The sequence below is a fragment of the Limanda limanda genome, chromosome 18, assembly GCF_963576545.1.
Source record: "Limanda limanda chromosome 18, fLimLim1.1, whole genome shotgun sequence".
NCBI lineage: Eukaryota > Metazoa > Chordata > Actinopteri > Pleuronectiformes > Pleuronectidae > Limanda > Limanda limanda.
The window spans coordinates 12,839,844-12,904,925 of record NC_083653.1 but is presented as its reverse complement, the minus strand read 5'-3'; the positions used below and the strand labels follow the sequence as shown (position 1 = coordinate 12,904,925).

Genomic DNA, 65,082 nt, shown 5'->3' with positions numbered 1-65,082 from the left:
AGCAAATGGCTCTGAGTCTGAATATCAACAACAAACCAAACAAGTATACACACTCACTGGCTTCTTTAGACTTTAACTAATCGCTTCATCTCACAAATATTTCTCTCCAAATAAACTTTGGAAATTAAGCGGAATTTCAATCATGATCTAAAGGCCTCTGATTTACAGCAGCTCAAGCTGTATTTACATGCGTTTGGTGATTCATTGCTGCAGCTGGAGGCACCGGAGCGTCCCAAGGTCACGTTATCAGAAATGTCACTAGGCAGCGGGTTGAGGATGAATATTCTCATTAGTTTGGGGCTGAGGGAGAAGCTTTCCACTCAACTGAAACTTAGTATTATGGTTGGACGGGAACGAATCAAGCTCTGTGACATGGTGAAGTACAAAGCCGAGATAAAACTGTCCGTCTTTTTATTTACTCTCTGTTGCCTCCTCGCTCATGTCTCTGCACCTGGCCGCTCGGTGTGTGCTGCCAGCTGGAAGAAAGTGTGTCGAGCATAGAGACAGGATACGTGAAGTTAAGAGACGGAGAGAAAGTATAGAAGCTTAGGATGGAGTGACGGAAAGAGCAGGATTAGGAGGAGGGGGAAAGGACAGTAAATCTGAGATGTGTGAGAAGAGAAAAACGAGCAGGGGAAAATGAGTCATACCATCTTTCTAATAATGTTGCTGTTATCTTTACTTCTCCTTTGACTTGGCCGAACTTATTGAAAAAAATCGGGTTCTTTCCACTCGTTTCTGATATTTAAAGGAACTGTTTGCTGTATCTGAGGATAGGCTTATTTGATTCCTAACTGTGAGAAGATTGATACAACTGTGATGCTAAGCTAAAAACTTAGTAAGCTTAGTTAGCACAAAAATGTGAGAAAGTCACCTGGACTATTTCATAGCAAGAACCAGTTACATCTTGAAGCAGTGTCGTCACAGTTAATCAACCTTTTTCCACCCTGTGTGCTCAGATAAGCCGACTTGATATTTACTGAATAAAGGAAATATGGGCGAGTCGCTGTAAGACATAATATTATACTTTAAAACCGAGGTGAGTACGCAAGTCTTACTTAAAGTAACTAGTTAATGTTTAGACTTTCCCTTTATCATTGCTGTTGCTGAGCGTCAGTGTTAACAGCTACTTCCTTAGACAGATGGAATTCATCATGGTGCAGTCTGAGTGACCAAAATCTTGCACAGGGCGCTGGATGTGATTTATAGACAGACATCACAACCACAATTACACCGTGTGACTTTACACTGCATCTTTTCCCCAAGCTTCGTCTGGTGCACTGGAACGATAAAGGTCAGACATTATGGTCATTTTATGCTCAAAAACACACCAACCCACAAGTATTACATGTAGTAAAAGTGATCAAGCTTCAGGTTGATTCTTCCTTTGTCAAAATAACCCCCTGATGATTAAATGTGTGCGTTACAGATAATAGAAAACTGCAAGCGAGCGTCTTGGCAGGAATGCACACGCTGAAGTTGCAGGAGAGGTCATCCTTTCTTTGTTGAGAACTGGCCAAAGAAAACGTTGCCTGGGCCCAAAGGAGCAGCTGGGGGAAATGAGTCACACACACAAGAAAGCACACACTCTCCCAGCAGCAGTGTACTGTAGATATCAGAAACATGCCTAAAAGTGGTGTCTAGACAGAGTTGAGTCCGTACAGGCACACAAGCTGACCCATGGAGCGGGGGCCTGACCAGGAGCCTTACACCAGGAAAAAGCCCAGAACACAGAGAGGAGGAAGCCCCCCCCCCCCCCCCCCTTGCGGACCTCCTGGTTCATATTGAGCTGGTGTCAGCTCCAGTGCTGCAGGAAATTAATGAAAAGAAAGCTCAAAAGATGAGGACTGGAGAGAGCATGAGGAAAATAAAAAAGATGCTCCGATGGATGAACAGACTATCAGGAGACACATCAGCAGAAGTATAACACAGAGCTTTATTGTTATTTACACAGTGACTAAGTTTAGTCAAGGAGGCTGTAAAGTAAATGATTTAACAATAACTGAGAAGTTCTTGAGAAGTTCTCTAGTGATCTAGACGCTGCTGCAGGAAACGCTGCACATCTGCCTTTAGAATGAGATTATGATATGAAAACACAGATATAGACCATAGACTGTATATAAAGAACGTCTGACCACTTCCTCTCACTATCCTGAAGCATGAAGCTAAAGTATCACAGATACTTAAGCTTTTGCATTTGGAGTCTGTGCAGTAGTGATCGGTGGGTTGAGCCTCTGTAAAGGTCCCGTCAATTCACCTGCACGACCAATCAGGAGTCAGTCCCACTATCATTGTGTTTCACCTCATTTTTATATCATCAAATAACTCGTCAAAATCAAACTTGTCAACCAAACTTAATTTATGTGCATTTTTCAAATAAGTTAACGCTTCTTGAAGGAATATTTTAACTTTTTGTTGAACGTGTTTGTGTGACCACTTTCATTTCTGGATGCCAAATATGATTTACTGCAAGAAGCTAATTAGCTAAGCTTAGCATGACAACCGAAAACATGGTGCAAAACAGCTTTCCTGGATGGTTCGAAGAAAATCTGCCTCCAAAAACCTCTTCAACTCCCGGATTTTCAAATTGAATACAGCACCAGCAAATCCAGACGAGCTTCATTTTGATCTTATCTACATACATGTTGAGTTTTATGACAGCATCTTGCATGGTAGTGACTCCACTGGGATGATGAAATCTGTCCATAGGAGAAAAAGATTCCCTCCTCTTCTTCTCTCCTCGTCCTCATTGTCTCTTTGTCTGTTGTTAAACAATATAGACAGATGGTCACTCCTCTCTCTGGCTGAACACCAACACAAACATTTATGCAATCTTTTCATGGATAAACCGGATCCTTCCTTTGACTGGATCTCACCCAGACAACCTAAGATGCTTATACAGACAGGTTCATCATCATTGAGGATCAATTACAAACAGGACGTAACAGTTTGTTAAACATGTCAAAATAAAAGCAGGATTTCTCACTGTTTCTTCTCCATCCAGCATCCCACACTCACGTTTGTTAATAAAAAAATAATAACTGAACACACTTCTACCTAAATGTAGTTAACTCAATCTTGGAAATAATATAAAACTGTTAAACCAGACATTGCTCATTAAAAAACAAATTCAGAATCTCCTCATCAGCAGATTGAGTTTGCAGCTTTAAGAACCATCAATCAACAGCTTAAATGTTAAGATTCACAACTTCTAGTGAGAAAGTTCGGACAGAATAAATGTTCATCAAATGTCCATCTCCATTTCTGACTGAAAGCTCCATAAAGCTCTGACTGTTGTTTACAAGACCAACAATGACCTTAAAATCTCTGTTGTCATATTTTCTCCGCTGCAGAAGCTTCAAGATGCTTTACTCAAACAAAATCCTGCAACATCCTCGCAAATACACACAAACTACCCATCAGGATGAAAACTACTGTGCCTTTGATTCATGAGCCTTTGATTCATGTGTATGTGTGTGTGTGTAGGTGCATGTATGTGTGTTTGTGTTAAAGCATCTAATCAAGGAGAGAGGAGGCACTGCTGCACTGAATGAACTCTTGTTGCACCGAGCAGAGAGACACACACACTCAAAATAAACCAACATGGGCCAAATACTGGTTCCTCAGACATGAGGTGTGTGTGTGTGTGTGTGTGTGTGTGTGTGTGGGTGGGTGGACACTCTTCAAACGCCACTGGACATAAATCTAAAAGGCCTAGATAAACACACACTCAAAGGCAACATTTTTCTCTGTAAATAGCTTTACATCTAAATTAATGTCTTTTAACTCCCTGTGTTGTAAAAATATTTGCAGAGTCCAGAGGGGGAAACAACCAGGATTCATATCCACATGGCTCCACTTTTGACCTGAACTGTCGTCACATGATAAAAACCCTCCTTCATGCTCGCAGCCTCCTGTTTGACTCCCACCTCACACACTCCCCTCCGTGTCTGCCCGGCCGTCTCCTCTCCCGGCCTCACAGTGGGATGATGATGATTTGTCTGAGGATCTTGCAGCCTCTACTTGTTCTCAATATTGTTATTCTTGAGCCCAGGGAATGATGGAAGCCTGTCTGCTGGAAGCTGTTTGGACTGAGAGGATTTTTTATTGATGAGGAGGAGAAGTATATTGACCGGAAATTGCAGGGTTGCTTTGTGAATGTTTGCAGGTAAGAACATTCTTTTAATTCATATCTCTTGCTTAATTTTTCTTTTTTGTGAATCCTTATAAATTCAATCACACCCCCTTAGGCTCATATGTTCTACAGCTATTTTATTATCTTTGACTTCTGGCTGTCTTTTCCTAGATTTAATTAATTTCTAAAAACAACATCATACTTACAGTTATATTAGTTATACTTGCATTATAATTAGCGGATGTCCGCAGTTTAAATAGCCTGTTGCATGTAATAATGTAACCGTTACATGTTTTATTCAGCTGCAGACACATTGACAATTTATACTCAACTTTTTTGTCAGGAGATTTGCTCAGAAACTGAGCTTGTGCGCCCTCTGCTGGCTTAAAAAGTTATCATAAATAGCCTGCTAGGCCTGATGGACAAGGTGCTTTGTATTTTCTCTATTATTTGTCAAAACACTTAACTCTTTTTAACACTGAGTAAATTTCTTCTTTCTCTCCAGTGAAATGGGCTTCCTATACGGTCAGTTTCTGCTGCTCTGCGCGGCCGCCCTCATAGTATCTGGAGCGTTTGCCAAAGATGGAGGCAGCGAGGCCGACAGGTGGCCCAGGCAGGGCCTCCCGGTGCTGCTGGACACGCACACACAGCTGTTAAACACCCTGTCGTTCAGAGGGCAGGAGGAGGATGGGGAGAAAGCAAGTGCAAAGACACTCTGTGGGATTGAGTGTCAAGAAAAGTTACCACCAGTTGACCAGACGGAGCAAGAGAGGATTCTGGGATACGAGACAATGTATGAGAACGGTACACGCACGCATACCGATATCAGCTTGCAAGGTTTTGACAACACTACTGCAGGTATGCCAGCCCACTCAGAGATCCACACAAGAAGGAAACGACAGGTTTACGGAACAGACGGGCGTTTCGTGATCTCCGACTCACATTTTATCACCAACTACCCATTCTCCACCGCTGTTCGTCTCTCCACCGGATGCTCTGGAGTCTTGGTGTCCCCACAGCACGTGCTGACAGCGGCACACTGCATCCACGACGGCGCCGGCTACCTGGAGAGTGCCAAGAGGCTCAGAGTAGGAGTGCTGCAGCTCAAAGCCAAAAGAAGAAGAGGAGGGAGGAGGAGAGGGGGGCGACAGAGGGATGGGAGGAGAGGAGAGGAGAAGACGATGGAGGAGGGTGAGGAGCATAACAGTTTAGATGGAGATGTGGCAAGAGGCAGAAATGGGAGACGCAGAGGAAGAAGGGTGGAAGGTCACTTGGAAGCTGGGGCTGGAAATATTGAAAGAGTAGGAAAACGAAAAGGCCCCAGCCGCGTCGGACGCAGCGTCGAATCCAGAAAGCAACCCGTCTTCCGTTGGACTCGAGTCAAACAAACCCAAATCCCTCAAGGATGGATCCACGGCAAGGACTCCACCAACTCCGCCTCTTCTGACTACGACTACGCTCTTCTGGAGCTAAAACGACAAGTCAAGCAGAAGCCCATGGCCCTCGGTGTGGCTCCATCCACTACTCCGCTGGCACGGATCCACTTCTCAGGCTACGACGCAGACAAAAGCCTGCTGGACGGGCAAGGGGACGAGAAGGTGGTTTACCGTTTTTGCTCAGTGACAAAGGAGTCCGACAACCTGATGTACCAGCGGTGCGACGCACAGCCCGGGGCGACAGGCGCTGGCGTTTATGTTCGTCTGAGGCAGGAGGCGGGAGATGAAGGCGGGAAAGGGAAGTGGCAGAGGAGGGTGATCGGGGTGTTCTCGGGCCATCGGTGGGTGGAGGTGGAGGGAGGTGAGCTGAGGGACTTTAACGTTGCCGTGAGGATCACTCCGGCCAAATACGCCCAGATCTGCCACTGGATCCACGGAGACCCAAGTCTCTGTAAAGAGGTCTGAACTTCCAGAGCAATGGATCTCCATCGAGAAAAACATTTGACGTCACTTTTTAAAAGACTCCAAGATCCCATAACTTTTCTTAAGAAAGTTCTGTATGTATTTTTCTTAGGTGCTGACTGCAGCGTTTTTTTCTAATTGTTGTAAAATTAGGATATGGATAGGATATCATCAAAATGGCCTCCTTCAAGCACTGAAACAGCCAATAGAGACGCCTCCTAATCAAACATGTCATATCAACATTTACTCTAATCAACATTTCATCTGTCTCATTATGTTGCAAAATACAAGTCGAAAAATGATTTTTGAATATATATCTCCTGTACAGTTACACTAAATAATATCAGTAAGTGCTTTTTGGGATATGCATAAATATCGTAGTAAATGTTGACTTGAAAATAAAAGCGTTTTCTCCCTTGTCAAAATCATTACCCACAATTCCTCTCAACCAGCAACAGTTACACAGGTCAGATTGTTTGGGTGTTATCGGTGGACTATGGAGGTCTGGTTCTTTGTGACTCAAGATATTCTTTCTCTTTGTCTCTCCAAGAAGTTTACTGCCAACTTTATTCTTTTTTAATAAGTTTAATTTATATTTTCTAAGTTTTGTCATTCATTATCTTCCATCTTTAGGATTCTTGTATTTCATAGCTCAGCTAATATGGTAAGTAATGAACTTTTATGACCTACAAAATGAAAATAAGGGTAAAACACTCTAAACACCAACATCCGAACAACGAATTGTAGTATGTTGATAGGACAAAGATTACGACTTCGATAATTTCAGTTTATGTAAAAGGAAAGACAACATCTTATTGCTGTGAGTGTGTATTTGTGTATACCGTCTTGTATTGTCTTATGTTTGATAATTCACAAACAAATAAAAGTGTTGAATTTGAAATACCAAGCAGACCAGAGATAAGTGATGAGCCATGAGGATGGTTTGGATCAGTGTATTTCTCTTTTATTGCATCTCATTTGGACTCACATGCAGGTGGGGGCGAGGGAGGGAGAAAGGGCGATGCCATCCATAATAACCCAAAATAAAATAAACTTTAAAAAAAAACACAAAAAAAACATCACAGCCTTCATATCAATACTCTGCAAACATTATTTACCCACATTCTTTTAGATTTCATGTGTCATAGTCGTCTTTATTTTTCTTTCAACACGTCGTTAATGCCACAATGGATTAAGATACAGTCACTTTTGGAAAGAAACAACACACAGAACATCCAGCGTATACTTGAGTCCCCAAGACTCCCAGTGACAGTGTATGAACAGATGCACCGGGGAGGACTGAGGCCACGTTCCAATCAGATGCTTCCTTGTCTCTTTCGTCGTTTCATATGGAGACTGAGACAAGCAAAGTAGCTCTTAGAGAGCACTTTGCAGGTTGCATCCCAGATTGACCAGTGCTGCGCGCTACAATGCAAAATCACTCCACACCAGCAGAGGGCGGAACAGTAAACACTCAAAGTTTCCATTCAATACTGACTCTGACTACAGATTTAGAGATATGTACAAAGAAGGAGGGAAGGTTTATTGAGTCTACTTGCCTTTTTTTCTCAACCATATAATTTGACATAACTAAAAATATATGATACGCTTTTGTATCTTCTCAAAATAAAGAAAATATGTATAATCTATCATTTAAAACATGTCGATTTGAACACATTTCACAAACCTTTGCGTGTTCGTGCGATCCCTACAAAACGATAAAGTTAAAACGAAACCAGATGTGTTCAACGAGAAGTCCAGAATTAGATTGCAAGTTGTGTTCAGGTACATTTTGGATTAATAACAGGTGGGAGGATGGATGGCCGAGCAGGAACAACCAAGTCTTCAATGACATAAACGTAGCTCAGTATTAGTTTGGATGACATGGATTAAGGAGTGGGAGTGGGGGGAGGGGGGGTTGGCCAGTGAAGTTACACACACTGAACACAGTCCACATTTAACAACACAGTCCTCTTCTGGGAGATGCGCAAAGAAACCAACATATATCCACCATTCCAAGTCAGCTGATATGCAGATATCCAGAATGAATCTAAATACACATCTATTAGTTTTTTTTGTTCGTTTTTTTCCAGTGGTATATTAAGTAAAGGTTAACACTGAATAACACGCACACCCACACACACATAAACTGAATTTTGTTTTCTGTATCTAGGGTTCACATTCACAGTTGGGCTACAACATTAGATAAGGAGGGGAGGGTTTTTTGTTTTCTTCAGGGGGGTCACGGCTGGTGGGAGTTCAGTGGGCAAAGGTTGTCGATGTGATGGCTGGTTGGCTGAAGGGGTCGGGGCGTGATGGAGGGGGAGGCAGTGGGGAAGTGCAGACGTCCACATCCACGGAGCTTCAGATACAATAAACCTGCAGAGACAGAGAGAAGCAGAGAGATGGAGGATGGAGAGTTCATTAAAAACGAGGGATCTCAATAGAAACAGGTGAGCTCTAAGAAAGTCTGGGTCCAAATAGGAACATGCACACCCATCAGATAAAATATTAGATTATAACAATTCAAAAACATTTCCCCTCTGGTTCCCTAAAGTTCCGATGGTGCTTTTTTTTATCTTGTACACGCAAGATCAATTTTTCGAACACGATAAATATATTGTGCGCACAAGACGATTTACTAAATGAAATTACGACTCCAGATGCATGCAGACAGCCACAGTGATGGAGAGAATAGCTAGTCAAGATTTATTTTGACCTTTGAATATCAAATAATGAAATCTTTGCTGCTCTTTAAAAGCTATAAAAGCAGCCTACTCCCTGAGCCAATTATGCCTTAGCAATGCAAATATTGACATGTTCCCAGAGGGTTTTTATGTTGTGCAGACAAGATACTTGTTTATTTTGCAGAAGATGAAAATAAATATCACTTGTCGGGGAAAGAAAGGGCTCTGTAATAAATAAATCAAAAGAATGTGTCTTCAATCTCCCTCTTATGAAGTTGTGTGTCAGTCCCGTTGCTCAAATATCCACAGTCCTCTGCATCAGGTGCACTTAAACATATAACACTAACACAATGATCTCTCCAGCAATTTATTGTTTCACTTTCAAGAGACAGGACTGAAGATAATCTTTCTTTGACAAGGGTAAGTTTTTTTTCGTGAAGTAGTGAAAAGGAAAAGGTCCCTTCTTAGATTGTTTCATTACAAGTATTTATAGAGGCAATTGCATCCAGTATTTCACTTTGAACATTTTTCCTTTTATTCATTTAGTGAAACATTTTTATTGTAGGAACAACATTAGCTCAGCATGATACAATTTACTACTTGTAAAGAGATGCATTGTGTACCTTGGGGGGTTTCGGGTCAGTCCGTCTACATGAAGTCTTTAATATTGAGGTCATCCAGAGCGTTCCTGGGAGGTTGAGGCTTTCTGGGGCTCTGAGCTGCTCCAGGAGACATCTGCAAACACAATTACTTTCAGCACTTCAATTTCTTACACAGCAGCTGCATAGATATGAATGTGTCATTAATGTGTGTTTAACCCATTCAAGAGTGAGTGTGTTACCGGTGCTCCGGGTGTCGCTCCGGTGGCTGGGAAACTTGGCCTCGCCATGGGCATCATGGGAGCTCCGCCACCCGGTGCTCCGGACTTATACACAGATACAGACAAAAGGAAAAAGAGAAAATGAGACACAGCGTCTGCCTTCAGAGGAGAGGGAGGGACACCTAAAGGGAGGGGGGGTCATTGTCCATCAGTGTCCGGTAATGTCCGTCTAACTGGTGTAGGAACATTACTGGACTGGACTGGTGGTCTTACCATGCTGTAGCAGGGGTGAGTCCCCATAAAAGTAGGGACACCCATGGGTATAGTCTAAAGGTGGGGAGGGAGGGGAGGAGAGGGGAGGGAGGGGAGGAGTTGGGATGTTACAACACTACATATAAGACAGACACACACTGCAAGGGAATGTACACACACTTAAAACCATAGAGTACACAATTGACAACATACAAAAGTAATGCTGGATACGGACGAGCACACCAAATGAAGACAAACACGACACAACACAAACCCTATTTGACCTATGAGGGCTCATCCTCTATTTACACATGCATGGAGTTGAAGTGCAGAAAGGAAGCTGGCTGCAGGAAGCCTTCACACGAGTGAACTGTGGCAAAAAAGACGATTGAAATTTACAGAAGAAGCAAATCTGTCGATGGAAGACTGAGTTCAGCGATGATTGGAGAACCAGGCGGTGTCTTTCCTGGACGCTAGCAGGCTTTGGCGAAAGTATTTACTCAAGAGAAGAAGAAGCTGTTGCAGCTTCTTAATTTACCACTTCATCACTCTCCAGTAGATATTCCAGAAAAATAAAAGATTTTTTGGGGAGCAGACTGAATGTTATTACTCAAACTAAATATCTGCCCCATGCTTTTGATAATTTTCAAATGTTCTACCAACACATGTGATCTATTAGAGATTCAATGAGATCTGTCATTTAGATAAACTCCACCAGAGTTTTGCTACAGGTCTCGTTTCAACTCCACACCTCTCAGTGTCCTAGAGCTCTCTGATAAGGCACTGGAACCTGGAGAGCCAGATGAAGGCAATGCTTTGCGATTGCTGCTACAGGTTACGCCCTGTCTGTCGCTGCCATGCGGCTCCACTCCATGCTATAAGACACAGACAACATTTACCATGGGAGCACCCCAACTGGGGGGAGCTACCTGAGGGACCGCTGCGGAACCCATTGAGAGATCTGAGACAAAGAAAGAGAAAGAGAGACAGAGAGAGAGAGGGAGAGAAGAAGAGCTGTACTGCAAAATCACTGTTTCATTTATTGACATTATTATTAACACACAGGAATTGATGCACAAGTTACACATGAATTAAAGGAGTCGTTCAACATTCGAATTGTTTACTCATGTTGTGGCTGAGAGTGAGAGCAGAAGATCAATACCAGTCACGTGTAAGTTTAGTGCAGAGCTCGAGCCAGGAGACATTAAGTTTACTGTATCTTAGCATAAAGACTTTGTAAGCCTGACTCTCTCCAAAGTCTGACTTATTTCACAACCACTCCAAAGCTGATAAATAAACAGATTTTATCTTGTTGTTTAATTCATTCAAAAATTCCACATTTAAGAAGAGACTGGCATTTATTGATCTCCTACCTTTCTCTATAAAAAAAAAGGAACTTTCTTTCAATCAGTATCTATGATATTGACTCAGGTCATCTAAATGACTACTTACTACTCGCCATGTTAGCCATAGAGGTGTCAACATCGCCTGCTTGAGGGGTCACAGTGGGCATCATTACATCCCCTAGGCCATCAAATACTACGGGAGGGAAGAGGGTGGGGAGTAAGGGAGTTGAGGGGAGACGGAGGGAGATATTAGCATCCTTCAATGCAGGCTATCCTCACACTCAGCAGCATACTACTTGGCATTGCCATGACAACCAATAGGTGTCTCCATGACAACAGCGAGAGGAGAGGAGCACTGGAATGTGAACTGCTATGTGGAGTAAGTGATAAAACGTAAAGTATCTTCGAAGAATTTGTGAAATTGCCAATTTTGTTATATTTATATAAAAAAAAATCACAATTTGAGTACAGAATCTGTATAAAGACTGAGAGTTAAAGGGTTGTAATATTTCAAATGGTTAGATCTGCTGCTGGAGACAAGTGTCAGCTCCTTGCTGCTATTGTAATTTCCAATCAAAAAATATGAACAAATCTAACTCTAAAAGTGTCTGGTATGAATACAAAGTAGAATATGTTACCACATGTGACAAACAGATCTATAAGTCACAATCCTAACATCATACTCATGATTTTCAGTGGCTGTGGATAAATATGAATATTTTCATTGTATGCGTATGAGTGCAGGAGGAATTGGGGTAAAAGCACCGCAGCTGAAATGAAGCTAGAGAAGTGCTAAATATCGCTGCTACTTCACAGTCACTTTGTTACCATCACGCATCTGATGGTGGAAGGGACAGTGCAGCTGAGCTTGCCGTGCTGCAATGCAGCAGTGCACTGTGGGAATTAAGCGTGTTAAAGAGCAAGGGAAACTCACCCAATCAAATGGCAGGAAGCAAGCAATGAGCCAGCCCAATAGCCAGATGGAGAAAGAGAGGGAGAGGGTGAGAGGGAGAGGAAAGTATAAAGCAGAGATGCCAGAGAGAGAGAGAAAAAAAATGCAATGAGGTTTTAAAGGAGCGGGTGATAATGAAACAATGAGATGTTATTGCACCAGTGACAGAGAAAAGGGGGGAAAGAAAGAGTTACGCCTCAGAGTAGTATCGCAGACCATCAGTTACATAACATGGAGGCCAGTGGCACAGGACAGGAGATGACCAGGAACCAGGTGAGCGGGGCGCATGTTGCAAAGGTAACTGTTACCATGGTTACCGGTTGAACAGTCCCGTAATGTGGGGAAGACAGGACGGAGTTCCCCAAAGACTAACAACAGAGGGACTGATGATGCAATGACGATGCTGAAACAACCATATATGGACAAAGATCCATGGGACTTTAACAACATCACACTGAACTAGCAACAAGCAGTCGTTCTCAAGTTTGCTATGGAAAAAATATGGAATACAATCTAATTAGGGTTTAATGAAAGTTAATTAACAACAAACTATTTAATTACCAAATATAATAGAAACAATAACTACATAACAACCATCTTGTTTACAATCAAATTCAAGATGACTAGAAACTGGCTGTAAAAAATATACCACGTAAGAATGTAAAGACAGACGCACAACCACGCTGCATGCGAGTACTAATAGGTTATTAATATCTGCAGTGGTGTGTTTCAGTGAAATGGAAATATGCAACATGGACGCCAATATTCTGACAATTAACCTTATTCAGAGAAAGACATTATTTGGATTTTGGTGTTAACATGAGGTGGTATTAAAATATAATACATAATATTCATGGTCCCGTTAACATGTTACAGAGCATACAGTCTACGGCTGATTACACCAGTACGCCCAACCTGAAATATTTATGTTCAATGCGTAGACCATTATGGGTGTTCTCTTTCTAATTTTGCAAAAACTCCAACTCCTTCTTGCTGCCAAGCTGTTGGTTACTGTTGTATGTCGATGTGGCTCCGAAACTCCAATGTGACTAATGTCAGAACACTCCACATGTCTTACTTTGATTATTGCTTATTCTGAGTACGACCTATTTTGGCTTAAGGTAAATTCATTCAGACTTGTAAATTAATTGGGTTACTATGGGAATATTGGTTTCCATGTAAACATAGTTATGTTGATATGACCTCAAATGTGCACTTATACATGCAGGCTGGCACTTTAAAGCTGAGTTGCTGTTTTTGTACCTGACATGAGCTCAGCACCGGGGGCAGCGGGAGCGGCAGCAGCTGAGGCGTCTCCTCCTGTGGACTCTGGCAGGTCAACGCAAATCAAACCAAACCAGAACCGTGGCAGAGCAAAGTGCAGTTTCCATCGCAGCATGAGGGCAAAGAAGGGGTATTAATCAGCCTCCAGCTTCACACTGGTAATGCCAAACAAAAGTGTGTAGAATTAGAGAGGAAGGCAGAAAGGATAAATACATGCATTCAATACAGTCATTTTTTTAACACACAATATTGCTTTTGGAATTGTACACACCCCTTCAACAAGCACAAAAGCTTTTACATATATACATCTCTGCTCCTAGTTTTATTTTTATCATCATAACACTTTAAGGCAAGGAAGAAATAACTCCTGAGTCATTACTTGCATCTCATAAATAATTCAACTATTTCAACATGACCAAGCTTCATCTGTTTGTTATACTTCCATGATCCATAGAGAAGGCAATCCACAAGTTAATCTACATTTAGACACAACTATGGTTGTAATCTCAAATGTTTCCTTCTATGTCCTCTTCTTCTTTGATGATGCTTTCATGAACAGGGGAGTATGGCATAGAGCGGACAGTCATGAGAGTTACCCACCACCAAACAGGTTCATGATGGCTCCCGTGTCAGGTTTGGATGGGGGAGCGGAGGAAAAGATGGGGTCAGGGGAGGTGAACACATCTGCTGGGGAGGGCAAGGTGGAGATGATGTTTAAAACTCTGACACACACTCACACAGCCTCATGCAAATGTACACACACATTATGATGCACATTCATCAACCGCAAATGCAGTGCACGCGTCTCATGCTGGAAAACAGGAGAGGAGGACGGAGGGATTTAGTGAACGTTTCAGACAGCTCAATAGCTTTTTTATCTGACCCATAAGAGGGCAGTCTCATTTTCCAGATCACAGCCAAGGACAAAGCTGTAGAAAACACACAAACACACACACGCACACTGCAAGACAGGATATGAGAGAGGGAACAAACGTGAGATGTTCAGACTGGGTGCAATACCTGCTGTAAACAAGTCAACACTAGGAGCGTGGTCTGCTTTGGTGAAACTTGTGTTTGGCATGGAATCAAAGAGATCTACAAACACATGCGCGCCCGGAGACAGGGGATATTAAAATTCTCAGACACTTTCAGATGAAGGGGACGATCACACACAGCAGCAACGGTGAAATGAAAGAGGCCTTCGAGATGTGCACATTAGTCTGATGAAATCAATAAAGAAGAACAAAAGAGGGGTACTGAGAGGGGAGAGGGTGGCAGGCAGGCCAGAGAGCCAGGGAGATGCCAGTCAATGGGTCCAGACAGTGAGATCAGAACTGTACACGTCGCTAACATTTACAGTTTAAGAGGTCAGTCGAAGGGTTGGCGGCACTGGGGGCTATGGGAGCTGAAATGGTTGCGATGGTGGTGATGGTGCTGGATATGGAGGTGAAGCGCGGTGAAGGAGAAGGGGAGGGGGAGGGCTGGGGCACCACCGAGCTAAAGCAGGCCTCCAGCGAGCTACCCAGGTTATTACTCTCCACTGTCATCATGCCGAAAAGGTCTACACCCGCAGACGCTGCGCTGCTGTTACCGTCTGAGGGAGCGAAGGGGTCTTTGGGGAAGAAGGGGGATGGGGGTGGCACATGAAGAGGAAGGGGGAAAGGTTAGACAGTCTGTTGAATAAAAGTCAATGTGTCATACGATGAGGATGAAAATGCTCCTCTAATCATGAAAGCTGAGGAGAGAGGAATGAAAAAGGACATGAGGGGATTGAGAGTAGGAGAAGATGTGCAGAGCAGCAACAAGCTTCTGTCAGTTGGAACTGTTGAAGCTAAAGGGGCTAAAAGATTTTATGAAAGACCAAAAAACTGAAGCAAGTCCTTCACAGTCCATACACCTAAGAAACCAACCACAACCTAATCGCAACTACAACCACCATCTGCCCTTGGCAACGTTCTCGGTCAGATAAAAAGCACAAATCTTCTGATGCTGAAAGATAAGAGGCAAGAGCACTGTCTGCATTGGCAACAACAATAGCACTGTCCAGACAACACCAGCAATAATGAATAGTGGATCTTGAGACACAAGCACACAAACACACACACACACACATATACACAAATACACACACACACACACCACACACACACACACACACACACACACACACACACACACACACACACACACACACACACACACACACACACACTGTTCTGTAAGTTATTAAACATATTTTTGTTCATGGTTGTGATACTCAATTAAATAAGTCCCACATTTAAGTGAGCTTAAGCTAAAGCTAAATGTATTTTAAGGAATTGTAAGGGCAGTATGATGCCACTCTAATGGCTGTTTGTTAAAGGTTGATGATCATATTTATATTTTTTATTTGTGTTATAACTTGAAAATGTTTACATGCTCTAGTGTTGAGTACACTTCACTGTCCTCATAGTGTCCTTCGCTGCAGCTCTTCTGTTCAGCCTCTGTCTGAAACACTTGGTTTTAGCTCCCCTCTTGATAAAGCCCAGTCTGCTCTGATTGGCCAGCTGGCTCAGGCCAACATGTGTGTCTAGAAAATGTCAGCCTTCGCTCTTAACCTGGCATTTAAAGGGGTCGTGCCAGACTAGCCGCTAGGTGTGCATAATGCCAATTTTGGGTATTGTCACGAAATATCACTGAAGTATCGGCCACAGCTGATGAAGCATATCAGTAGCAGAGCTTCTGTGGGGGAGAGGAGCTTTTTTACTTTGCAGATCTTTTCCATTCACAAAAAAACATAACTACCACACTAGAGGAAAAAGAGACTGAGAAAGTCACCTTTAAATAATAAGATACCACTAGCTGCTGGTTAGCTTAATTTGCACAAGGAGAAGCAATTTTTATGTTATCGCTGGAGGTAACCACGTCCATGACAGCAACTCGACTTTCCACCACTGACTCAAACACAAAGTTTCTCACACACACAAACAGATTCTCAGTCACCCACCAGCTCCGGAGTTGGTGGCTGGGGCAGACGTAGCTGCAGCCCCACCTTCGGCTGCTGCTGCAGAGGCCTCAGTGGCAGGAGCAGGTGTGGAAAAGGCGTCTGAGGTTCACACCAAACCCCAGCAGAGGACAGAGATGCCCAGATAGACAGAGACAGAGGAGAAGGTAAAGAGAAAACAGGGAGGAAAAGAGAACATCAGGAAAATAAAGGTAAGATTGCCGTATTTAAGGAGGAAACTGAAAGTATTGAACTGTAGCACACAGCAGCATTGATACATGACATTAATGACTGACAGGTGAATGGACAAATGGAAATACAGACAGGAGGCACTACAGCAAAGAATATTTTAGTGCACCAAGAGCAGACTAAGCCTGGAATCTACAGGTGTTACAGCTGCCATCTGTAGCTGTAGTCATGTGACAGGGTTTGATAGAATTGCTTTTCACTGAGGTCGAAGAAAAGCATGCCGGGCTATCAAACACTTAGCATGTGGAGAATGAGTGTAGCAGTATGCTTATGTGTGTGAGCGGGCATAATCATATAATTTGTGAAAGAATTTAAGAAAGAATTAAAACTCAAGTCATTATCACTAAGTCTTATTTGACCATTCTTAGTTTCACAGTGTACATTTTGGAATCAATTCAACACCATTTCATCAAACATTTGCTCTTATTTCATAAACCTATTTTCCCCAATGACACTTTATATTATTGTAACTTTTTCAGCCAATTTTACAGCAGTCAGCTCCATTTGGCATTTTCTAAAGAAAGACACAAAGACAGAGTCTTTATCCATGGTCACTCTAGCTTTTGCTTTTGTGTTGTCTCAGAATTTGAAAATTAGAATATTATTACAATAGAATTAAAATATATATCTTTGTTGTCCACCAAGGTGTAAATTTGTCTTTGGCTCACCTAACTAAAGTGAAAAACAACAACATCAAAAACAGACAAATGGACAAAGTTATCTTTGGCCTTGTTTTTGCACTAGCTAAGAGGAGCTAACTGCCAAAATATGGCGGCTCATGAAAGAGAGGAAGGCGAGGAAGGTGAGAATACCACTTTCATGAAAAGTGACAATATAAAGTAAGAAAAGACATACATTTAAAATGCTATTGGGGAAATCCAGAGTTTTCCAAAAGAACATTTTTGAAATATAAAAAATAAAATCCAGCATGTGTTGAGTTGAATATTTACTATATTATGTTTACAGTGTTTACATAATTTAACAATTTATTTCTTCATTTAAAATTTTAAACAATTTATCAGCAAAATTATTACTTATTTATTAATTTAGTATTAAACACCTTTTAGCTGTAAAAATGTGTGCATCAATGCTTCTGTAAGAGTTGGCTGGTTTTTGATAATGTAACTTTGCTTGCAGGATAAAAAAAATATATATCATCGCAAAGTTATGTCAACAAACTCTTTGTGTTTGTACATGCATGTCTGTGTTTTCATATTGCATGATGGTTTTTAGGGTTGAGCTTCCCAGAGTGATTCTTTCGTAGAGAATTTTCTGGAAGCTCACTGACCTCCCAACAGATCCATATTGGTGGCACCAGAGGAGGTGGCAGCTGCTGTGCTAGTGGGAGGAGCTAGAGAGACTCCGGGTTCTGCTGCTGCAGGGGTGGGCGTTGCTGCTGCAGAAGAGGGGGTGGGCTCTGCTGTGAGGGTGGGTTCAGATACCAAGGAATCGCCCATTTCTGCGAGTACCAACGGATTGTTCGAAATCCCCAAAGAAATGCACCAAAATAAATCCCCCAAAAAAGCAACAAAAATAACCAATTGAGTCACCGTTCAGGACAGTGAACGAAAATCAAACCAAAACAAAGGTCAAATCCAAATCAAACCCAAATCAGATCATTTGGAATCGACAAATCAAAGCAAAATCCATTTTTAACCAAATTAAAGTTGAATAAACACCATCCGGTCATAATCAACCAATAAAAAACAACCAACCGAAAAAGCCCCATCGAAAACCAAAAATAGACAATGAAATATGTGAAGGGGGAGAGGAGAGGGAAGGCAGAGAGAAACAAAGACAACACTCAGACTAAAGAAAACAGCTTGAGGAGACAAACAGGGAGGTAACAGTGTCCAACTGGTACATTCATGACTATCTGAAAACTCAGAATTTGGAAATTTATGGTGTTTTCAGGCTATGTCATTAAAGTTACTTGAGAAAGAGAATCAATTACATTGAGATCTATACTAGAGACTGGAGGTAAAGTGAAGCAAAGAGTGACACTCACCTGATCCAAGAAGATCTTTGGAAGCAGAATACAGATAAGAGGAAATACATATTTTATCAATTTAAATGTCAAAAATGTCAAAAGACAAACTCAAACATCAAGATGGAATGAAATAAAAGTAAAATACTATTGATTATATCCACAATACAATGTAAATGAATGTGATTTGACATGAAGGAGGAAGACTTACCTCCCCAAGATGTAGGGGCAGCTGATGGTCCTGAGGGACCTGAGGAGGACAGAGGATCCAGGTCCAGCAAGGAACTGTAGGATTGGGAAAGAAATAGAGAGAGAGAATGATGTAAAGTTCCTTCTCTCTGTTGTTCTTGTTTCAGCTTTTTGTAATTTTAATTGCACTGGTAGTTAAACCCAAGTATTGGGCATGTAAAAAACTTTAACCTGAAGATGGAGCAAAAGTTAAGGGATCCCACAAGTTTATATTTATCCTAGGAAAAAATCTGAATTTAATATTTCACTCAAAACCAAAAATATCAACCTCATGGCATCAGATGAGAAGTCAGTGGATCCCTAATTGTCAGCAGGGTTCATCCTCTGTTGACCGGCCATGTCTGTTTACAATATCATGGCCATGCATCCAATTATTTAAAGTTATTTCAGTTCAGAACAAAGTGGAAGACTCAGCAGCCTAGAGTCACAATAAATGACCAAAATAATCGTAGAAATTACCTGCTACTACCAAAGACTGTATATAAACGTGTCTACACTTCCTCTTACTACCCAGAAATGAAGCAAAAATATTTGCTTATATAGAATCTGCGCAGTAATGATTGGGATGTTCTGACTTCAATTCTGGGTGGCTGTCCACCTTAAACACTGTTACTATCAAATTAGATCTGGTGTAATTGTTTTTTAAAGTTGAAGGGAACGTTCATTGTTAAACATTTATATTTAATAAAGTTTTTTTTAGTATTCTGTGCTACAATGTGTAGCACAACCAAGATGACACGACACAGAAAGGTCACAGAAAACAGTTACTTACTCTTCCACTGTTTCTGGAGCGGCTGAAGCAGCGGCACCAGCACTCTCCCCGGGAGGAGGCTGCAGTGTGGGAACAGCGTTTGAAGATTTGGATGGAGTCGATGTTGGAGACACGTTGTTGGTCGGCGATCCCTGAAAGATAGACGAGGGAAACCCTGTTTCAGTGCTACATCAGACCAGAACAACTTAGAAAAAATAAAAGGCTATATCAAAGGTGTATCATACCTTTGTTGGAGACCTGAAAGAGTAGAAGAGAAGGAGTTAGTGTTTGATTTGAAAAGGACAGATATTTGTGGGAAAGGCTGGAAACTATTTGATGGATCTATTATTATGTCTAAAAACCTAAACTGAAGAAATCAAACAAATATGAAAGACGGATTGAGTAATATATGATCATATGAAGAGAGTTTATATCCAAAGCACCATATTGTATGTCCGATGCATACACAATCATCTGATGCAAACAATTGTTCAAAGTATTCTAACTTTGTTCCGCTTCAAACTTTGGAATAAAACCCTTCATTTACCAATTCACACTGCATGTCAGGATGGGCACACACATGTGGTGACTTACTGCTCATCAAAACATGTGTCTCTTGCAGAGTTCAGACACGTGATCACACCAATGAACACATTTCACATTCACATGTGAATAATGTGTAGGTTTACTTTGGGGAGTGAAATGGCTCTAAATACACAGTTTTCTAAGTAGTAGGTAAACTCCCAACAAAACATACAACGTATGCTCACCCTTCACTGGTGATTCCAAATGAACATAAATGGGGAATAAAAGAGAGGAAGGGTTAACGGAAATTATAGAAAATTAGCAGCCTATGCTATATGCTCGGTTTTCAACATTTCTCTCACTTATGTAAGTTTGTAGTGACACAGCTCATGAAAAACAAGGACTGAGTTTGCTCAGTGTCAGCCTCATTTACTTCTGTTATCTTGGTGTCAAACTGAGAGAAAGAAGCACTGAACTGAAATAAAAAGAAATGTTATTTAACATTTTCTTACCCCTTCTTTCCGGTCTTTACGTCCTCCAGACCATTCATGTGTGTTTCCAGAGACTCCAGGATACTGCTGGGAGCCTAACAAAAAAAATCAAACTGGGAGTAATGAATAAATGATCCTCCCTACATGAGTCTGGAGTCACACTCTCGGCCTATATGTGTAGCCTACATTTCTATTTCCGTAGAAAAACACGTGTTGAAGCTTTCAGAGTAAGAGGGCGCTGGAGAAAGTCACTGCAATGCCCACATGCATGTACAAACACACACACACACACACACACACACACACACACACAATTAAGATTTTTTGTGTCTAATGTGTTTGTCAAATTTAATTAAACATGCTGACACTCCATCTCGCAAACACACTCAACCAAGGCATTCCCAGTATCCATGGTTACCGGGTCCTCCAGAGTTTTAAACGGACAGTCTTCTTCATCTGAGTCTGCTAGATCCACCACTACCCCCGGGTGGAGACACTGGGTTGGGGAGATGGTGGTGGGTGAGACGGGGTGTGTGTGTGTGTGTTTGTAAGAGAGAGGTGGATTGGGTGGCATTCATGTGCATCATAGTCTTATCCCAATACTACCCGCGGGCAAACAATAAACATGCAGAGTGTTTACTTACATAGTTAATGTCAGGAATGTCATTTTTGTCGACTCCAACTGTCTGTTGAATAGAGAAAGAGTTAATAATCGGAAGTACCACACAGCTATATATAATTATGGATGTACTTTTAAGGGCTTTCCTACCTCAGCCAGCTTCATGAATTCCCCAATCTTGGTCACCCTGGTCAGGAACCTCTTATAGATCTCCAAGGCCTCCTTACATTCGTTCTTCTTCATCTTGAAGTATTTCTCTATGTAAAGAGCAAAGGAGGTTTGCGGGTTCAGATTCATGGTGATAGGTGGGTTGCCAAGCAAGAGAGACTCGTGCACTTACTGACCTAATAGGTTGATGACGCCATCATTGTAGGAGGCAAACAGTTTGACCAGGTCCTTGAAGAGAAGCAAAAATGCAGCATTGATGATCCCATTGTTCAGCTCCTTGGGATGAATCTGAGAAGAGAGACCAATGACAAAACCAATAAATAAACCTTCACCACCTGACACTGTCAATTCAAATAAGAGTAGAAATCAAGCCAAAGCTGTACTCACATCAAACTCCATGAGTGTGTCAATCTCAGTCTGAAGAACAGGCATGCCTTTCAACAGCTTCTCAGTGGTCATGGTCCTCATCACGCCCTCAGCACTGAGAAAAGATTAGATATTCCTCACAGATAAGAAAAGCCATGGGGTGTATCAAGTATTTCAGCACAGACAGCGATGGCCATGGTTAACATACCCCTTCTTGACTCTGGTGAAGTCAAAAGCCATCTGGCGGTAGGCGAAAGCTTTCTCATTCAGGTATCGTCCATACCGTCTGATGAATGTAGACATGTCATAGCCTAAATAGAAAAATATTCTCTGTTATATATTTCTTTTACTGTACATTTTTAATATATCAGTCTATATCAGTGCAAATCCTTCAATAAACTGCAGTACACTCTTTGCATGTAGTCTTAAGACATCCAGAAAATGTATATCTGTTCTTTGTATGCTTTTTTAAATTGTCATAATATAGGTAAGTGTGTGTCCCTCTTGTGATTTGTGTGTATCTCTTGCTGTGTCTTTTTGCATTGCCAAATAATAAGAAAGATTATACTCAACTGGATACAGACATTATGTGCACACACATGCACGCACCTACTCACACACATGCACTATCAGACTTGGTCTTGTTCTTACCGTGAGAGCCGGTTTTGTCGATAAAGTTGCTGAGGTTGAACAGGGAGGTCCTGGAGGCCAAGTACTGAATGAATCGCTGTGAAAGATACAGAAAACTAATTAAACAGTATCTGTCAAAAGCAGTGAAGCAAATAATTGAATCCAAGCCCTACAATAAAGAAAACACATTAACACTTTGTCACTTTAATTTTCAATTGGCTTTTCAACACATCATTGTCCAGCTGGGTAGCACTGTCTCCTCACTGCCACATTGTTCGAATCCTATCTTTCTGTGTGTTTGCATGATCTACTTCATTCCTCCCACAGTCCAGAAACATGCTGATTGGGGTTCCATTAATTAGAGACTCTTAATCATCCATTTGTGTGGATGTCAGTATGTTAGCCCTGTGATACAATGACAACCTGTTCAGGGTGATTCCATTGATAGCTGCTTGCACATTGGACCCACAGGAGTCACTTTGTTTCTTGGAGAAATTGTGGTCACAGCTGTGACACAATCAGCACACAACCTTTACCACAATCACACTCATAGGACCAATTTCCGCTCTCCAAAGTGGTAACCTCAGTTATCTACCAACACATTTCTTTTACATGTGGATAGGACAAGGACAAGCCCCTTCGTAATCAGTGCTTTTACATACTATAAAAGAGTAACAGTAACTGTAGATTTCATACATGTCTTGCTGAATTCAAATGGAATGGAGTAAAGCTTGAACTGTATTTGGTCCAGATGTGATTGGTCTGTATCACGCTCGCTCACCTCATTGCCGTGGACACACATGTGATGGCTGGTGACGAGGGCCTTGAACACGACCACCCAGCTGGCATTGGTGGCCCGCTCAAACAGCGTGTCAGCCATCTGAGGGATGTTCACGTTGGTGGTGTTGGTGGCCGACACCAGGTCTGCAAAGTGCACAGTCACAGAGAAACGTTAGTATTTACACAATGGTTCGATAAATCTGTCTACTGATGTCTGATGGCGTTGAGGGGTTAGCTGATTAGGGAAGTTTCCTCCAATTTGGTATGTAAGAGGAGTCAGTTTATTTTTAGACCTATGCGTACATAATTTCAATAGCTGTGATCAAACTTTGATTAAGTGTGAAAGCTAAATGTTCACTGCAGAGCTGCTCCAGAGACCCGTGAGAATATTAAGCCAGGAGAGGGACCTGACGCAAATACAAATTGATGTTGGTGCCCACACACACGCACCCACACACACGTTGGCACGCGCTGACAATGCAGAGGTAGCGAATAGTGCTTTGTCATCTCCCCTCCCTGGTTGCCAGTTCAGACAGATAGAGAGGTCTCCTAAAGTAAAGTGTCTGAACCACTGCTCTAAGTGGAACACTATCTGTACAAGTGCAGTGGGATGTTAACACGTATATCTCCTTCTGTGCTACATTGACTGGTCACTAATGACACAGATTCAAACACCGAATCACAATTTCATAAATTGCCCAGAGATTTTAATTTCAGAAATACACAAATCATATCAAACACAGGCTTCATAAAGAAGGATCCTGATCAGCTGATGATGACGACACACAATCTCACAGCTTTATATCAACTAATCTAACATTTAATTTCTTCATTCTCAGAAACAGAGAGAGAGAGGCCACAGAAAGAGAAATATAAAATTATTATAAAATTAACAATATAAACGCAACAAGAGAACTTGGTCGAGCAAGAAAAAAAAGTTGTATGTGAATAATGCTACATAGAGTACTCAAGGTCCTTAAATATCAGGAATCCATGAAATAAAAGAATTCAAGGGCAGACATTGCATTCGTTGTGGAAGTGAAAAATGAAATTGAACAGCCTGCCCCCTTGACATTGACAAACAAGAGCAGCACTGAGCATACCCGAGAGGAATGCAGCAAATATTGGCAGGTACCTCTAATAATGGAAGAAGAGGAAGGCCAGTGTATTGAATAGACCTTGGCCTTGCCTCAAGCAGCTAGATACCAAACTGGAGACCCAGAAAGGCAAGGTGGGGCAGAGTGAGGGAAGAGAAAGAGCAGACGCTCAGAGGAACAGCAGGAAGTCTGCTGAGAACCAGTTATGTTGACATGAGAGATGAGAGTTAGAGCAGTGAGGCTGCCCAAGGTCATAAAAAGGTGGTAAGCTGGGAAGGTTAGGGTGGTTGGGGGGGATGTAAACAGATTATAACTAATCACTGGTTCTAGCCTCACTGCTCCGCCCCCGTACAGCACATATACATAAACACTTATTCTCCTGTTTTCACACCCTCTATTTCACACTAGCAGTATAATCCGAGTTTTGTTACCAGCACTGTTGTGTATAAAGGCTCTGATTAATTTATCTTATCAGCACAAAATTGAGAAAACATCATAATCGTTTTTATGAAATGTCTTTTGTCTGTATTTTTATAAAATGATAATTATCTGTAATATATACATACAGTTTGACCAAATGGTAACAGCCACACAGCTCTGCTCATGTTGCTCTTGTGTTTAATGATGACTGCAGTACCATCAATCTGTTGTCCCTACACCACGGCCTCTATTACTGTAGAGTCTTTTCAACAAAACCTCTTAGCCATGCTTGCGTTTTTTATTCTGAAGGATCATTACTCTCTCTCATTCAAATCTCCATCCACCATCCCTCAGTTAACTCTCTTCTTCTTTCTCTCCTTTTGCCTCTTTTCTCTGTGAAATTTCAGAAGATGCATGCACACACGCATACACATAGACATGGTCAACAAAGGCTGAAATGTGATTATATAACATAATCATGTCACCGGCGCAGCAACAAAGTTATTACTCATGCTGACATCGTAAATACAGAGCTGTCCACTGCTATTTTCGGAGATTTTAAGCTCAGGATATCCACTAATAACTGTGTGTGTAGATATAATATATGTTTACTGGTGTTTTATTGTGTTGCCATATGGGCCAAATCATGGGCAGTAATCTAGTTGTGACATCATTATGAGAAACATACACACCTCCAATTACATGTGCATATGATCGTGTGTGTGTGTGTGAGTCTAATGAGGATTGACTGAGCTAAATAAAGACTCTTACGGTAATCCACGGCCCACAGGAGAGTTCTAATAATGAACTGTGAGGCCTCATACGGTGTGAGTGTAAGTTTGTGTGTGACTGTGTGTAAGTGAGTCTGTCTGCTACTATGAGATTTAAAGTTTCACAACAAACTACTAGCCCGATTATTCCAGATAAAATTACACAGAACAGACACGATAACGTGATTTCACACCTATTTACTCCACATGTCACCAAAATAAACCTTCTTACTCAGTAATTATTGTGTACCCAACTACACACTGATACTTTTTCAATCTATACAGTGTGAATAATTCTGTTGTGGAACTGTTAGCACGATGCTAACATTAGGGCAGCGTACACCATTTCAACTTCAAACACACCCAAAAAATCGCAGACAATAAACAAGAGCGCTAACGAGTGTAAAGAACATGCAAAGGTTTAAATGACTTAAGCGCATTAGGAGACACAAATGGTCAGTAATGTCATACGTTAAAGCAGATATTCACTTAATTAAACAGATTTAGGCTAAGCATAGGCCCTACATTTTGTGTGCGCTTCACTATAACTCAACTTTGCTTATTCTCAGCAAGAATGCAAGCAGGTTTTACCATCATGACACAGATGCTGTGGCTCCTGCTAGAGTGATTCACAGACACAGCGCCCTACACTTCTGGACACATGATGTGCACCCATTTCTACATTTCTACATCCAATTCCTTTGTGATGAATTGTATCTATTGCCTTTGGTGGTGAACAAACCCTAGGGTCTTTATTTTCAGTTGACCTTGTGTGGACCACATGTTTCCCCTGAAAATTTGGAGCAAACACTTGCCCTCCAGCGGTCGTTTTATTAAAAAGAGAAAAACACAACTAGATAAACAAGAATATGAAATTCAACAGAGGGCGTTTTATGGTTCATGGTGATGTTTTATTTCCTGTGTGCACTGTGGGCCTCATTTTAGAAGAAATCGTGTACATGCATCAGGGGCAAAAGAACATTAGAAGTACCTCTTCACACAGAGGAGAATCCTCCATAGATATATATCCTTTGCAGATTTTATTTTGGAGTAGAAATTAGGGTGAAAAGGCACATGTAATTTTGAAATAACTATGATCACACACAATTCCTCTACGGGCTGCTCATACTTTTAAATAGTCCACAATGAGAAGACAATCCCAAATACAGATTAAACTTCACTAAAGCATAATTTCATATCGTCAACATTTAGCAACAATAATTTTTCAGTCTACGAGTTTTGTTAAAGAGCCATGCATTCATTTTGATTTGATTGTCTCTGCACTCTCGAGATGACAGCGCTGTCATTTGCCGTCTTCCTTGTCACAATCTCCCTCGGTGGCAATCTTACCCTGCCATTGACTGAATCTCACAATCTGTTGACATGGCAACCTCACTGCACCACCACAATCCCATCCATCCATCCCAAGGGTCAAAGTCTGTGCCACCAAGATAAAGGAATACATTTGACAGGTTTTTGTCAAGTGAATCTAAAATAATGGCATCGGTGACTTATAACTGCAGTAGCGTATACAGCCGTTCAATTATTAGTTTATATTTCAACCTAAATTGCTATATCAATGTAGACAAAAAAAACAACGTATTATTTGAGTGTATTTCACTGATTTAATGTTGGTATGAGTGGAGATGATTATCACTTTTTTTAGGTTAGGAATTTTCTTCAGCCAAGATACAAGTGCTAGAGCAGCACAGTGGCCTATATATAGGGAGCTTGTTGAATCGCCCCAGAAATGGATACAGCATAACCTCACAGTCTAAAAACCTTCAGGGAGGCAACGTGTTCATGTATCTACAGTATATCTTGTTGAACTGGATTGGCAATAAATCACAAATTCCTAAGAATCCTTATCTGTACCGGCAGCTAAACAAGTCCAAGACGGTACTGTCCAAAGTAAGACAAAGACACAGACAACAAACACACGAGAGCAGCAGAAAAAAGGTGGAACAATGGTCTCTGGCCATAATCTGTGGCCATAGTCTCTGGCCCATTCTGGGATTAGCATTGTCACCTTTGGCTGTGTGAATAATGCAAGACAGTCATTGGCTGATTATTAAATTATTCAGCAGGGTAGCGGATCGCAAGATATAAGGTCCCAGCCCAAGACACAGGACCAGACTGGCACATAGAGCGACCAAACACAGACAAACCATAAGACATATAGCCCAACTTGACTACACCCATTACCATGTGTGTTCAGCACCACACCACCGCTTTGGTCTGACTCAGTATTTGTGGGAGATGATGGTGATTAATCATGATTTGTCATATGGGTTGCCTGCTGTCATGTGTAGATGCGTCAATAAAGCTGTGAGGTTTGATAATTTTATTCAGCGAGGATTATATCCAATGGCCCAGTGACCTATATGCAACTTTGCTTGGAATTTAAATAAATGTGAGGACACTTATAAACATTACTATTTATACCTTTAGGCTTTCTGTGGTTTTGCATCAATAAAGCTTTAATGTGAAGTTAAATTAAATAATTGCTTTGCAGAAGCGCAAATATTCAATAAATGGGATTACTTGTCTGTCCAATTTCAAATATGGCCTTTTCTACTGATACCTAACTGTCTCCTGTCTTACTCTCTCTCATGCATGAGTGTCCATCATCTTTACTGAAGGCTGACACATAGGGTCAGCAGGGGGTTCACCACAATGGCTGCATCAATTCATTATGGCACCACACCCATTTAAGCAAAGGGGAATTAACAAGTGACTGGTCTTAATGGCTCTTATGGCTGTGCTGGCATGTGGCCTGTGCATGCTTCTGCACGTGTGTGTGAATAGGGGCCTGTTGCCTCTTACATGCCTGCAGTATAAGGAATAGAAGAGGAAACGAGTGCACTTACAGTCCAGGTGCTTTTTCTTGGGCGCCATCACTTCATGAGTGGTGGCTTTGCAGACAGCTCGGGCCATGTCTGATCCCGTTAGCTGGTACTGCGCAGCGGCGATGCGATCCGTGAGCGTTTGCCCCGACATTTTCTCTCTCCTGCTGAATGGACCGGCTCAGGAAAACGCGTCTCGAAGCAGGGGACGATACAATGAAGAAAGATGAATGTGAATAAAACCCAGGTGGTGCGGTTGGGTCGAGCCGATCCCGTGCGTTTTCCTCCCCGATGTAGGCCTGTGACCTTCTGTGTGGGCGGAAAAAACACGCACAGGATGAGATGAAAACCTAATAAGTGTTATTCTCGCATGAAAATCGTGCGGTCACGTTGATCGCGTGTGTGGTGACATGATCAGACTTACGCAAGGTTGTGAATCCCCCCACGGCTTGTCCCGTCCCCCAGGTCCGGACCGCTCGGTTCAGCACCTTGGACAGCTCGAGCCACCCGGTTATGTAAGAGTCAAGTGGCGGTGGAAGCTGCTCCCTCAGCCCGCAGCAATAATTTCTCAAATTGGACCAATGGACGATGCTGCACCACTGAACCTCTTCCGATCGTTTATATATATATTTAGAAAAATCGTCTAATGCAAGGCCGCGCAAAGATCCAGTTAGGAGGGCGCATCAGGTTTGGCTGCTTCCCCTCCTCCTGCAGGAGTGCATTCAAATAAAGACAGGAAAAAAAAAACCGCAATGGTTCCTTCTGTGGTCAGATTGCGGTGTTCCCTATCTTCTGCTCTATTCTCCTCACTGATCTGTACGTTCCGGCTCAGAAATGCTGCTTCACACACGGAGAAAAAATTGCGCACCGCTCCCCCAGTGGTGCTGCTGCGCAAGATACCCGGGAAGAGGAAGAAAAAAAAAGGGCAGATGGGAATTTCCTATCACTCCTTCCCCCTCCTGTCGATTGTTTATTTATTAATTTCTGTTATCTGTATATATGACCAGCACCACCGGAGGCTCCTCCCCCCTTCAGAGGGTGCTGCTTGGTTGGATGACACACGTCGCATGCACGTCTCTTCGAGGGGAGTGGACATGGGGCGGGGGGTGCAGAAACCCGGATCACGATGCGCCAAAAGGGTTAAAAAAAAAAATACGAGCGTGACTGTGGCTCCTGTGCATGTGTGGTGTGCATCAAGCAGGGGGGGGGGGCATTCTCCTGATGAGCATACCACCCCCCAAGAGTCCACATAATGATCAGCTGAGGCCTTATATGTGGACTGAGACTCATAGAGCTACAACCAGAGCAGTACAGCATGTCATCTCACATCAAATTTGCACTGCATCGGCCAAAAAAATAGCATTTATTGTGTTTTGTGTCATTTAGGAAAAGCCTTTATCGTGTGTGTGTTCACTGAACATGTGCACAGGCAGATTTTTAAGAACATGCATGTAACATACTAAGTGTAAATCATCAATCCGCTGCATCATAGTAAAAACCATCCGTGCATCAAAGCGCACTGTCAGACGGGGGCGGACGTGCTTGCGTCATATGACGAACGCGGAAGTGAAGCCACGTCTTCAACAGGGAGGAGTGGAGGAACCGGAGAAACGGGAAGCTGCTCATTCAGAGCCCTGTAACACTTCTCTGTAGGTAAGTGAATTAAAAACAACTTTACTGCTACTTGTTTACATTCAGCAGCATTCAGCTCCACTTTGTGATGCGCATCGATATGTTGTTGTTATTGTTAGCGGGCGACAGACTGCAGCTGCAGTTTGCTGTAAACCTTGTCCTCCTCTTGTCTTCTTGTTTTTTTGAGATGTGGTATTCACTTGCTTGTTGATGATAAGTTCATCACTTACTTTTCTAGGACTGTAGTGTGTGTCTGTCTTTGCTGGTTGGGTGTCATCGATTTATCCCTGAAAGAAACATGTATTTCCAGGAGCCATTTCTGTTTTGTTTATCTCAGGGTGCGTGTACTCTCAATATTTACAACAGCTTTAATTTCCCAAAGAATTGGGAACGGTTACAATAAACGTTATCATAACTTACATGATTATATAATACTTTTAATGACTATTCGGTCACATTAATCATACATGTGCCTGATAACGTCTGTTTCCTTGTTTTAACCTACATTTTGAGAATAACAAATTTAATTCCATTAATCGGAAAAGGAAATTTGATTCACTTTGATTGATATACATGTCTAGCAATACGGGCAGTGGATGACTTCTGATAAGGATTACGAAATCATGTCAGATAACCCTGGGTTGGTCAATAATACGATATCAATAATTATCCCAAGATAACTATCATCGTTAGCAATATAACTAAAGTCCAAGATATATCTATATATTGCTTGGAGGTTAGTCTTATCAAACAACAAAACCTTCACTCTTGTTATTGGCCATATCGCCCAACCCTTAAATAACCTGGACCAAATCCTGGGACCTAGATTCTTTTGACAAATGACAACTTGATTGGTTGAAAACCTTCAATCAAGCCCCCTACAGTGTTTCTCAAAGACACAGGTGTTTCCTCTGCCACTGCTTGCTCTGTGTTTCACGTCTGTTATAATGTATTTCAGTCATGGCCGAGTTCCCGAAAGTATCAAAGCTGTCCAGTCAGCACCAGAAGCCTGTAGGGTTGGTTTTGCAATATGGCACCGCCGGCTTCAGGACCAACGCCGACCTGCTGGACCACATCATGTTCAGGATGGGACTTCTGGCCACACTCCGCTCCAAGAAGACCAAGGCCACCATTGGAGTGATGGTCACTGCATCTCACAACCCAGAGGTGGTGTAAAAATAATTTAGATGAAAAATAAATTCTTGTGGCATTCCTAATTACAATTTACAGTTATATTCTCATCAATTTGAAGTATTCATGTTTCACTCCGCCCATTTAAACATTCCTTCAAACACATCATAATCATAACCCTCCATTTCTTGGGGTGTGTAGGAGGACAATGGGGTGAAGCTGATCGACCCCATGGGAGAGATGGTGACACCGGCGTGGGAAGGCTATGCCACACAGCTGGCCAACGCCGAGCAGGACGATCTACTCACTGCTTTGAAAGACATTATAGAGAAAGAGGCCATCAACATGAGCCAGGGGGCAAATGTGTTTGTGGGCAAAGACACCAGGTAAAATGTTTTTACAGATTTGTTGAGTAATATTTAATTTGATGATATATAGCAGTAAATAAGGGCTTTTAATTTCTGTTAGTATTATTGATTTTTATTGTGGTCTCTACTATACCTAGAGACATACATTTTTCAAATCTTCTATAAAGTTTTCGCCAAACAATTAAAAAATAACTGCACTGGTGCACATGAGAGCTTCTCTTGTTTGACTTGACTTTTATAAAAAGGGAAAATATTCGTTCTTCTTTATAATATCATATTAATCCTACAGATTGTCCTCTGGGTCTGCACAGCTAAACTTGCATTTAATATTTGGATTAATCCTCCTCATTCAAATTTAATATTTGCCCTTGAATTACAGGAGCAGCAGTGCTGCTCTTTCCCAGGCAGTTCTGGATGGAGTGAGTGCTCTCGATGGTCACAGCAAAGGTAAGGTTAATTAAACTATTAGAATATTCTCATTTACCCTTATTTCATTGTTTGCCTTGCTTTGTTTGATTTCTCATCTTTTTCTCTTCTCACCTCTTTTCTCACCTTTTCTGTCATCTGATTCTCTCCATCTCTACCATCAGACTATGGTTTGGTGACCACTCCGCAGCTCCACTACATGGTTTGCTGTCTGAACACACAAGGAAAATATGGAGTTGCCACCGTGGAAGGATACTACCACAAACTGTGCCAGGCCTTCATTCAGCTCACTAAGAATGTAAGGAAATAGGGCGTGTCTTGTGTTTTCTGACTTTATCAGATCACACTCCTTGTTTTCTCTTGGGTGTTTTATGTTTTGCTCCTTCCCTTAATCATATCCTGTTTGGTAGGCGTCCAACTGCACTGATGACCAGAAGCACCTCTCTGTGGATGGCGCTAATGGCATTGGTGCTCTGAAGGTGCGAGAGATGGAGAGTCGCCTGAAGAGGGAGCTGCAGATTTCTCTCTTCAACGACGGCAGCAAGGGAAAGCTCAACCACCAATGTGGAGCCGACTTTGTCAAAGTTCAGCAAAAACCTCCAACAGGTAAAACACCGATTCAAAGTCTGACAGTCAGTGTAGAGACACGTCAGGGAAGGTTTTTAATGAACATCATCTATTGCACAGACATCTATTGATCCAGCGATACTTTGACAGAACATTTTGCAGTAATTGAGCCGTGGTGAGTGAAGATCGACTGCAGGACCAATGGATCTAGTTTTGGCATCAAACTCATGTGACATTTTCATCTAGACTTATCTACTCACTAGTGTTGATATCTGTCTCTACAATTTTTATCAATTCACAACATCTTTTGAAGGTTTAACGATTAACCCGGGGGAGCGTGGTTGTTCCTTCGATGGCGACGCTGACCGAATTGTTTATTACTACACGGACTCTGAGGGACAGTTTCACCTGCTGGATGGAGACAAGATCGCTACTCTCATCAGCACTTACCTCAAAGAGCTGCTCACACAGGTACTCTCTCATATGCAAGCATTTAAACAATAAACAGGCCCATAGACGCAAACTCTTCACGAGTCATTTTTTCTCTGTGGATGAACAGGCTGGTTTAGACTTGAAGATAGCAGTGGTCCAAACCGCTTACGCTAACGGCAGCTCAACACACTATCTGGAGAACACTATGAAGGTGAGAAAACACAAACACAAACACACACACACACGCTGCATTACTGCGTTTTCCATTTTTCAAGTTGGGGCTTATATATGCTGCTGTCACCCTCTGTAGTTAATAGTAAGATGTGCTAAAACTGGAGTGAAGCACCTTCATCATATAGCCCAGGAGTTTGACATTGGCGTGTACTTTGAGGCCAATGGTCACGGAACTGTGAGTATATCAGACACACAAAAAACAGCTCGAATAATCCATAATCTAGCACCAATGATTCTAGATGATCTAGTAACATTATGGGTTGTGTTTAGGTGCTGTTCAGTAAAGAAGCTGAAGAGAAGATCCAGCATCTCACTGAGGACCCCAACACCAACGACGAGAGGAAGAGAGCAGCCCTCCTGCTGCAGAGCACTATTAATGTCATTAACCAGGTAGACACACACATACACACACACACACACACACACACACACACACACACACACACACACACACACACACACACATATATATAATAACGTTATTTGTGTTTATTTCTTCTTAAGACTGTAGGTGATGCGATTTCTGACATGCTGCTGATCGAAGCCATATTAGCCATCAAGGGTATGACTGTCCAGCAGTGGGACGCGATCTACAGTGACCTGCCAAACAGGCAGCTTAAAGTCAAGGTACTCGTGTTTTCAATGTATCACCATGTGTAATATTTCTGATAGTTAATCCTGGCTTACCCTAAACAGAAATTGCTTTTCTTTGCCCCTCTCAAAGTGTGACGTTAACTGCAGAACAGACCTTGACTTTTACAGAAAATATTTTAAAAAGTATTGGATTTATTTTGTTGTAAAAAGAAGTTGTTTTGTTGTATAGTTCCCTGTTTTATGAGTAGACCTCACTTCTGTCCATTCTTGTATCAACATGTCACCTCCAGAATCTCTTCTGACTGATGTTTAATTTTTTGATGCAGTATTCAAAGATACTGTTTTGATTGAAGATTATGAGCAAAGAATTGCCCTTTTTGTCTGATTTTAACCGACGTCATGTCTTAACTACAACATGACAATCATTGCGAGTCCTTAACAAGACCATTGTAGTCAAGAAGAAGTGCTTGGGTTTGATACTGTATCCCTACTAAGCTTTCAGTGTCTTGTGCATGTATCTCTTTTGCTGTTTTATATAAATTTGTTACTCTCTGTACCAGATCCACACTGTAGTACACTGTATATGTATCTGTATTTGTACTTGTTTTACTTTGTTTTTCTTCTGCAGGTGTCCGACCGCAGAGTGATAGACACGGCGGACGCAGAGAGGCGGGCAGTGAGTCCAGCAGGGCTGCAGGAGGCCATCGACAGTTTAGTGAAGAAATACAAACGGGCCCGTTCCTTTGTGCGACCCTCCGGCACCGAGGATGTGGTCAGAGTTTACGCTGAGGCAGAAACACAGGTGAGGAATCTACATCCTGTTTGGGAGATCTTTGTGTCCTTGACTAAAAACTGATGGGAGTGTATTGTGTGTAATGCTGTCACTCAACATATTCTGTGTGTTTTTCAGGAGAGTACCGATGCCCTCGCGCATGAAGTCAGCCTCGCTGTTTATCGCCTGGCAGGGGGAGTGGGAGATGAACCCAAACCATTGCACTAGACACACACCTACACCCATCAGCCACAAGATTGATAGGTATAGATATTGATCCCCGTTTTAATAGGTTCTTTTTGAAAGGAATCTCAGTTTCCTACAATGTTTTTATAAAGCTGTGATATATGAACACAATCGTATTTGGTGAGGTGCCAAATTATTTCGTACTGCAGATTGCACTTGGTAAATCACTTTACTCTCTTTTTAGTTGACTGTCATTATAAAAGTGGGAAACACTGGTGGAGACAATTAAGGGATTTTATGCAGCTTTAGGTAAAACACTTGACTAGTTATTGTATCTCCAGAAGGCAACAGTGTGCCTAATTGTGGGTTTCTATGTGAGCTGATATAAATCATCAACTTAACCATATATATATATATATATATATATATATATATATATATATATATATATATATATATATATATATACATGACGTAATTAACTCATGTGTTGTCTGTTACAAACAAATTCAGAAGGTTGTCGAGAGAGTTTCAGTTAACCTTTGGTTATAGCCTCCTAATAAATCTAATCTTTCTGAATAATTGCTCTGAGTTCTTTGCCTTTTAAAACAGGGAAAAAATTTTTTACATGTTGGATAGGGGTGTTATCAGTTCCTATAATGTTGCTGTGAGTAGACGGTGCGGTTTTAGGCAAAATAAACTGAAAAGAAAGAAGTGTGTACCTGTGTGATTTTTCTATTATGCAGGACACACGCGGGAAATATTTCTATTTTGTCAGACTCAAGTCATGTCTCTACTCTGTTATTTCAAATGAAAACAACAACTATGCTTGCATGCGGTTTATTTTGTTACTTTCAAAGACGTGTTCCCAACACACAGGAGGGTTAAAATGAGCAGAGAGGAGGGTAGAGGCTGAAAGAGTTCAGAGCAGGTGAAGCAGCAGAGTGACAGGACACAGTGTAAAGTCTCAATGGAAGATAAACACAACCAATAAATGGGCATTGCAACATGCTGTTGGAGTTGGAATTCCTTTCACTGCCATACAGTGTGTTTAAAGCACTGAATCAATTTGACATGACAGGAAGTGGTGAACAGCAAAGTCAGCAAGTGGGACTTGGATTATTCTTCATCTGTTTCCTCGGCTGCTCCAGAAATGATGATGGTGCGCTCCTGTGTGTTGCTCTCGTACGTGTCATCATCTGTCTTAACTGTTCTGGGAAAGAAGGGAAACGGGTAGAAGAAAAAGATTAAGAAAGTGTGACTGTACCGTTTGGCCACTTAAGGGTATGATTGAACACTATCACAGTTAGTTTTTATTTATGTGTCACAATCCTACCTGATAAGAAGTGTCTTTCGCTCAGACATCTCTGTGGCCTGATCCTCTAAGCTACCATCTGTCTGGGTGTCCGATGAGACCACCTCCACTCGCGGTTTGCCAGCGTCTATTGGCTTCTCAGCCCCGCTGCTGCTCTTGTCACTGGGGACTTCATCCAGCTTTGAAGTCGTTGCTTTTGGAGCTGAGGCTGAGGCCGCTTGCATACTTACACCGGAAGTTAGGCACAGGCCCCCTGTCAGGGACAGGTTACGCACCATTGTGCTCAGACGGCTGTCCTCCCCTTCAATCAGTTTCCTGCCAAATAGATAATGACGTTATATAACCCTGATAAAGAAGGATATATAGATAATTCTCTACCAGTAAAAACTAAAGTGTATGCCAATGTTTTGTACACCTGTAGGTGGTGATCTCGATCTCCAGAGCCATCTTTATATGCAGCAGTTCCTGATATTCCCTCATCAGCATAGCTATCTTCTCCTTCGTCACAGTCAGATCCAATTTAACAGATTCGATACGCTCCTGTTGCAACAGATAGAACAGAAAAAAATATTTTAAGGTGGTTTAGGCGTCATCATGACCACAAGGTACACATTATTTAAATGTATGGATGGGAATGAAATGATTACTTCATCCTACCTCTAAATCTTCCTCCTCCTTTTTGTATTTCACAGCTGCATCACGGATCTGAGCCTCCAAATACTCATTCCTTGTCTTCATTGCCTCCATTTCACGCTCCTTGTTGAGTAGCTAAAATCACACAAATACATGCCGCTTTTTTAAGGCTGGGAAAGGACAGTGCCAGCCACAAACAACAACAGAAAATTAGACTCACATCCTTCTTATAGCCTGCGATTTCCTCTCTCACGCTGCGAACACTCTGAACATGTTTGGTGGTGGCGTTGGTCAGGTCCTGAAACTTTGTCTTGTACCAGGCATCCATTTCCTGTCGAGGAACAAACATGAACAGCAGGTTAATACATATAAATATCTCTTCATAGTCCTACATGATTTTTACATGTGCCAAAGACATCATAGTTTTCTAGAATTCCCTTTGACTGGGCGTGTTTTGGGACTTTTGGGCGTAGAAAGTGCACTGATACATGATAAAAACCAAATCCTCAAAAGTCTGAACATATTGCAACTTCACTGTTGCACCATACCTGCAGGTTTTTGGCGGCGATGCTGTCGTACTGAGACTGAATCTGTCTCAGAGCAGAGGAGAGGTCTGGGAGGCCAAAGGTGATGTCCACCCTGGAGGTTGCTGAGTAGATCTGCTGCATGAGCTCCTCAATTTCCTTTCAGTGCACAACAACAAATACAAAAGAAAAGCAATGAACACTGCAGTAAAACACTGTAATTTCTATTTTTAGGGCCCGAGCACTGAGAGGCACTGACAGAAAGTGAGGCCCTATTGAAATTGAAGGGATTATTATTATTAATATTATTCAGGCAAAGGAATTGGCTTTTTGAGGGCTTTAACATGCTCAAATTCTTACCAAAATTTGCAGAAAATTTGAAAGTCGTGAAAATGTACGTATTTAAATTAAGTGTATCTGGTTAAGTTGAAATCACTGACAAGCTTTTATACACAATCAGATACATATGCAGATTCACTAATATGCAAATATTTAGGTGGCTGTACTTTTTTTAATCCCTCTGGAGACACTCGGAGCTGTTTGACCCAGGGTGATGCCTGATGGGTCAAACTCCCAACCCTGAAATTGTATGACAAGTAGGACATTTTACAGTCCACTTTTATATTCATAATGAAGAAATATCTAATAACTTTAACAGCAGCTTTCGGGGCAATTAAGTACAGCACAATTAATATAAAAACAATGTCATTATTTATTTTCTAAGATTTTTCAAAGACACTAAATCACTTAAATTTGTACCTTACTGAATCAGGAACTATATTTGGATGTTGGACATAGAATTTACCCTTCTTTGTAAATCGTGGCTCCTTTATGGCCCCCAATTTAGAAAAATTCAGGATCCGCCACTGGGATTGCATTACAAAATGATGTAAAATAGACTGGTGGTGTATATAACGTTTCACAAGAAATAAAACAGAGAAATATTAAAGAATAGCTCTGAGGAGGGTTCAATCCTGATACAGGCTCGTCACAGCTTCCCCCTTCAGCTTCACACCACACTCATAAATACCATGAGCATGGTCTTACTCACTCAATCCATCAACAAGACCTCGATTTGAATGTAATCTGTCATAGCAATAATTACCAGCCCATTAAACCAGTAATGTCAAACCTGAAAGCATGCCAGTCACCAGACACTGACTCATATACAGAATGAAGTTCATGGACAGACTCATACCTCCTTATGAATTCTCTGCAGGAAGGCCAGCTGAGTCTCCAGGTTCTCCAGGTGCTTCTCCAGAGTGATCCGGGCTGAGGTGGCTTTATCCACATCCTGGGACACAACATGAGGTTTTGATGGTTAAGTCAAATAAAAAATAATTTGTTCTGTTGAATTACAGCTTCACCCTCCGCTGTGTCTTACTGGACGTAGTGAATCGATGTCCTTCTCCGTCTTTTTCCTGGCCTCCACAGCTTCGTCATATTTGGCCTTCAGCGCCTCTAACTGGCCCAGCATTGCATCCTTGGCTGCCACAGACATGTCCTGTAATAGAGCAGAAACACAGCGGTCAAACTGTTGTTAAAATGAACAGAAAGTGGAGTGGAGAGGGGCACCAAAGAGACATCTGAACAAAGCATGATCAGCGTCAGCCTTACTCACCCTCTGATTTCTCATCTGCTCAGCCTCCCTGTTGAATTCCTTCAGCTGAGACTCGTACAGCTGCCTGAGGCCCGAGGGTCGGAGGTGGCGACCCTTCAGGGTCTCGATCTCAACCTCCAGCAGATTGTTTTGGGACTCCAGCGTTCGCACCTACAGGCGGGAACAACAAAGAGACAAACGTCATCATCAAAAGTTGGATGGTCAGTATTACTCGTTTTACTGCTTCAGATCATTTCCTGGATCTGAAGGACAAAATTCAGTCGGATTTCAAAATTCAAGTGCCACGACAAGACAAAGATAACCTGACAAGCAAATCCATGATTCTGAGATGTTTTGCTGGGACTGACAGTATAAAATTGTGTCTATGTATCTGACGAGTGGCCTCTTGCCTTTTCAATGTAAGCCGCCAGGCGATCATTGAGGGCCACCATCTCCTGCCTCTCATTGGTTCGGGTCACCATAAAGGCCTGGTTCTCTGCTGCAGCCGCATCCAGGTCCAGTTTTGGTCCGAGCCCCATGGACATACCAAAGCACAGCGCTCCCAAACTCGCACTGCTGCAGACAGGAGCAGAAGAAATATCCAACACATTATTCATTGTTTTGATTAAATAAATTTGTACTATTTCACAAAGGTTGATCAATCAATAAGATGCTTGATATTTTGGAGAAGCCCAGTGTAAAAGAGAAGTGGTAGGTTTAGTTTGTCCAGTTTGGACTACTGTACAACATATGGTGGCCTACGTAGAGAGAACCCGCTCCCAATATGAAGGGCACATTCTTGGGTAAAGAATACAAAAATTTATACAATTCAGATGAAACACACTGGTGAAAACATCATTAGGATTATTTTATATTTTATATTCACTTTTAGATCCCTTTACCTAAATCTTACACACTGAACCTTATTTATAATAAAATGTGAATACCGTGTAGAGTTTAAATAGCACAGATGACCCACCTGGTCATGCGGGTCTTGTTGGAGAGGGCCCTGCGCCCCACCGCCCCTCCACTCCGGGTGAAGCTGACGGACCGGTGGCGGGCGTCCCTGCGGGTGGGAGAAGGACTGGACACCCGGAGCTGTTGGAAGGACGAGGCGGCCAAGGTGCCCTCAAAGTGACGGCGGTATGAGGACATCCTCTCTGGACTGCGGCTCATGTTGACCTCTGGCTGTAGCTTTTGAAACTTCAAGAAGACTAATCTGGTCACTCACACCTTGGACCTGTGGTGGGGTCTTTATATCCTCCTCAGCCCCACCCTCAGCACAGCAGAGGAATGTTGAACCTCCCCAACCCCAGTGTGAGCGTCGCCACAAACATTTATCACAGTTATGCCAAGAAATTAATTTATTAAAGATGGTGTATGAAGGAATTTTATATAAATGTGAAATCCTCTCCACATGATGTCATGCAGTCCTATTAAATTCTATATATGACTGTACATTTACTCATAATGCTTTAGTGAGTGTTTTGCTCTTATAGTTTCATTTAATAGCAGATCCATCACTTTGTCAGTACACCAACCCACCAAACCACTCATCTGTTCCTCCATCCTTTTATAACACCGACAAACACATTTCAGTTTTTTACGCAATCCAAATAACTTAAACTTTTGTTTTTAATTTAATGAGAACAAGTCAAACATGAATTAAAACCTTTTTATATGGAGAGTGCGGAAATAAAATTCCGGAACCTTTCCGCTGCGATTCCGGACACGTTTTACTGTTGCTCCAGTGTCAGCTCAGCTCTTTTCCGGTGGTGTTCACTTTCTTTGTCGGAAGAAACAATCATTAAAAAAGTGCTTTTCTCCGCCGCGGCTGCTGCAACATGGCGGGAAACTTCTGGCAAAGTTCTCATTAGTAAGTTTTTACGGAAAACTTCACGCGTTACGCTTTTATCTCGCCTGTCGTCATGTTTGTTGTGAGGCCTAGCTTTGTGTGTGTGTACGGCAGCGTTAGCTAGCTGCTTCCTTTGAACTGCTCCTGTTGTTGTTGTTGTTGTTGTTGTTGTTGTTTGAATGACACCAACAGAAATAAATACACTTTTATCTTGATGTTTAAAATGCTTCACCAGACTATCTCCCTGTTTGAGCTTTCATGCTACGTGATAGCAGCATGTTTGGCTAGCACAGCGGTATCGATAGTGATGCTGTTGTGCTATCCGCTAGCTCGGCTGCTCAGTGAAGTGATGAATAAAATGAGATGTATATTTATTTGGTCTTGTACAGTTTGCAGTGGGTTCTGGATAAACAGGACCTGATGAAGGAGAGGCAGAAGGACCTGAAGTTCCTCACAGAGGAGGAGTACTGGAAACTGCAGATCTTCTTTGCCAATGGTACATGATTATCTTTGTTTACAATAATGTCTTGAGGTAGCTAACTCAGGATTGGTGATATGGTTTCCGCAAAAGTGACAATCACGTGTATTAGATGCTGTGCTGTTAATATTTAAAGGTAGAATAACTTGAATGTATTCTTCCATCTCTCTCAGTGATCCAGGCTTTAGGGGAACACCTGAAGCTGAGGCAGCAGGTGATCGCCACGGCAACTGTCTATTTCAAACGCTTCTATGCAAGGTAAGAGAGAGGAAGAGCTAACTGATATCTCAATCTTACAATATGTATTCATCATGGCGATATTTGCAGCTAGAGCGGAACATTATCTGAACAGTGAACAACATAATCTGATTGGTCTTTGCTCGCATAAAACATAATATCACTAAGGCTTTATATGCAAGTCATCATTAGCTGTATAAACTATACCTATTTTCCCTCTAATATATCCAGATTAATAGTCTAAGAGAATCAGAAATGCATCACCATATTATCCTCTGTAATATAACATTATTGATATTACCATAGCCCCAGTTAAAAGCTTGTAGGCACATTCCTCTTTATGTGAAGTTATTGTTGCTGTTGAAGTCCAGTGAGATCTTGTCTCAGTTTGTACTTAAGACTTCTTCATGGGATCCATCCTATAAGTCGATATATGTTCATCTCTTGTTGTTTGCAGGTATTCCCTGAAAAGCATAGACCCAGTGCTCATGGCGCCTACTTGTGTTTTCCTTGCTTCCAAAGTTGAGGTATGTGTGGATAGTAAGGCCATAGTTTTATGCTTTTAAATTTAGCTGTATTTAGCCTAATAAGTTATGCTCCTTTCAGGAATTTGGAGTTGTATCCAATACCAGGTTGATCTCTGCAGCAACATCTGTGTGTAAGTAATAACAAGTATATTTTATAGCACAACTCTTCAGATCTGTCATAATGTGTTTTCACTGCAATGGACACTATAACAATGTTCTTTTGTTTTTTTTGTTTGTTTATGGAACAGTAAAAACTAGATTTTCCTACGCCTTCCCAAAGGAGTTTCCTTACAGAATGAATCATGTAAGTAAAACTTCTTTGTAGCAGGTTGCAATTTTGGGGGTTTAGTAGTTGTTATCTGGAGCGAGTCACTCTAAATGCAATGTGCAGCTATTCACTAAATGATATTCATTTAACAGGAAAAAAACAAGATGAGGGTAAAGTAACCACCCTGTCAGCAGTTTTGATAACACAATGACAAAGAGATGTGCCTAATTAGTGTGCAAATGTCTGTTTGGTTTGAGGGGCCGACATCTCACTTATTCATGATTGGGTGAGGGTGGGGCTCGAGTGGAGGTCAGGGTTAAATCAAAGATAAAGAAATGGTTTCGTAGACTGTGCTTCAAACCAAGGTTAAGTGCACACACACTAAAACAGAGACAAACCACAAGGGCACATACCTCCGCCAAGGCTAACGCCCTATTTCATAATGTCCAGGACAGCAGAAAATAATCTTCTTTGTATCTGCTCCAAATCTTAATAAGTTTGTCCTTGGCCTGTACTCCACCCTTCCACCAAGTTTCAACAAAATTGGTTCAGTATTTTTGCTTAATCCTATCACAGAAAAACAAACTTCAACACCAGTAAAAATATTCAAAATATCCATATTTGAATGGATGTCTATGCTAGTTGTTTTGTTTGCCAGCTTCCTCTGCAGGGTTATTTATGCACTGGTATGCTACATTACAGCATACCAGCACAGTGTTGCCACGCTGGTGTCTATCATTGTGTGAGATTCCACTGCTAATGTTCGCAGTCGTGTGATAAAACCTCTGATGCTCCGACCGTGGCCCCCCAAGTACAAGTGCGTCCATAAATTTGTTCAGCACAGCAGCTCTCACTTTGGTGCCAAGCGCAGGATTTTATTTATGAAGCATCTCCACCGAGTTGCCAGGACGTCACTGGGGCTGTCCTGACACGCTGCCTGTCCAGAAAGCTGTGTAAATAATTATTTATAGAGAGCCACCGTGCAGTGATACAAGGAGGGGCCGGCTCACATAGAAGAGAATGAGTTAGCGCAGAGCTGCAACTCCTGAACATAATATTTCATGTCCACTCTGCAGATATTGTAAAAGCAAACACTGGTAGCAGTCAGATTTGCAAAGGCCAATTCCACTTGGATAGTCACAATAGTACTTTTTTTTTGTGTCTCTTTTGCCATTAGATGGTGACATTGATCTGGGAATTTCATGTGTTTCAAGTGTCTATCTGACCAGTTTGATCCGTGTTCCTTTATCTTTTAGCTCAGGTTCAGTAAACAGGTGTCATACACGTTGAATATTGTGAAAAATTTTACTTAGAAAACCTCGAAGACTTTTGGCTGTAAGAACCAATGCGGGTGTTGAGGCGCTGTAAACAACAATGTTTCAGCAGCAGAACTCAGACATCATGTCCTGTCTCTTCTCTACACCTTGCCTGAATGTTCCAGAAATGTCCCTGTTGTTGTGAATCGTCCAGTTACATTCTTCCTTTGTCAAAGGCAAAATGTCCAGATGCACTTTTCCAGACCTCTTACAAAGCTCAGCTAATGTAACACTACATCACAGCAGTTTGTTGCATAATATTATGTTGTTCCTCGTACATTTTTAACATTGTTTAACTTAATCTTAATCTTAGTCTGAAAATACAAATTTATTTTGTGTCTTTACAGATATTAGAATGTGAGTTTTACCTTCTGGAGTTGATGGTGAGTAGAATAATATTTGTATCGTTGCTCCTGAGTTTTTCTTCACCACTGAGCACTGATGTCACTTCCTGTTTCAGGACTGCTGCCTGATCGTGTACCACCCGTACAGACCACTGCTGCAGTATGTGCAGGACATGGGACAGGAGGACATGCTGCTGCCTCTGGCCTGGTACGACACTGTCTGTGGTCATTGATCTGTTGCTGTAGTAATGTTTTTATCTGGAAAATTCAGAAGTGCTTCACAAACTCACTGTGCTGCTGTGTTTCTGCACCAGGCGAATAGTGAATGACACGTACAGGACTGATCTGTGTCTGCTTTACCCCCCCTTCATGATCGCCCTGGGTAAGATCTGTCCCTTTACATTTCTCATTGCTGCTGTGTAACATAGTTACCCACTTGAAATGAGTGTTATCAGATGCAATATGATCAGATCTTCTTCTTCTCTGCACACAGCCTGTCTGCATGTTGCCTGTGTGGTTCAGCAGAAAGATGCCAGGCAGTGGTTTGCCGAGCTCTCTGTTGACATGGACAAAGTAAGACTCACCTCTGTTGTATTATAAAAGTTGCCTATTTTCATTTTAATGATGGGAATGTAAAAAAAAAAAAAAAAAAAAAAATTCTAGACAATTACAGCCTTTTAATGATGATGTGTTCAGGTTCATTGATGTTCAATGTTGCATATACAGGAAACGGGAGAGTCTTCTGTCTGTACTGAGTTGAGTGTATTCATTTCATCTGTATTTTTGCACGTCTTCTGAAAGCTTGCAGATACAGATGAATCATCAGCACCACTGGAAATAGTGGGTGGGCGGTGAAGATAATAGTTCAATAAAGATGTAACATTTTGTTGACCTGTGTTTTCTGTCAAGATCTTGGAGATCATCCGTGTGATTCTGAAGCTCTACGACCAGTGGAAGAACTTTGATGACAGGAAGGAAATAGCTGCTGTGCTCAACAAGATGCCTAAACCCAAACCTCCTCCTAACAGGTAAATCTGATGTGGCTCTGTACGACACACCTATTATATAGAGTACATGCATATTTAATTTGATATAGTATGGCCAGATAGACTGTGGATATCCGACTGAGACCGATTGGTTTGCAATATAACAGTAAATAAACCATTTGTAAACAACATACAGCTGCACTTACTTGGTTTCATGTTGGATTGGAACTCATTGTAATGTTTATGTCTACCCATAACCAGAAATTATATTTGACTGCGAATTTTGTATAAATGCAGGCACGCTAATGACTTTAAACTTTTTTGGTTCTACGCCGCTGCAGTTATATTTAATCACACTTCCACGTCTCTCTCTCTCTCTCTCTGTCTTGTCTGCAGCGAGAGCGACCAGAGCTCCAACGGGAACCAAAGCAACTCTTACAGCCAGTCCTAGCGCGGGTCTGCGTTTCCACGGGCATCAATCGGTTTGATGTCGAGAGGGGAGGGCCTTCTTTTTTAAACAAAAAATGTCACACGGCACAAACTTTCAAATGTCCGTTTGGAAAATCACTGCTCAAGATGTCCCCTCATCTTCAGTGGACACCCAACCTCCCCCCCCCCCCCCCCCCAGCAAAGTTGAGAGAGCCATACCCTCACTTTCCCCTTCTCTGGTCATTATGGTTTTATGGATGGAACATTGAACAGATAGTTAAAAGGAGCTCAGGCGTCTCGATGAGGCCGTGCTCCTCTGCTGCAGACTTGAAATGAACTGAAACTGATGAACATTTTGTGTGGGGGGGAGGGACCACGAATATGGGGCTTTAAACTTTGTCATTGTGATGATCCTGACGTCCTTGAATAGCCCAGGAGAGCGAGTCCTTTCATACGCTGGCCCCTGGGAAAAGAGAAACAAAAACTTGATCACTTGTACTGTGTGTGTGAGTGTCTGTGTGAGTGTGTGTGTGTGTGTGTGTGTAGAACACGTCAGCGGCCAGTCTGTGTGGGTTTTCATTCCTCAGGGACGATAGTGCAGTAGTCTTCTCTGTAAATGTATTGGATCCTGTGCTGTTGGGTCTGATTGGATATCACCCTGTGCAACTGTGGTGTGATTGGACGACCCTGTGCTCCGATGGTCGATTGTGAAAATCCCCAAAGCGGCTCGTCTTAGACTTTACTGTTTTGAATCATGATGGCTCCACCTCCTTCCTCCCATTTGTAAATAGCTTTGTAATCCTTTTATTTTATCTCTGTCGTGTCTTTGCCTTATTAAGGAAACTTTAATGGAAATCATGTGGCGGTTTAGACTCAGGCTCGCGCTTCCGATGAAAGTGTCCCAATTAATTTCACCATCATGATTCACTTATTAAAGCTGATTATTTGTATTGTAAATAATTGTCCCTTTATTATGCTTTAGTTGTAGAACTTGTGTAAAGCGATATTTTTTTGTTTTTATTTAGCCTAGGCTTTTCGGGGGGGATAAATGCAAATTACAATCGTTTTAGATTTGTCTATAAACTTTGGGTTGTACATTGTTATTTTTAATTTACCTTCTGCCATTTATTTAATCATTGAGTTGTGCATCACACACAGACACAGTGTGTGTGTCTGTGAGTGTGTGGCTGCGCTCGGAACAAGGTGCTCGAAAGCCTAACAAAATACAAGCTGCTGGTCACAGAGGAAACCCTTTATAACAGCACATTGTAAAATGTATTTTAGGATTCAAGTATTAATTTGATTCGCTGTCATTCTTTCTCCTGTTTACTTGTCCCACATTTACGGGGATATCTACATCTTGATAAAGTTCACTCCCATGTAACTACTGAGGAGACAGACGTGACACAGAGAATCCTTGAAGAGAGTTCGATCCCGCCTTCATCTGACATTTTCCTCCCCTGCGGCATCCTCCATCTGTTACAAGAGTGTTCTCGTGAATGGGCAATAAAAAATTAAAAGGGCTCAACCCAACTAAAAGAATACTACTACTTCTGATTTTAATTTTTTTCCCCCAAATTATTTTTACTTAAATGTCTTACGTTGGATCATATTTTGAGGATCAATTATGATAATAAAATGTAAGATGTGATTAAAAGCCCGTCATTGCTGTTATTCAAGCTCTTATGTCATGCTCGTACAATATGTAATGGACTTTGGAGAATCTTCCAGGATGTTGTGCTCAATGTCACTTCAACACAGTGGCTGTGGTAGGACCTCTAGTGGTCCACTCAAAGAACATGTTTCATAACAGTTTTCACATGAAAAGCCTAAACTTTTAATAACCAAAAACCATGAGGTAAAATGTTGAAGATTTAAATTCAACATTTTCTCCCAGTTATGATTTAGGACTTAAAAGTGAAATGGTTGAATAACATCAGCGGATGTATTTACCAGTAGCTGCCTCTAGGTGTTTGTACCATGGGGTGCTGCCGTTCCCTCGTGACGTCACTTCAGCTGCATGAAGCAAACAGAGAGCAGCGAAAAAAATAATACACGATACACGGTCTCCTTCAAAATAAAACCTGTAACGTTCACTGTGAATGGAGAAACCAAAGCACTAGCCTGTGATAAAAACTTGCGAAATCCCGGACGACATTAAATTACAGTAGGAGAAGAACAATAAAACTAGCGGAATAGACATAGCACTCATTAATGTGAATAGTAATAAATAATCAAAATAAATGATGTAGGTTGAAAGATGAGGTTTTAAAATCCTTTTTCCTGCATATGTTGTGGTGTTATATTGTTATTCAAGAATGTGAGTGTCTTTGTGACTATTACACTCTATGCTAAATTACAAATATATCTTTCACTCATGTTAATGTTTGTCTGTTCTAATATTAGTTGTAAATGAGATCAGCATTATTATTGAAAAAGCATTTCATTGTGAGGCACTGCTGGGAGTTGAACCCAGGATCTCCTGTTTACTAGACAGGCGCTTTGACCAGCTAAGCCACAGCACCTTGATGTAAGTGGTTGTATATCTGTTTGTAGATAACATGACACAAAAATAACAGAACGGATTATCCCGAAACTAGATGGATGTGGTATGGGTGAGGAAATAACTTATTGAAGTTTTAAGGTAGTCCAGAGCAGGGGACAGATCCAGGTTTTACTTTTTTACTTTCTTTTACATTTTGAATTAGCGTGTTTTATCATATTATTCATTATTTCCCCAGAAAATAACTTGTGGATCTTGATGGATAAAGTCAGTAACATTAAGGGAACTAAAATCAGCAAGTGTCTGAGATTTGATGCAGCTCGATTCAATTTAAAGGACTGTTAGGGGTACACACTCAGAGTGCCATGGTAGATCCTTATATTTCACCGATGTAAATGTTTGTATGCTTTAATAAGTACGTGTTAGAGATTGGCTTTATCTTAGGCACTGCTGGGATTTGAACCCAGGATCTCCTGTTTACTAGACAGGCGCTTTGACCAACTAAGCCACAGCACCTTAATGACAGCTGTGGGGTAAGCAGTAATTTGATTTGAGCTTAAATTACACAAAAATAACGAGATAAATTATCCCGTAACTTGGTTGAAGGTTGTGGTTTTTGTCACGGAAGAACCCATTCAATTTTAGGTAGGTATAGGTATTTGCAGGTCTGGATCAAGGGGCAGATCCATAATACAACATTGTGAGATAATAAGTCTTTCAACATTTTCACTGTCTTCTCAGAAAAAATCCTGATGAATAATATCAGGCAGATTCAAGAATCTAATATCAATGAGTGTGTGAGATTTTTTTTGCTCAATTTACTTTAAGGGACCGTTGGTGGGAAGCACTCAAAGTGCCATTGTAGTTCCTTATATTTCACCAATGTAAATGTTTGTAAACTTTAATCAATACATGTTATAATAGAGATTCGTTCCATCTGAGGCACTGCTGGGATTTGAACCCAGGATCTCCTGTTTACTAGACAGGCGCTTTGACCAACTAAGCCACAGCACCTCTACATTTGTGACATTAGTAGTTGTTTGTTGATTGGTTTCATTTCTACTTTGATTTGTCTAATTACAAAAAACTAATGAGGTAGATAACCATGAAACTTGGTGGAAGGTTGTGGTGTTGGTCAGGGAAGAACCCATTACACGGGGTAAGTAGTAATTTGATTTTAGGTAAAATTACACAAAAATAACGAGATAAATGATCCCGTAACTTGGTTGAAGGTTGGGTTTTGGTCACGGAAGAACATTACATTTTGATGCAGATCTAAATCAAGGGGCAGATCATTTTCTAACATTGTGAGATAATAAGTGTTTCAACATTTTCACTGTCTTTTCAGAGAAAAATTGATCCTGATGAATCAAATCAGACACATTTAGGAAACTAGAATCTATGAGCGTGTGAAATTTGGTGCAGCTCAGTTATAGATATGGAGCTGTTGGGGGCACTGACTCAAAGTGCCGTAGTAGTTCCTTTTATTTCAACCATGGTTACATTTTGTACAGTGTAATTGTTTGAGTGCTTTAATATGTACATTTTATAATTAAGATAGTTATTACAAAAAAAAACTGGCTGCATTTGAGGCACTGCTGGGATTTGAACCCAGGATCTCCTGTTTACTAGACAGGCACTTTGACCAACTAAGCCACAGCACCTTATTATGGTTGAGATGTTAGAAGTAATATCTCAGCATGTGAGTAAGTGTGTATGTATATGTGTATAAATATATTAGCTATTAGGCACCTTACTCCCCCAACATCTGCTCCCCGGGCGCCGTACCTGGCAGCCCACTGCTCTGCTCTGCAGTGTGTCCTGCACCAGATGGGTTAAATGCAGAGGACTAATTTCCCCAATGCATGAGTGTGTCTTTGCATGTTTGTGCATGTGTGTGGGATTAATAAAGTGTATCTTCTTCTTCTTCTTATCTATCTGTCTGTCTATCTGTTGTTTATTTATTTATCATGCATTTATGCATTTATTGTTTTCTTTACCATAATACAGTTTATATCTAATACAAACTCTGAATAGGACATCGTGTAGTTATTTTATTTGGCATTTTCTCCATGATTTTGCAGAACACGACCTTTACACCCACTTTTATTTTGTAGGCTGTGACCGGAACCTGCGTGATTCCCTTCGTGTGACTTGACGGTGAGAGCGGAGGAAGGGAGGCCACAACCAGCGAGCTCCGAGCGGGCTGCGGAGGATGTCGACCCCGCTGCGGGGACAAGCCCCGGGCGAGACGCTAGTGTCCGGCCGGCCGCCGCTCACCCGCGGCCCCCGGCGCCCATGAAGCCGCGGCCGATGACTCCCCGAGCAGCCGGAGCGAGGCGGAAAGTGGCCGGAGACAGAGAGGATGTACTGGCGCGTCGGGTTCGCCTGGACGCGGTCGTGTGTGGTTGATCTCGGCCAGAACCAGAGCTTCTTCTGCGGCCCGCTGGGCACCGGCGAGGAGCAGTCGTTTTATGGGTGCATCATCGCCTTCCCCCTGCAGGACCCCGGCGGGATCATGTCCGCTCTGGGCTCGGACTCGTGGTGGAGGAAGACGCTGTATTTGACCGGAGGGGCTCTGCTCGCTGCCGCTGCCTATCTGCTACACGAGCTGCTGGCCATCAGGTACCGGGGCTGAGAGAGAGGAGGCTGCGGAGCATCAGCTCCGTCAGGCCGCTGCGAACCAACTCACCAGCCGCTGTGCTCTGATTATTCACATTTCACCCATCCTCTAATGTCTTTTCACCTGGGGGGCTGATGTTACTTAATCTACTCAGGGTGGGAGGGGTAATGAGAGGAGTCAGCGGAGAATAAGGAATCGTGAGTGGAAGGGTTGTGATGTAACCCCCCCTCCCTCCAACATCCTCCTCACAAACACCCACCAGGAGATCCGAACCTTTATCGGCTTATTTTACCTTAATTATTAATGATGAGAGCCTCCTATTGCAAAGTGACTTTTGATCTAGTTGGATTTAAAAAAGGTGATAACACCTTCAAACGATAATAGCTCAACCTCCATGTTGTTTGTTGGTGATGTGTGTGGGCCTATTACACACAGCTCCCACGTCACGTGAATGGACATAGACCGAGACCACAGGTCACTTTCAGTGTATTTCAAGGACGAGGTGACACCAAATATATGGATTCACCTTTAGTTTGCTTTATTTTCCGGTTTTCGATCGTTAAAAAAATCCCATCACATCCTCTGATGTGAGCAGTCAAACGTTAAAGCGCAAACACACCATTGCAGTGGCAGCTATGACGGGATATAGCTTCTAGAAGTCTGTAAATCTTCATTCATTACTATTGATTGTGTATTGGCAGGAAGCAGGACTGACCTAGTCTGTTGTCGTCTGTAATCTCGGGTTTCGTGCCGGCCAGGCCTTCAGCTGCACAGTTTACATAGGACACTTCACAGTCCGCATGGATGACACATCTATGGTCTCTTAAGGGAATAACACGAAAAAGGATATTTTGCAATTTTATTTCTCGTAACAAAGCACAGTTGTGTTCTTAGAAATGTTGATTTTTAGACTTTTATGGTTTAAAAACAGGTTTGTTGTGCAGAGAAATATTCCTTCAGATGCATGTTTTTGTCAAGTCTAATGTTAAATATTGCATCTCTCTCTCTCTCCTTATATATCTCCTTATCTAAATAGGCTCCATTTTACGACACCCTCCTCCCTTAAGTAGCGTTGCATCCGTCACATTATCCCTGCACAGACTCGGCAGGCGTTTCAGCACCACAGAGGAATAGACAGCTCCTCTGCTGCCGGGCGTCTCAAACGTGATGCACGTGAACGCACCACAACCTTCCGGAAGGAGTCGGCCTGTATTAGCTTTACACTGCAGTTTCCTCCTCGGCCCAGTGTCAATGGCCCCGGGGCCCACAGTCACTCAGGGGCCAGTTAAAAGGGCCCCTGCTGCAGATCATTCCATTGATCCAATCAATCACAGCCACTTGGTTTGTCTTATGATAGACAGAGTAGAATGAGATATACATTGAATAGAATACAATAGAATACAATAGAAAGCCTTTATTGTCCAAATTAAATGATATGGCATGTGAGGTCCCTCATTTATATATCATAGTGCCAATATTTTTTAAACCCTGACTTAAATCTAAGAGTAACCTTAATTTTGTCCTCACATTAATTGATAAAAACTGAAATGGTTTCTTAGATAGACACAGTAATTTGCTTTGGTCATCTAGGAGTATTTAATGTTAACATTTATTTACTCCATGGATAGTTAACCTTATGTCTTGATTTAATAAGATTAATTTATTTTGGGGACCTGAAGGAAAAAACAGCCTATTGCTGCGTCCAACTTCTCATCAGTGAAAAGGGTTTTTATAAATCAGGGGCCACAATTTGCAGAGAGGCGCCAAATATATGTCCAACATTCATACATACATGGTTAGTACCTGACTCAGTAAGGTAAACACAAGCAATATTTGTTTACTGTTTGCTCTAAAGCTTTGAGCAAAGCTACATTTCATTGAATATATTTTGATTTTATTTAAGTAATTCAAGCTGTGTACTTAAAAAAATAGGATGTTACATATCGCACATTTGAGATAACATTGTAGGAACTGCACAGCTCGTCGTCCCCATAGTCTCCACAACATTACAAGTACATCAACACACACACACACACACACTCACACAGTTTGTGTTTTCAAGCCTTTCTTTCTTCTTGACGTGCAGCCTTGTTCCTCTTCACTTCCACAGAAAGGAGGAAGAGCTGGACTCTAAAGATGCCCTCATACTCCACCAGTTTTCCAGGCCCCAGAGTGGCGTTCCGTCCCTGTCCCCTTGCTGCCTTAAAATGGAGACCTACCTCCGCATGGTCGACCTGCCCTACCAGGTAAAGAAATATATATATACAGAATATATATATATATATATGTCTAAAAGAGCACAAGTTGATTGTGAGGAGTTTTTAACCTCAATTTCTTCAGCCATTAAAAGTTTCTATCGATCCAATTATAATGTAATTCAACCGATTCTTAACCTCAAACCAAACACTTTCTCTTTTCTGAATGTTTTCATCTTCCCCTCCGTCATGGTTTTCCTCCCTCTTCTTCTTCCCCTTTTCCTCTCCTGCAGAACTACTTTGACGGGAAGCTTTCGCCGCAGGGTAAGATGCCGTGGCTCGAGTACAACCAGGAGAAGGTGTTTGGCTCAGAGTTCATCATGGACTTCCTGGAGGAGAGGCTGGGCGTGAGCCTCAACAAGAGCCTGACACCGCAGGAGAAGGCCATGTCCCGCGCCATCACCAAAATGGTGGAGGAACATTTCTACTGGTGAGGGACTTGTGGGTTTGCTGTTGATGTTGTTGTTGCCCTATGTTATTTCCCTCTATGGAGTGTTGAACGTTTTTAAGCGAAAGATATTCTTGTGATTTCCTTCATCTTCTTCCTGCTCCTGTACAAATGCATATGTATATTTGTGTCCCAGGACCATAGCTTACTGTCAGTGGGTGGACAACCTGGAGGAGACCCAGAAGATGCTGTCGGTGAGCGGACCACTGAGTGACCTGCTCAAGTGGATCCTGAGTCACCTGACCGGCGGGATCGTCAAGAGGGAGATGTACGGCCACGGGATCGGGCGCTTTTCTAAGGACGAGGTCTACGCCCTGATGGAGAAGGACATGCGCACCCTGGCCACTATACTAGGTGATGAATCAAGACGCCATTTTTAAAAACATACAAATCATAACGCTCGTCATTTATGGAGTTAGAATCTTGTATAATATATTTGTAAGAGCTAGTATGATCCACTGGGGCAATCCAGTTCTCTTAAATCAAAATACAAACACAAATGTGCTGCACAGAAGGAATTTATGAAGTACTTATGAGTCCACTTTGTAAAAAGAGATTGTTCCACCTGGAAGCAGCTCAACACATTTATTAGTTTTTCAGTGTGTGCCTAGAGAGCCACAACGTAGACAACATCTTGTTTGTGGTTCAGTGGCTGCAGAGAAGGAAATTATAGCTCAGTACTGACCTCCTGTGTTGAAATGTAACATTGCAGTCTTAAAACCTGTTGTTTGGCCATAATAAGAAGCGCTTGCTAAGGTTCATGTTTAACAAACCTAAAGGCATCATTTAATCTCTGATATCTTTAACTTTTTGGCCTGAAGTTTTGCTTTAATGTCCATTCAACATCTTTAAAAATACAGCAGGTGTTTATACGTGTGAGGGAAATCATGTTTATGCAATTATTCTCTTTTTGTGTGTGTTGATAAATCTGATGTGTTTATTCCCCCCCTCAGGTGATAAGAAGTACCTTATGGGCTCAACTCTTTCCACAGTCGATGCTGCAGTGTTCAGTCACCTGGCTCCTGCTATGTGGACGCTACCGGGAACACGTCCGGAGCAGCTAATCAAAGGTTAGCTCACTCAAAAGGCTCAGTTCACTGCTGGTCACAATCTAAACATCCAGACACTTTCAGGTTTAACATCTGTGAATAGATGGTTTACAGTAATAACAATTTTAAATACCTATTTCCTAAGTGTGAACCTCCTGAACATGTTGTAAATTTGTATTCACCCTTAGCTCATGTTCTGTGCTTTGTCCCATATAATTAATGGTTGCCTCTTTTAAACACACAAACACAACTTCCCGTTTCGGACTAACATACTTTGTTATTATCTTCACAATGTGATACAGGAATGAAAAACTGATTGAAGGGTAATGTGAAAGAAAAATGATGAGTCACTCAAACAAGCATGTTTTTCCTTTAGCCATACCTGTTTATCTCAGTCTTGTCTCAGTTTTTAATTAATAAATAATGGAACTTGTATACTTACGATCTAGTAGATTCTATGATTATTATAGTGTAATGCTTTTATTAGAAGATGGAACCAGAGATTGTGTCATTTAAGACATCTTTGAAAAATGACTTACAAACTCAATCACTTGCCAAAATTGTTGCCATTTATTTTTCCGCAAAATGACAAATCAATAAACCGGTGTTTTACTCACCGACTCTATTCTCTGTCCTGTCCAGGTGAGCTGATCAACCTGGCCATGTACTGTGAGCGTATCCGCCGGCGCTTCTGGCCCGAGTGGTTCGTGGACCTGGAGGACTTCTACTACAGCGACACCACAGAGGGCAGCGACTCGCACTCCAAACTCCCTGACCTGGGTCTCTACTCCTGCACGGACACTTTCCAGGAAGACACAAAAACACACACTTCACCCGCCCCCACTCCACAGGACGCCCCGTCGCCGTCCCCGGACAGCGACCCCACAGGCTGCTCGCTTTATGACTCTGACATGGACACAGAGTGCTCTGAGATGGACCAGCTCAAGTGTTGACAACACTTCCACGGCTACATGCGCGCACACCACAGGAGGGCGCTGCTTCCCACCTGCACACATGCCCCCCCCTACCTCTTAGAACAGTGAATAACTGGGGAGTGTTTCTGGTGTGGAGAAATCGAGGATGTACAGGTTTAACTGTAGTGGAGGAATGATCGGTAAAGAGGGAAAGGGAGTGAAGGATAGTTTAAAAAAGTCAGAGATGGACAGAAGAAAAAAGGAGGCAGCTGTTAAAGGAAAGGAGAAGAGATACAGAAAATGATTGAGAAGTAATACAACCAGGAGTGAATGACGCTGCTGCTGAGAAACTCCTCCACGTGGTCGACATCATCTGCAGTCACAACCGTCTACCTGTCATCCCGTTGCTGTTACCTCGGCAACCACGTGTGTGTGGCCCCCCTCGTCCCCCGTAGCAACTTGCACCGCCCGGCCTTGTGTGAGTTTTCGACTAAACCGAACCCTCAAACGCCTTGTACCGATATGTCGTCCACATGTAGGGAACTGTACAGGATTCACGTGAACGAAGGCGAGTCAGTGTAAATATATAAAAGAGTCTGATTGGATTCTCAGATCTAATAGATAGAATATTTAATTCTATATGAGTATAAATAGTATAGATAGCTTGCAAATATAAAACCATCCCCTCTGTGCTATGGTGTAAATAATGTCTGTGTTTCCTCTGTGAAATCCATTTTGTGTTGGACACAAATTGTCTTGTAATAGTCTCCATGATTACCCACTCCGCTGGTCTAGGATCAGAACATGACCTCTTGTGTGTGTGTCCTTCTACACAACTGGGATATTACAGTCATTTCCGTTGGCCATATTTAAAGAGTCTAGTTGTAGATAGTGGATATATTAGATTGTAAAGCACTTGAAATTTTATTTTGTCTTATTAAGATGCTTATTTTGCTAAAAAAAACAACAACAACAACCACATCCTTCGAATAATATGGAGACAAATAAGCTGTGTCTCAATTCAGCAGAGAGTTTTAATGCCATTTGCTTTGTCTTAACATGTGCACCGTTTGCTTTTCGGTTTCATTGACGTGTGCTACTCAAGCATTGCTCCTTGTCATTACCACATTTTTTGTCTCTGAATCGCAATGCATGCTGGGATGGGTTGAGCCGGGAAGGGTCCACTTGTTGGAGCCTTTGTTTGTTGTCTGCTGAATTAAAGGAGCCTTCGAAATGGGACAGCCAGGTCGCACCGCTTGACCCCTGAATCGAGACACAGCTTTACTGTCATGCCCCTGTGTTGTTTGTCTTTCAGGACATTAGTCACGCAGACATTTACATGCATTAAGAGCGAGTCAAACAATCACCTAGGAACGGATGTAATAGATATATAATCTGAATGAAAGTGCATGGCTGGCGCGTCCCTTTACACTTCATGTGGATAGTTTTATCTGCATTTCTAAGCTGGCCTGTCTGAGTTTGACGTCGTGACGCAGTTTGGGTTTTTCGATGCCTCCGGGCAAATCAAAGATGTAGCCGATGGATCATGAAAAATACTTTTTTTTTAAATTCTGCTAGCAGTTGAGTTTTTTTGTGTCACCTGCTCCACATTTCAAAATTATGGATTGCTCAGACAACGTTATGTAAAGCAATAAGAGAGCGAATTGCGTGGTATGCGGCCTGTGCGATTGCGAGGTGCAGGTTTGATGTGTGTTTGTCATTCAGCAAATGCACGTGCCGACATGTTGCGTGTTCAGGCTGCTTGTGTGGACGCAGGCAAGGGGTGCACAGTGGGTTCACTTCTGTTTTACTTCAATCCTGCAGGCGAATTCATTAATTTCAGCGAATGGAATAAAGTGGAAATTAACTGAAAATTGCTGTGACAGGCCGTTACGCAGAGATACTTGTGTTGTGTGCATATGTTGGCCAGATTAAGGAAAGTGCAGAAGAGTGAAGCCAAAAATATGTTGGAGATCATTTAGGAGAGTCTCTATTAAGTTTTTTCCCAACTAGTAAATGTCCTATGCAGCTCGTATGTTTGTCAATATCGGCCAATGTGTCATTTGAGGATCAAATATCTACAACCGATCTCTAAAATCAATCATTGGTCGGCCCCTACTCGTGTGGATGATGCACAAAAATTATACTTATATAACTTAAAAATATGCAGCATTAATATGTAGCGGTATATTGTGAAATAAATATCAATACGTCAAAATATGAAATTCAGCACATAGCGAATAGGTTGACGTGTGATAGGTCAATAAGGGAATATTCTGAATCTGATGTTTCCGTAGAACCACGGTGTTGATTGGGATTTAACTAAAGAGTTTAATGATGATTTCATGCCAGAATTGATTTAATTGTCCTCTGTGTGGCCTCTTCACTGGAGGAGTTACCCTCTGGGTTCTCTGTCAAAATCATAACCTATACGAAGCCTTTAGGGAAGAGATAATCGACGCGTGGACAGCAAAGCCTTTTTGTGTGTGTGTGCTGCAGTTCATTTTTCAGAAGAATAATACAGCCTGAAACTTAAGGAGATGAATTTTCTTTTTGAGTCTTCAGACCCCTTTGCCTGCATGTTCTTGCCTTCTCTCGTCAACAGTCAGATTTAGCCTTATGATAACTAACTCCTTAAGCCGTTTACTTTATGCCAGTGCCAGCATATATTTTTTTACACGTCGTTATTTATTATGTATTTATTTCAATGTGCGTGATTATGATGGTGGATGTGTTTGAATTTTCAAAGAATATTGTTATTTTGCACACTTCTTCTTTATTATGTTTACATGTGTTGTCTTAAAAATGATTTTCTTGATCTGTGGGTTTTAGTGCAATACTGTGGATTTTCGCTGACTTTCTGTTGACGCGGAAGAAAACGCACATTTTAACGTCGCCAGTCATTGCATGTTTGTCCACGTTTGGACATGTCATTCGGTAAACGTAAAATATTCCTGTCATGACGTCATAATGTTCCAGCAGTTTTGTGTTAGAATAGATGAAATCGTAAAAGAAAACATTAAATACTGAGGTAAAACACCAAACGTTACTACTTCCAGATCAGCGTCCGTGGGCAACTTCATCATCTCAGTGTTCCTCACCAGTTAAAGGTCAGAGGTCGTGTGTGTCACGTTCCCATTGATATTTCTGCTTATAGACTTTAGAAGCCATAATGTCTCCTTGTGTCGTGTGTGTGTGTGTGCTGAAACACTTGTGGATTCCCATCAAACTGTAAATAAGAAAACTGGGGAGGGGGGTTAAAATTGCGGAAATTACCTAAAAGAATAAAACTCTGTCACATTTAAAAATAAAATATTCTTATGAATGTATCAAACCTGGAGATAAAAAGCTGTATGACAATGGATTACTCATAATATGTCATTAAATATAGCTGTGTTATTTTCCTCTGGTTTGGCCTCTGTTACTGTGTTAACACCATATCTACCGTAGATAAAGTCTTTCAGGAGAAACTGCTCTGTATCAACACTTAGAGGTGGGTATACTCTGGCATATATCTGTCTCATAATCCCTCTCCCTCTGTGCTTGCTACCATACGACAATACTAAGCCCACCCAACAATGCTGGAGGATTAGTTCTCTGCCCTTTTCTTTGTGCTCGTGCTGGAGCTTTGGAGGAGCGCAGAGAAAAAGGAGGGCAGAGGAAGAGAAAAAGCAAATCGTGGGAGCACCACTGTGGAGACCGAGCGTGGGTGAGGGTGAGGGAAAGGTGCATGAAATGAGGGAAAGAGACAAAAAGGCTGGTGGACAGACAACTGGTGATCTGGCTGATTGCGTGTGTGCCCACGTTTTGCAGGATCCCTGGGAGACACGAGACAGAGGAGACAATTCAGAGCTGCCAATGACACCAGAGTCGGAGAAAGCGTTACAGCTTCAGAGGTAGCAGCTGTGCGTGTACGTGTGTGTGTGTGAGCGGCGCTCTCTTTAGTTCTATGCATGGTGTGTGAGGTGGGATGTTGTGTCTCTGTGTGTGTGCGTGTGTGTGTGTGTGTGTGTGTGTGTGTGTGTGTGTGTGTGTGTGTGTGTGTGTGTGTGTGTGTGTGTGTGTGTGTGTGTGTGTGTGTGTGTGTGTGTGTGTGTGTGTGTGTGTGTGTGTGTGTGTGGAGATATGAATAATGCAGGGGATGCCTGTAGGAGCGTGAGGGCCAGGAGGAGGGCAGATGGTCGCCTGCTGATAGGACAGAATCCAGGCAATAGGGTCCTCCAGAGAGCTGTGTTTAGGCCTGACTTAACATGCACACACACACTTTCATTCTTTTTTTTCTTTTTTTCCCCAAAACGACACACACTGGCTCATATTTCAAAGTAAAAGCTGAGATGAGGCTATGAAATCACAGCGGTAAACAGGCCGCTATGACAGAAAACTGAAGCCTGTCACTGCTGTTTAGAGACTTACTGAAAACAGATAAAATATAAAGATGGAAATATTTTGTGAATAAATACGAAATGTGAATTACTCAGGTTAAGACTGACGCAGATAAGGATCATAATTTATAAGAGGGACTGTAGCCAGGCTTTTAGAAATGCTGAGGGAATAAATCAGGGTCCCCCAACACAAATCAATCAGCCCTTCAAAATAAAGCTCTTTTTAATTAATTGGATATTTTTTGGACTTGTTGTCAAATACATACGTGTTTTTGCAGGTTTTATTTACATAACTGTAACTAAACACTTTACCCTAAAGAATTGATCTTTGAATTTCATCTTTACTTCCCCTCAGTGAAGCTATCATCCCGTCCAGAAAACTTCTAAGGAAATTACTTTAAATTTGGGATTTAAAAAATATAGCATTGCATCTGACTAAACTGACAAGGACAAAATTTGTCATGGTGAAATTAATACAGGATCTTGGATTAAAAATATTCTGTTCTAAAATCCTAGAAACAGAATGAATCGGAATGGATTTCTGCTCCGGTGGATACACTCTTTAAAAACCTGGGAACTAATACAGAAGGCATGAGCAGTTTCATGTTATAATTTAGAAAGAATAATAAATAAATAAAATAAATATATATATAAGTGCATCCCTGACTGAACAGTCCCTGTCCATGAGGTCATCATCCTACATTCATCTCCAAGCCTTTAACCACTACTACTGATAACATCCACTAGGTGGCACCAGCACACTGATTCCTGAGTTGGCCAATGAACCGCTCAAGCTTATAATAATAATAAGAATATTAATAAAAAGAATTAAACACGAAGTAAAGACAAACATAAGGAAACAGAGATACGGTAAAAAAAAACAAAAAACAAGCAAGCGCCAAATATAACAGGTGGAAAGAATAATAAAATAATAGAAATAATAATAATGAAATTAATAACAACATCTTTCTGCAACAAAATCCCTGAAATATGGCAACGTTTGACTTTACACTGCGTTCACCTGCTTCCCATGTATTAAGATGAAATTTGTATTGTTTATTATAAATGATATATTGTGTATTCACTCATATTTTCCATTAAAAAAAATATTGTATGTGTCAAAATGATGAATAAAACTTGTTTACAATTATTTTATGGTGGACAATGAAAGCAAAGGCCAATTTGTTTTCCATATAACTCAAACCAGTCTGATTTATATTGTTTATATTGGTCCACCTTGTGTCCTACACCTTGCAGTTTGGCCCACATGACATCTCCCCTTCTTGATTCATCGCCTACACACAGGCCTGTGCACAAACTGCATTCATTGTCCTGACATCTTTTCGTCATAATTGTCAATTAGCTCTCATATTTGTCCCTGATTAAAAATATTAGTCTCATTAAACGCCATGTATTTCAATTGGAGGCCCTCGCACTGGCTGTGTGTGTGTCTGTGTGTGTTAGCATCTTCACGGATTATAGCGTCTCCCCACACAACAACATCAGCGGCAGGATACACACGAAACAGCTGAAGGACAATTTTAAGCAGCCGAGACGGATTGATAAAAATCCATCGTCACAATGCGAGGCCGCGCACGAGGAAACAAAAACAAAACATAAACACAACAGAAGGCTTTGTTGTCAGTAGCGTCTCGTTTCTTGTCGTGGAGCTGAACAAACGTGCAAAAGACTGGAGTGTTGTAGAAAACAATTACGATTTAATGACAAAAAAGCATATAGAAATTGTGCAATCGTTGATTTCTTTTCTCCGCCTCCTTCTTGGTTTGATCACAGATTTCAGGTCAATGCGATTTTTGTTTTGGTTTGGTTGATTTTCTTTTTTTCCCTCTTTCCGCGTCAGACACTCAAATTCAGCTGAAGGATCGAAGTGACGTGTTCAGAATTACACGTATTGTCTTTATAGGGATTAAAACAATATCAGGCCAAACGTGTGTTATTATTAGAATTATGCAATGTGTCCTTGAAATGCATTAAATTGTTTAAAAAGCTTGCTAAGCGTAATTTCTATTAATTCGTGAAGAAAAAAAGAAAAAATGGAGTTGATTGTTTGGTTATTGATCCACTTTGTTATTGTTAACTGGGCCTTGAGTTCATAAAGTTTTTTGAAACGCAAAAAACTTCTGTAACTCCTCCGTAATTCTGAAAATAACTAATTTCAGATATTACATTTTTCCTCAAGTCATGTACACCCTTCAGTTAAATTTGTGTGTCTGATGAAAAAAACAAAAATCGATACTTTATCTTTGAATTTGAGTCAGAGAATAAAATCTCCAACTTCACTGCTGGATTTCCCCATGTAACCCTCCACCGTCAGATCAGGTTCATAAATCACAGGATTAAAGTGGCACAAGAGCACGTGTCTGTGTTTGTGCTTTGGCACAGACTGACAGAGAAAACCGAACAAACAAACAAACAAATATACAAACAAACGAAGCCATACGAAAACGAATGGAGATACATCCCACAAATTGTCTTCTCAGTGAATGAATGAGTCATACAGTAGAAGTAGTGGAGCCACTGCGGCCAGAGCTGGTACCAGGATATATTCAGTTTTTTGATCTTTTTTTTTTTGTAACCATTATTTTCATATTTTTTTGTTTTTGTTTTTTTTTATATTTCTGTGTTGGTTTTTTTTCTTCTTCTTCTTCTTCTTATAGGAAAGGAAGGCAAATTGGGCTGAACTGCTTCGAGTGTTGCAGCCGGACAGTCTTGGTCTTTATCGTTTCACAGCATTTTGGAAAAGTACAGAAATAAGATAATAAACAGCAAAAAACACACTGTAAACAGGCGCCCAGCAAAGTCTGCACGGAAAGAAAAGCATCAACCAATACTCACTACCATTATCATGAATATTATTATTACTATTATTGTTATTATTACATAGAATTTATTGCAATGTCAGATTGTTTTCTTTAACACATTAAATAAATAATAAATATACTGATGCATTTTGACATTAGATCAACACATTTTGATTGGTCATGATGATGACATAATAATAACAATAATAGTATCAAAATAATAATAATAATTGGTTGGTATTGGCCTTCATTTTTAACATAGCAGGCTACAGCAGGTGTCTGCCATTGCAGCCCTCTCTCTCTCGCTTTCTCTCTGCCTGTGTGTGTGAATGAAGAACCCCTGTTGCTCTTGTTATGATGGAAAGATGGCGTTTATTTACCCACTCGGAGTCTGACTCTGGCTGCGACTCTTCCACATCACGCCCGGAGCTAGTTTTTATATTTCCCCCCTGTGGACAACCTCGTGTCCACATCAACACACACACCCTGCCTCTGTCCCCCTTGTTGTGACACCTTGAATAATGACACGCCGGCGCCTTGAAGGTGTAGAATAGCAGATTTGTGATTTCTTTTCCTTTTCTTTTCTCTTTTTTTTTGGTTTTCACACGCCAGTCGTATCCCAATGCGCCTGGCAGCCCCGCGCCATGAACCCTCTCCATCATCTCCGCTATGCGTATTTTCTGCAGCAGTGTATCTCCCCGCTGTGTCAGTCCAGGGTCCAACATTACAACTGGCTGAGGTCCAGTACCGAGCAGCTTCCAGCACAGAGTCAAAGAAATAAGGAAGGACTTATACCTCCGTGATGGGGTCCGTGTGTGGCTCAGGATAAAGCTGAGGTCACTGCACAGGAGTCTGTGCTCCGTGGTGAGGAGGGCTGTCCCCGTACATGTCCTCTCCTCCCGGTATCTGTCCCCCAATGGGGGTCATCCTCTTCTCCTTCTGCCGCCGGTTACAGAACCAAACCCTCACCACCTCCTTCTCCAGCTGCAGACTCTCCGCCAGGGAGGTGATCTCCGCCGCTCCGGGTTTTGGACATTTGAGAAAATGGCTCTCCAGAGCCCCCTTGACGCCCACCTCGATGGAGGTCCTCTTTTTCCTTTTCCTCCCCTGCGCCGCGATTTTATCCAGGCTGGTGGGGCTGCCCGACGTGGAGTCCGCCTCCTCCAGCCACTTGTTCAACAAGGGCTTGAGTTTGCACATGTTTTTGAAGCTGAGCTGGAGCGCCTCGAACCTGCAAATGGTGGTCTGAGAGAAGACGTTTCCATACAGCGTCCCCAGAGCCAGTCCCACGTCCGCCTGGGTGAAGCCCAGCTTGATGCGCCGCTGCTTGAACTGCTTGGCGAACTGCTCCAACTCGTCGGAGGTCGGCGTGTCTTCGTCCGAATGGTCCTGGTGGCCCCCGTGCTGGTGATGGTGCGAGAGAGACTGCTGGTGGGCCCCGGGGCCGCCTCCGTGGTCGCTGAGATGCGGACTGAGGCTGTGGTGGTCCTCATCCCGGAGGGGGTGGTGATGCATCCCCCCTTGCTCTCCCCCCGGCATCAGGCCGAAGCCGGACTGGGAATACACCAGGCTCTGGCCCTCAGACGTCGCCATCCCGGGGATGTGTGTGGTGGTCGTGCTGGTTCGCCATGCTCTGGCGTCGTGATGCGCCTGCTGGTGCGCGAGGTGAGGGTGTCGCTGTTGCTGCTGCTGCTGCAGACTGCTGGAGTTCTGCAGCTCCTCGCGGTCGCTGTCGTGCAGCACGGGCTTCACGTCCTGCTCTCCGAGGGGACTGGCCGGCCAGGGGGTCCCGCTGTCCCCGTGAGACAGCGCCGCGATCCACTGGTGCGCGTGGCTGAGCGGAAGCCCCCCGCCCGGCAGCGTGCTGTAGTCGTTCTGGAGCAGGCTGTGCGCGTCCCTGTACGCGGCCGCCTGCTGCATGCTCCCGGACTCCGAGTGCGGCGGCGGCGCGCTGCTGGGGGTGGTGAGCACGCTGTAGTGGTTGGACGTTGCGGTCGCCATAAGTCTCGGAGCCGGAGTGATCGCCGGAGTTAAAAGGAGGAGGCTGCCTTTGACAGGAACTCTTTTGCGCCACGGGGCAGCTCGGCGTCTCTCTCCAGCATCTCCCGGGCGCTGTGCCAAGGGGACGCAGAGGCGCGCACCTGTGGTCCGCCTCGCTCCGCTCTTTATTGGCCAGGAGCGGTTGACAGATGTGGTTACCCCTGACAGCACCCCGCTCATTGGTCACGGGAGATTGTACAGAAACCCCAATCACTCTGCCCAACAATACAAGCAGTCCTGCAGCGTGCTGGAGGAGCACAGAGCGCAGGGAGAGAGCGCGCAGAGGAGACCGAGCGAGCTCAGCTAAAAGAAAAGGAAAACACATGTATATTCGTTTGAAAGTAGTTTATTCCGCTTGAAGTGGGTCAGTGGGTCACATTTATTGGGTCCGTGCGTCAACCGTGCGTAAAAGTTCCATAAGAAACACATGCATCGATGTAGTGGCCACATCTTTGCGCACAAGAAAAGAACGTTCATGGTCCCAGTTCTCAAAACTGTTTAAGTTGCTTAAATTACTTTAATACTACAAGGAGTTCTTAACTGGTAATAAAAACGGTCTAATTTTATTCTTGGTCCCACCTTTTCACCTACAACAACAATAGAGAAATCAGGGAGAAAGGTGGCCTTTTGTATAAAAAATATTCTCGATATCGGACCACTGGGGAGTTCAGAGGAAACCCTTTACAGCAGGGTTAGGGTAACAGTATGAACGGTACTAGAAGATAATTATTATGTTGTCATATTACCTACAGCAACAAAAATATCGATACTTCATTGTTATGCATTCTGCAAACATCCAACACAAATGCACAAGCTGGGCAGACGGGGACTGGCGACAGGTGAAAGCATTACCGCTCATGTCCACAGAGGCGGCAAAATCGTAAAAA

At 42.1% G+C, this 65,082-nt stretch overlaps 7 protein-coding genes and 4 non-coding genes across 13 annotated transcripts; 4 read left to right on the top strand and 7 right to left on the bottom strand.

The window, feature by feature from the left end:
* The first annotated feature begins 4,644 nt into the window (after nucleotides 1-4,644).
* LOC133024894 (serine protease 23-like) lies at nucleotides 4,645-6,059 on the top strand. Its single transcript, XM_061092055.1, has one exon. The coding sequence runs from the start codon at nucleotides 4,645-4,647 to the stop codon at nucleotides 6,034-6,036; it is 1,392 nt and encodes a 463-aa protein (XP_060948038.1). The 3' UTR covers nucleotides 6,037-6,059.
* Nucleotides 6,060-9,368: 3,309 nt separating this feature from the next.
* On the bottom strand, nucleotides 9,369-28,459 carry snap91b (synaptosome associated protein 91b). 2 transcript variants are annotated; one of them, XM_061091927.1, is made up of 21 exons: nucleotides 28,330-28,459; nucleotides 23,174-23,316; nucleotides 22,414-22,489; nucleotides 21,971-22,073; nucleotides 21,784-21,877; nucleotides 21,573-21,684; nucleotides 21,379-21,485; nucleotides 21,254-21,295; nucleotides 20,631-20,704; nucleotides 20,364-20,369; nucleotides 19,839-19,851; nucleotides 19,615-19,745; nucleotides 18,805-18,878; nucleotides 18,615-18,629; nucleotides 17,895-18,065; nucleotides 16,361-16,459; nucleotides 13,354-13,419; nucleotides 11,245-11,331; nucleotides 10,692-10,753; nucleotides 9,562-9,645; nucleotides 9,369-9,455 (listed from the first exon to the last, which is right to left on the bottom strand). In XM_061091927.1, the coding sequence occupies exons 1-21, from the start codon at nucleotides 28,457-28,459 to the stop codon at nucleotides 9,369-9,371; spliced, it is 1,776 nt and encodes a 591-aa protein (XP_060947910.1). The 2 variants fall into 2 exon arrangements, with proteins under 2 accessions (XP_060947910.1, XP_060947909.1); XM_061091926.1 differs by lacking the exon at nucleotides 20,364-20,369 and adding an exon at nucleotides 9,814-9,867.
* Nucleotides 28,460-29,882: 1,423 nt separating this feature from the next.
* pgm3 (phosphoglucomutase 3) lies at nucleotides 29,883-35,361 on the top strand. 2 transcript variants are annotated; one of them, XM_061091189.1, is made up of 13 exons: nucleotides 29,883-29,954; nucleotides 30,896-31,104; nucleotides 31,270-31,454; nucleotides 31,816-31,883; nucleotides 32,027-32,160; nucleotides 32,273-32,468; nucleotides 32,743-32,900; nucleotides 32,989-33,072; nucleotides 33,172-33,270; nucleotides 33,366-33,485; nucleotides 33,600-33,722; nucleotides 34,318-34,491; nucleotides 34,600-35,361. In XM_061091189.1, exons 2-13 carry the CDS (start codon nucleotides 30,898-30,900, stop codon nucleotides 34,687-34,689), a joined length of 1,638 nt encoding a protein of 545 aa, XP_060947172.1. In that variant the 5' UTR covers nucleotides 29,883-29,954; nucleotides 30,896-30,897; the 3' UTR covers nucleotides 34,690-35,361. The 2 variants fall into 2 exon arrangements, with proteins under 2 accessions (XP_060947172.1, XP_060947170.1); XM_061091187.1 differs by having other exon boundaries at nucleotides 29,883-29,958.
* Nucleotides 35,362-35,766: 405 nt separating this feature from the next.
* ngs (notochord granular surface) lies at nucleotides 35,767-40,056 on the bottom strand. Its single transcript, XM_061092097.1, is given in 12 exon segments — nucleotides 35,767-35,860; nucleotides 35,984-36,277; nucleotides 36,378-36,502; nucleotides 36,620-36,730; nucleotides 36,816-36,926; nucleotides 37,144-37,278; nucleotides 38,318-38,413; nucleotides 38,504-38,623; nucleotides 38,741-38,890; nucleotides 39,130-39,295; nucleotides 39,699-39,945; nucleotides 39,948-40,056. Coding segments are annotated over 12 exon segments (1,758 nt in total).
* A 430-nt stretch (nucleotides 40,057-40,486) lies between these two features.
* On the top strand, nucleotides 40,487-45,326 carry ccnc (cyclin C). Its single transcript, XM_061091332.1, has 12 exons — nucleotides 40,487-40,595; nucleotides 40,964-41,070; nucleotides 41,226-41,310; nucleotides 41,747-41,816; nucleotides 41,896-41,947; nucleotides 42,065-42,120; nucleotides 43,748-43,783; nucleotides 43,861-43,952; nucleotides 44,059-44,126; nucleotides 44,238-44,317; nucleotides 44,654-44,772; nucleotides 45,127-45,326. Exons 1-12 carry the CDS (start codon nucleotides 40,564-40,566, stop codon nucleotides 45,179-45,181), a joined length of 852 nt encoding a protein of 283 aa, XP_060947315.1. The 5' UTR covers nucleotides 40,487-40,563; the 3' UTR covers nucleotides 45,182-45,326.
* Nucleotides 45,327-47,610: 2,284 nt separating this feature from the next.
* Nucleotides 47,611-47,684, bottom strand: trnat-agu (transfer RNA threonine (anticodon AGU)). The gene has a single exon. It is a non-coding gene; the product is annotated as a tRNA-Thr (tRNA).
* Nucleotides 47,685-48,104: 420 nt separating this feature from the next.
* trnat-agu (transfer RNA threonine (anticodon AGU)) lies at nucleotides 48,105-48,178 on the bottom strand. Its single transcript has one exon. It is a non-coding gene; the product is annotated as a tRNA-Thr (tRNA).
* A 424-nt stretch (nucleotides 48,179-48,602) lies between these two features.
* On the bottom strand, nucleotides 48,603-48,676 carry trnat-agu (transfer RNA threonine (anticodon AGU)). Its single transcript has one exon. It is a non-coding gene; the product is annotated as a tRNA-Thr (tRNA).
* Nucleotides 48,677-49,252: 576 nt separating this feature from the next.
* Nucleotides 49,253-49,326, bottom strand: trnat-agu (transfer RNA threonine (anticodon AGU)). The gene has a single exon. It is a non-coding gene; the product is annotated as a tRNA-Thr (tRNA).
* A 682-nt stretch (nucleotides 49,327-50,008) lies between these two features.
* Nucleotides 50,009-58,354, top strand: faxca (failed axon connections homolog, metaxin like GST domain containing a). The gene is made up of 6 exons (XM_061091483.1): nucleotides 50,009-50,287; nucleotides 52,396-52,531; nucleotides 52,774-52,970; nucleotides 53,125-53,342; nucleotides 53,942-54,058; nucleotides 54,680-58,354. The coding sequence occupies exons 1-6, from the start codon at nucleotides 50,028-50,030 to the stop codon at nucleotides 54,988-54,990; spliced, it is 1,239 nt and encodes a 412-aa protein (XP_060947466.1). The 5' UTR covers nucleotides 50,009-50,027; the 3' UTR covers nucleotides 54,991-58,354.
* Nucleotides 58,355-62,992: 4,638 nt separating this feature from the next.
* On the bottom strand, nucleotides 62,993-64,375 carry pou3f2a (POU class 3 homeobox 2a). The gene has a single exon (XM_061091482.1). It carries the CDS (start codon nucleotides 64,373-64,375, stop codon nucleotides 62,993-62,995), a length of 1,383 nt encoding a protein of 460 aa, XP_060947465.1.
* Between the last annotated feature and the right edge of the window lie 707 nt (nucleotides 64,376-65,082).

Bases quoted from the DNA above. Each gene is read 5' to 3' on its own strand.
- snap91b (XM_061091926.1), bottom strand. From the start codon at position 28,459: ATGTCGGGGCAAACGCTCACGGATCGCATCGCCGCTGCGCAGTACCAG. The intron at 22,490-23,173 runs GTGAGCGAGCGT...TATCTTTCACAG, and splicing joins TGTGTGTCCACGGCAATGAG to CGATTCATTCAGTACTTGGC. The intron at 21,878-21,970 runs GTATGTTAACCA...ATCTTTTCTCAG, and splicing joins TTCACCAGAGTCAAGAAGGG to TGCTGAGGGCGTGATGAGGA.
- pgm3 (XM_061091189.1), top strand. From the start codon at position 30,898: ATGGCCGAGTTCCCGAAAGTATCAAAGCTGTCCAGTCAGCACCAGAAG. The intron at 32,469-32,742 runs GTAAAACACCGA...CATCTTTTGAAG, and splicing joins TCAGCAAAAACCTCCAACAG to GTTTAACGATTAACCCGGGG. The intron at 33,073-33,171 runs GTGAGAAAACAC...CACCCTCTGTAG, and splicing joins ATCTGGAGAACACTATGAAG to TTAATAGTAAGATGTGCTAA.
- LOC133024894 (XM_061092055.1), top strand. From the start codon at position 4,645: ATGGGCTTCCTATACGGTCAGTTTCTGCTGCTCTGCGCGGCCGCCCTC.
- faxca (XM_061091483.1), top strand. From the start codon at position 50,028: ATGTACTGGCGCGTCGGGTTCGCCTGGACGCGGTCGTGTGTGGTTGAT. The intron at 52,532-52,773 runs GTAAAGAAATAT...CCTCTCCTGCAG, and splicing joins TGGTCGACCTGCCCTACCAG to AACTACTTTGACGGGAAGCT. The intron at 54,059-54,679 runs GTTAGCTCACTC...TGTCCTGTCCAG, and splicing joins TCCGGAGCAGCTAATCAAAG to GTGAGCTGATCAACCTGGCC.
- ccnc (XM_061091332.1), top strand. From the start codon at position 40,564: ATGGCGGGAAACTTCTGGCAAAGTTCTCATTA. The intron at 43,784-43,860 runs GTGAGTAGAATA...TTCCTGTTTCAG, and splicing joins TTTACCTTCTGGAGTTGATG to GACTGCTGCCTGATCGTGTA. The intron at 44,318-44,653 runs GTAAGACTCACC...TTTTCTGTCAAG, and splicing joins TCTCTGTTGACATGGACAAA to ATCTTGGAGATCATCCGTGT.
- pou3f2a (XM_061091482.1), bottom strand. From the start codon at position 64,375: ATGAGCGGGGTGCTGTCAGGGGTAACCACATCTGTCAACCGCTCCTGG.